The sequence below is a fragment of the Jatropha curcas genome, chromosome 5, assembly GCF_041381405.1.
Source record: "Jatropha curcas cultivar XTBG-Jc1 chromosome 5, XTBG_Jcur_1.0, whole genome shotgun sequence".
NCBI classification, from domain to species: domain Eukaryota; kingdom Viridiplantae; phylum Streptophyta; class Magnoliopsida; order Malpighiales; family Euphorbiaceae; genus Jatropha; species Jatropha curcas.
Window position 1 is genome coordinate 19984620 of NC_143155.1, and position 72089 is coordinate 20056708.

Below are 72089 nucleotides of genomic sequence, written 5' to 3' on the forward strand. Positions count from 1 at the left end.
TTAATCTCGACGCAATCAACCACATTTAGGCTAAACAAGACTGATGGTGTTTTTGACTGGATCAAAGTTTTCATTTTGATAAACTTTTAAACGTTGAGCATTAACTTTGAAACTCCTGTTACCATCCACTATTTCAATGGCCCCATGTGGAAAAATTTCTTTGATCGTGAATAGACCAGACCATCTAGAGCGCAAATTACCTGGAAAGAGACAGAGTCTGGAGTTATAGAGCAATACCTGTTGTCCTACCTTTAGATTCCTCAGAATAATGTGCTTATCATGCCATTGTTTGGTATGATCCTTATATATTTTGGCATTCTCATAAGCATGGAGGCGCATTTCATCCATCATATTTAATTAAAGCAACCGTTTTTGACCAACTTTCTTAGCATTAAAGTTAAGAAATTGGATTGCCCAATATGCCTTGTGCTCCAACTCAACAGGAAGGTGACAAGCCTTGCAGTAGACCATGCGATATGGAGACATACCAATTGGTGTTTTGAATGCGGTTCTATAAGCCCATAGAGCATCATCAAGTTTCTTGGACCAGTCCTTCCTAGATTGTCCAACAGTGGTCTCCAAAATCTTCTTGATTTCCCTATTGGTGACTTTCTCTTGTCCACTTGTTTGAGGATGATATGGAGTACCTACAGGATGAGTAACACCATATTTTGAAAGAAGGGAATCTAAGTACTTTGTTGCGAAAGTGCTTACCTCCGTCTGTGATTATTGCCTTAGGGGTGCTATGACGTGTGAGAATATATTTCTTGATAAAGTTCATTACACTTTCGGCATCATTATTTGGATGGGCAACAGCTTCCGCCCACTTTGAGACATAGTCCACTACTACTAAAATGTATTGGTTGGAGTAAGATGATGGAAAAGGTCCCATGAAATCTAAACCCCAAACATCGAAGATCTCTACTTCAAGGATGCTATTTAAGGGCATCTCATGTCGCTTCGAGATGTTACCTAACCTTTGACAATGATCACAAAGGCGAACAAAGTTAAAAGCATCTTTAAATAAGTTAGGCCAATACAAACTGCTTTCTAAGATAAGTGCTACCGTCTTGCTTGCTCCAAAGTGTCCCCCACATTCCATTGAATGACAGAATCGAAGGACACTTTTCACTTCCTCTTCCGGTATACATCATTGAAATAGCTAATCACTATAATATTTGAACAAGAAAGGCTCCTCCCAATAGTAATATTTGAGATCATGGAAAAACTTTTTCTTTTGTTGATAAGAAAGATTGGGAGGAGTGATTTTGCAAATAAGGTAGTTAACTATATCGGCATACCATGGAGTTTGTGCGTTTGCCAACATGAGAAGATGTTTATGGAGAAAGTCTTCATTGATTTGTAATTCTGTTTGCTCTTCTTCCCCCAACTCGAGCCTGGATAAGTGGTCGGCTATGAGATTCTCGGTTCCTTTCTTATCACGAATTTCTAGATCAAATTCCTGCAACAAAAGAACCCAACGGATTAATCTAGGCTTTGCATCTTTCTTTTCTAATAAATGCTTAATAGCAGAGTGATTAGTGTAGACTATTGTTTTATCTCCAATTAAATAAGCCCTAAATTTATCAAAAGTAAAAACAATAGCTAGAAGTTCTTTTTCAGTGGTGGCATAATTTAATTGTGCATCATTCAATGTGCGACTAGCATAATAAATGACGTGCAACTTCTTTTCCTTTCTTTGCCCAAGAACAGCTCCAACAGCATGATCATTAGCATCACACATAAGCTCAAAGGGAAAAGTCCAATCTGGTGTAGCAATGATAGGAGCTGAAATCAACTCTTTCTTCAACCTGTTAAAAGCATTCAAACACTCTTTGTCAAAATTAAAAGGGACGTCTTTAACTAATAAATTACAAAGAGGTTTTGTGATTTTGGAGAAGTCCTTGATAAATTCCTGTAAAATCCTGCATGGCCAAGAAAGCTCCTTATTCCTCTTACTAAATTTGGAGGAGGTAGCTTTTCAATTACCTCGATTTTGGCTTTGTCCACTTCAATTCCTTTTTGTGAGATTTTATGCCCTAAAACAATGCCTTCACTAACCATAAAATGACATTTTTCCCCATTCAAAACAAGATTAGTGTCCTCGGATCGTTGCATTACTAAAGATAGATTATAAAGACATGCATCAAAAGAGGAACCAAACACAAAAAAATCATCCATGAATATTTCAATAAATTTTTCAACCATGTCAGAAAATATGGACATCATGCATCTTTGAAAAGTTGTAGGAGCATTGCATAATCCAAAAGGCATCCTCCTATAGGCAAAAGTACCATAAGGGCAAGTGAAAGTGGTTTTCTCCTAATCTTCAGGAGCAATAGGTATTTGGAAGTATCCTGAATAACCATCCAAAAAACAATAATAGGGATAACCTGTTAGTCTTTTAAGCATTTGATCAATAAAGGGTAAAGGGAAGTGGTCTTTGCGTGTTGCTTTGTTCAACTTCCTATAATCAATACACACACGCCAACCTGTGACTGTTTGAGTAGGAATTAACTCATTGTTTTTGTTAGAGATAACTGTCATACCTCCCTTCTTTGGAACAATTTGAACAGGACTTACCCAACTACTATCGGAAATTGGATAGATAATGCCAGCATCCAAAAGTTTTATGATCTCAACTTTAACTACCTCTTTCATATTTGGGTTTAATCGTCTTTGATGCTCAATTGAGGGTTTATAGTCTTCCTCCATCAGGATCTTATGCATGCATACACTTGGACTTATTCCCTGTAAGTCTGCAATCGACCACCCTAGAGCTTTCTTTTATTTTCAAAGAACCTGCAACAACCTTTCCTCTTGATCAAGTGTTAAGTGAGAAGAAATAATAACAGGAAAAGAATGATTCTCACCTAAGAATGCATGTTTTAAATGAGATGGAAGTTGTTTCAGTTCTTGCTTTGGTGGTTCACTTTCTTTCACATCCATGATGCTTGAATTATTAATGTCATCTTTAATATGCAAAGTGTCTTCCACACATTCATCAACAACATCAATTCGAAAGTAGTCATTATGATCCATAGGATTTTACAAGATTTAATAACATAAAAAACAATCTCTTCTTGACCAACCCTTAAAGTTAATTTGCCCTCATATACATCAATCAACGCTCTTGTAGTTGCAAGAAAGGGTCTTCCAAGGATTAAGGATCCTTCTCTATCTTCATCAATATCAAGAATGACAAAATCAACAGGGAAGATAAGTGTACCTACCTTTACGAGCACATCTTCTACAATTCCTCTTGGATATTTGATCGATCGATCTGCCAATTGTAGAGACATCCTTGTTGGTTTTAGCTCTCCCATCCCTAGCATCTTAAAAACTTCATAAGACATAAGGTTAATGCTAGCACCTAAATATGCTAAAGCATTTTCAAAATCAAGATTACCAATATTACAAGGGATAGAAAAACTTCCTGGATCTTTTAACTTTGGAGGCAGTTTATTTTGAATGATTGCACTACATTCCTCAATTAACATTATCGTTCCTTGATCATCGATTTTCCGTTTCTTGCTTAGAATCTCTTTTAGAAATTTGGCATAACTGGGCATTTGAGCGAGAGCTTCAACAAAAGGGATGTTGATTTGAAGCTTTTTGAAGACATCAAGGAATTTGAGGAAGCTTTTGTCATCTTGTGCTTTCTTTAATCTTTGTGGGAAAGGGACAGGTGGAACATAGGGTTTTACTTCCTCTTGCTCTTCTAGGTCAATGATGGGAACTTTTTTCTGCTCTTCCTTTTTCTTATCTATCTTTGGTGGTTCTTCTAACTGTTTGCCACTTCTCAATGTGAAAGCCTGTACTTCCTCTTTAGGATTCTTTTCGGTATTACTAGGTAACGCACCTTGAGGTCGGGATGCCATCATGTTTGCAAACTGTCCGAATTGAATTTCCAAGTTCCTTATTGTAGCTTGTTGGATTTTGTGGTTTTCCCGAGTTTCATTCATGAAGTCCATGTGAGATTTGGAGAGAGCAGTGAGAAGATCATTATGAGTCTTTTGCTCTTGAGAGGCAAAACCTGGTTGTGTATTCAAGGCATTATTTGGATTCCCATAAGATAGATTAGGATGATTCCTTAACCTATTGTCATAATAATTAGAATACGGGTAATTCTTCCTTCCTTGATTCATCACATAGTTGATATGTTCCAAAGTTTGTGGATTTGAAATATCTAGCATGCATTCTCCAATTCCTTGTTGTCCATTACACCTGTCACAAACTTGCATGATAGAGTTAATAGGGTTTGTGGTCAATAAGTCCAACTTCCTTACCATGTTATCTACTTTGGCATTTAGTGCGGTGATGGCATCTATTTCATAGACTCCTGCAGTCCTCTTCCTTTCGGAGTTGCTTTGATAATGGCCATTGCTTGCCATCTCCTCTATCAAATCATACGCCTCATCAATCTCTTTTCGTTCAAAAGATCCACCTGCAGCTGCATCTAAAGTAATCTTAATGTTATGAGATAATGCATTATAAAAAGTTTGTACCAGTAACCATTTGGGCAAACTGTGATGTGGGCATTTTCTCAATAAATCTGTGAATCTTTTCCAAGTTTCGTATAAACTCTCTTGATCATGGTGAACAAAAGTCATTATCTCATTGCGCAGTTTTGTGGTTTTTGAAGATGGAAAGAATTTTGCTAAAAATTTTTGGGCTAATTCTTCCCACGTTGTAAAGCTTCCAGTAGGGCATGATTGTAGCCAAGATCGTGCTTTGTCCCTAAGAGTGAAAGGGAAGAGTCTTAGTTTTATAGCATCCTCAGAAACACCATTTTGTTTGAAGGTATCGCAAATTTTCAAGAAATTTGTGATATGTGCATTAGGATCTTCACTAGGTAAACCTCCATATTGAATTGAGGTGGACAGCATTTGGATAATTGCAGGTTTAATTTCAAAATTATTAGTTTTCACCCTAGGTCTAGTGATACTCGAGGTTGTTCCATTGAGAGAAGGTGTCGTATAATCCCGCAAGGTGCGGATAGGATGCTGAGGTAAAGGTCCGTCCTGAGGATTAACTTCATCACCCATGTTTGTTTGTTGTTCTCGTGCTCTTCTAGCAGCGTTGTTCCTACGACAAGTCTTTTCGATTTCTACATCAAATATTAAGGGCTCAGTTCGACCGGATCTTTTTTGCATATACACCTGAAATAATCTTCTAAAATAATTAACTAAAACAAAATAAGAATAAATGTCTAAATTAATAATAGGGTAATTATTATTGATATTGATAACGCCAATCCCCGGCAACGGCGCCAAAAACTTGACAATGATTTTTTGCAAGTATACAAAAATCGCAACAAGTAATATAGAATGAATAGAGTATCGTCTCCACAGTGATTATATACTAAGTACCAAAATTATGTTAACCTATTATTATTTAAACAGCAATAAGGGGAATTATTTTAAGAAATTAAATTAAACAAATAAAAGAGAACAAAAAGAAATCAAGCAACAATATTTGACGAAAAGAAATCAAGGATTTAAAGCAACTAGGGATTTTGAATTCACTTAATTCTATCCAATTTATTTTATTAATTCGTTAATCAATTTTAATTGTTCAAGTAAGGGAAACAACCCAAAAATCACAAACAAGCTCTCCCGATGTATTGTTAGCTATTTTAACCCGGTCTAATTACCTATCTTTCAATAGCGCAATCAAACATGAATTAAATCATTAAGTTTTATGGTTTGTTTTGTGAATTCATAACCTAAGGTCATTAACTTATGAAAACCCCTCATGAGTCAAATCATATAGCTTCCGCATCAAGTTATTATTCTCGTGTAATTTATTACATTTTTCATATCGAAAACCCTTCTCCCGATACTAATTAATGAAATAAATCAATCTAGGGGAGAGACTCTGCCTAGAAGCATTAAGTTCAATAATAAATTATACTTTGAACAGAGAAAAACAAATCTAATATTATAAATTGGAAAAGAATTTAAGCTACATCAAATCCCTAGTATGAGGATTTAGTTTGGCATATTAATTAAATAAAACTCAATAATACTTGAATAAAACTTCATAATCAATATGAATAATGAAAGGTAAAATAAGATTAAGAGTTTAGAAATAAAAACTAGACAACAGATACGTGGATGGCTTCCTTGAATCTTGGCATGAATCTTGAATGCTTGAAGTTTTTGAGAGAGAGAGAACTATGTAGAAAAATAATAGAACAAGAGATCCCTCTACACTGAATGACTCTTCTCTTTATATAGACTTCCTGGAAGAAAATCCAACTCCATTTAGGAAATAGAATCCTTATTAAGTACAAAATCTTTTTGGAGATCACAAACTGTTTAGGCTTGGATTTCTTCTCAATTAGGACCCTTTCATCTTCCTAAATAGGTTTAGATCTTGATTTGCACATCAGGAAAATATCTGAGGTGGGCCCATGTAAGTTAGAGAGACTGGCTGGCATTTTTAATTCAAGACAGCATTAAATTCGTAGCACGGGCGTGCTGTTCTGCACGGCTGGGGCGTGCCAGAGTCTGAGTTCTATGGATAATTCAGCACGGTCCGTGCTCTGCGACACATTTAGAGAAGTATTTGTGGCACGGGCATGCTCCATAGCACGGCCAGGGCGTGCTAGGCTCTGACTTTCCGGGATAAAATGCATCACGGGCGTGCTGAGGTCCTTTCAGGCACGGGCGTGCCAGATAGCACGGGCTGGCCGTGCTAGAGTCTGAGTCTCCACTTGTTTTTCCTTAAGTTTAGCACGGGTTGGGCGTGCTAGAGCCCGAGTGTTTTGCTTTATAATGCTCTTTTCTGTACCAAAACCCTGAAAATTTCTTTAAGATCAAGTGGATTATGATTCAAGGAAGTTTTGAACAAAAATATAAATAAAACGAAGCGAAAATTAGTTAAAGTGATTAAAATTGCTAAAATTTCAAATAAAAATTATATTAAAAACACTGTAAAAATAACAATTATCACAACCTATACAAATGGTAGCATTCCCCTTGATGGAGTAATATATTAGTAATTAATGTTTAATTATCCTATACAAATGTACATATCATATTATCTTTCAAAAATGAATACAATATATCAGTGTGCAATAATATTAAAGCCTGATTCTGATGGGACAACTTCCAAGTTTACGACTTTAATTCAATCTAGTTTCAATAGAACACGATTGGGCTTCCCCCCAAAGAAAATAAGTTCAGCTTGGGCATGGGAATTGGGAAGACAAGACAGAGTTTGAAAATTGAAAGACGGATATTTTCTTTCCTTTGACCAAGATATTTTGTAAAAATTGAAAGCAAGTCTTCTACGGGTCAGCGGAAGCTTTCTCTTTTTCTTTGATCAAAAGCAACACAAAAGATGAGGTGGGTTATTGCTAATGGCTAATGCATATCTCTTTCTTTTTATACATACTAGTGCTTGTACTACAAAACAATCCTAGTTACTTTCTGCTTTCACGAGTCTCCTTATTCCTTCCTTTGCGGCAAAGAAATTGCATTTTCTCATATGGGTTATAAATGATAAAACCAAGATACTCTATGGGTTCTTTGTTTGTATCTTTCCTCTATTGCTAAGAAATAAAATTTCTTATGTGGGTTTTAAGGAGACAATAGAGCAAGGAAAATAGTTCAAATAAAAATGATGGAAGTAGAGACTTCAAGCAAAAATGGAGGAATTCCTAATGACTGTGATTTCATTACTACCATGTTTTCCTGGTCTCTTGAGGACATTTACAATGACCAACTTTTCAAGGTTGGGTTTTTTCGCTCCTTTTGTTACAATCATGTGCAGCTTTTGGATTATTATTTTTTTTATTGTCTTGTTCAGTTTTATGACTGTTCTATTTGGTGATATGCTTGATGGGTTGGGCTTGGAGTGGCCCAATATTCAGTTTTTTGATTGCTTTTTCTTGCCTTCCCTCCCTTTCTCTGCATGTGAATGTGCTGCAAAAGTTTACTAGAACGATTAGAGCCATGTGGAAGGAGCTCTGACTCAATCTGAATAAATAACTTGGTATTTTTGGTAGAATGTGATGGGTCCCAATGATGCCATGAAATGGCAATGTAATCAATGAGAAGTAATAAGTTTTGTTCCTGTACATTCTGTTAGAGTATATCATTGTAGAACGAATTGATTTTCAATGTAATTAACTGAAAATTCAACAAACCATCAACGGAAATTCATTCATTCCATTAGATTTACATGCTTTATAGAGTGAAGTCTGGGATTGGGACGGTTTAGGATATCAAGGTGCTTGTTTCACAATGATGCTTATACTTGGATGGGGAAGTGCAACAGATCATATTATAATTGGTGTATCGCGAGATCTTCACTGTTTTATTATTCTTTTATCCATATGATTGATGATAAAACTCGGTATGTTGAGCATAATAAGTTGATGTGCATACTTGGCATCATTTGTTGTTTCACAGTATTGGTTGCTTCATGCCTCAGAAAGAAATTGATAGTTGAGCTAATCAATAATTTTCTTCTAACTATCACTTAAAATGTATTTTGTTCTCGTCTTCTTGAGAAATGATTGCTCATGCAAAATGCCAAGCATATTTGCTTATCTTCCAATAATAACGGTTAAAACAGGCATATCATTGAAGGGTTTTCATATGTTATTAATATATAACAAAGTAACAAACAAACTTGACAAAATTCTTTGTTGTTGAATAGAACAACTAATACTCTTGCAAAGTTATATTCTAGATTGATCCATGTTATCCGCTTGACGAGTTCATTTCATTTTTGAAGTCAATACTTGTCTTCCCTTCTTTTAAAACTCTCCAAAGGTGTAGGCGATGCTTTCATCTCCAGTTTCTTGGTCTGATAATCATATGCTGTTGGAGAGTAATCTCAATGCTGGCATTCAGACTACATATTTTCAGTCATCAATGCAGCAGTTGACTCTTGAGAATTTCATCTCTCGCTTTTAATAATACGGTGATATTTCAATTTTTTGTAGGTGGCAGCAATTCCAGATTTGTTTGAATCGGTTGAGCATTATTTTTCATCATATGTACTTCCCTTATTGGAGGAAACACGGGCGCAGCTGCATTCAAGTATGGAGATTATTTCCAGAGCACCAACATCTGAAGTTATTTCATTGTCTCGGAGCAGGCGTAATCAAACATTGTTTTATGATATTAAGATTGATTATTGGAGAAATAGATTCAGTGATCGCGGCAAGGAGTTTTACAAAACATTGCCTGGAGATGTTGTTCTTCTGGCAGACATTAAACCTGAAACCGTCTCTGATTTGCGAAGGGTGGGAAGGACATGGACTTTAGCTCTGGTCACCAATATACCAGAGGATGAGATTGAGGATGCTAGTACATCATCTACTCGTTTTAAAGTCAGGCCATCAAAGGACATTGAAGTTATCTATAAAATGCATAAATCGTTAGTTGTGATTTTCTTGACAAATATGACCACTAACAGAAGAATATGGAATAGATTGCACACATTTGGAAATTTGGATATCATTAAGGAAGTTCTGTGCCATAATTCAATGGTAAGGGGATTGAATATAATTGTTGTGAAAATGATTCTGAATGTTTAATTAAAACTTACAATAGATTTGTGCATAAATCATCTTACTGATGCTTTTCAGCACCCTTTTTATATCTTATGTATAGTGAGATTAAATATTTGTTTTTATTCAATTCAGTAATTACTTATTCATTTTCCAAACAAAATTGTTGAGTAGTTTCCTTGCATGTATTTGAAATGGCGCCTATATTAATGGGTTTAATTGGAGTTCCATGTAATGTAACAGGTTGAGGAAAATTGCAGCCTCTGTTCCATGCAGAACAATGGAACCTGGGATGAAAATATCGTTATGAATCTATCATCGACATTGAATGAATCTCAAACTGAGGCAAGTTTGGCTTGTCTTTGTAGAACGCAGTGCAATCACAGGTCTGCTGTGGAACTTATTTGGGGCCCTCCAGGGACAGGGAAAACTAAAACCATTAGTATGTTTCCCTTTACCCTCTTAAGGGTGAAATGTAGGGTCCTGATTTGTGCCCCAACCAATGTTGCTATAACAGAATTGGCTTCTAGGGTCCAAAAGTTGGTGACAGAATCTTCTGAAACAGACTCAGCAACTGATGCTTTGTTTTGTTCTTTAGGAAATATTCTTTTATTCGGGCATAAAGACAGGCTCAAAGTCAACTCAGATATTGAAGACATATATTTGGATTATCGTGTTAAGAGGCTTACAGAGTGCTTTGCACCTTCGACTGGTGGGCGGTACTGTTTCACTGCGACAAAAATTTTTTTTGAAGATTGTGTTTGTCAGTACTATATTTTCTTGGAAAATGAATTGATCAAAGAGCAGGATTATGATCAGGAAAATAAGAAAAAAGATGAAAGTTGCAGTAATGGGGCTGATGTTTGCAGTGGAAAGCATAAATCATTTCTTGAATTCATGAGAGAAAGATTCTGCTCTACTGTATCACAACTGAAAAGATGTGTCCTTACTTTATGCACTCATATACCTGAAAGCTACATTCTGAAACATAATATTCAAAGTGTAAAAACCCTTGTTATTTTACTGGGCTCTTTTGAAAATTTGCTCTTTCGTGATGATGTAAGTTCTGAAGAACTTGAGAAGCTTTTTGCACAGGAGGAGTTAGATGGGGATTCTTCTGAATTTTTTGCAGATATTTCGTTACAATTGTACTTGCATAGAACCAAATGCCTTTCCACTTTAGAAACTCTGTATAGTTCTTTCAGTGAACTTGAGCTTCCAGGTGGTGTGAGCAAGTATTCTATAGAGGAATTCTGCTTTCAAACAGCTTCCTTAATTTTCTGCACAGCATCTAGTTCATATAAACTCTATTCATTGGCAATGCAACCATTGAACTTATTGGTTATTGATGAAGCAGCCCAGTTGAAAGAATGTGAATCGATAATTCCCCTTCAGCTTCCCGGTATTAAACATGCCATTCTTATTGGTGATGAATGCCAGTTACCAGCTACTGTTCAGAGCAATGTGCGGATATAATTCCTAACTTTTTCTTCTTCTTTTTTTTTTTTTTTTTTTTTTTTTTTTTTTTTTTTTTTTTTTTTTTTTTTTTTTTGTAGTTCTTCTTTTTTAAAAACTCCTGTTTTGTTCTATTAATGTCATTTTTTTTTTCTATAGCTTGCTTATGAAGCTGGCTTTGGAAGAAGTTTATTTGAAAGGTTGAGCTTCTTAGGTCATCCGAAACACCTTTTAAAAATGCAGTACAGAATGCATCCATCAATTAGTAGCTTCCCAAATTCAAATTTCTACTCTAATAAGATCATCGATGCACCAAATGTTAAGATAAGAAGTTATGAGAAATGTTATCTTCCAGGGCCAATGTTTGGTCCCTATTCATTCATAAATGTAAATGGTGGACGAGAAGAGGTGGATGATGTTGGACGTAGCCAAAGAAATATGGCTGAGGCAGCTGTTGTGTTGAAATTAATTCATTGCCTGTACAAAGGTATGATTAGTGGGAGTCCGATATTTTATTTGTATCCTGATTTGGAAATTGTTATTTGTGATTTATAAAATTCATATTTTTCCTGCTTGGCTTATGCTTTTATTACATTTTTTAATACTGACATTTTAAGAAATAGTTTACACTGCATTGAAATGCTAACTTCGCTCTCCCTGTATGGCCTAATATTTCACAAACTTAATGACCATGTTATATGCAACAACTAGTTTGATTGCTTGTTGTAATTCTCTGTAAATTTATGAACTAACCTAGATCTTTTTTGAATCACTAGCAGCGAGCATTGTCCTGCTATTTGATTGATTTTAACAAATGGAAAAATTATCTACGAGTCACAAGTTTTGTATACTCTGCTATTCATTTTATCTACCAGCAGTTTTGAATGCCCTTTCGTTTTTGTTTTTCCTTTTTGTTCAGAAGTTGGTAATTCAAGTAAGGGTACTCATTGTAGGTGGCATTTAACATTCTCTTCTTGTTTCTGATATTTTGGATTCAATATTTTATGCAAAATATGCCGTCAGCCAATTTTTGCTGATTTCTTAAATAAATTCATACATGAGGTTATATGCCAAACCAGTTAATCCTTAACCAATTATTTCTTCTTGTATTTGGAACCTCAATGTTTGTTTTATCCAATAAAGGAGAAACATGCAGAGTAAAATAGTTGACAATAATGTAGAAATTCATCTTGTGTGAGAAGTCGAAGAGTGCAGCAAGGATATAATGCATATTTAAAAAAAAAAAAAAAAAAAAAGTAAATAATGCCGCGAAATTGATAATATTTATTTTGCTTCTCTGCAACTTTTTTGTGCTAATACTATATCTGATCTGTTGAAAAACATGCAGTGAGTCTTAGATTGATTCTCATTTGAAATCCTTGCCTGTTATTTATGTACAGCATGGAATGGCTTAAAACAGAATCTCAGCATCGGCGTTATATCTCCCTATGCTGCTCAGGTAGTTGCAATTCAAGACAAACTTAGTTCCAAGTATGAAAAAGTTGATGGCTTTTCAGTGAAAGTCCAGTCAATAGATGGATTCCAAGGTGGTGAGGAAGATATTGTAATAATATCAACAGTGAGATCAAATAGTAGTGGTGGTATTGGGTTTGTGTCTGACACTCGAAGAGTTAATGTTTCTCTTACAAGGGCTAGGTAGCACTTCAGATTAACTCTTTTTCTACTACATTTCTCTTTATTAGTTCTAATAATAACTGTCAATAAAAAGCATTTAACTGGTATTCATTTTCTCCCTGGGTAAGCTTCCCAAAATAGATATTTTGATCCTTATGGTTTGTTAACAATTCTGCACTTTAGTGCTTGATTGTAAAATTATAGATTTTATCTTTGCAATTTACACTCAAAACAATTTAAATTGAAATCCACTTAAGTCATTGAAATTTTAAAATTTAGTTGCACTTCAGTATTTTAATTGTTCTATTATGAAAAATATGCTCCCTCAAACTCTTAACTTGTTTCATTAATAATAGTTTTAGGACTAAAAATGCTAATTTGAAATGGTAGTGAGTGTAGTGTATGTTACTGAATATCTTAGCATTTTTTTCGTCCATTCAGGCATTGCCTTTGGATTTTAGGGGATGAAAGAACACTTGTTAGAAGTAGATCTATCTGGGAAATGCTAATTCGTGATGCAAAACATCGTCAATGTTTCTTTAATACTGATGAAAATAAAGAATTGGCTAAATCCATTCTAGAAGTCAAGAAAGAGTTTGATCAACTTGATGATTTGCTTAATGGAAATAGTGTGCTTTTCAAATGTGCCAGGTGGAAGGTACTTACCTGTAGTCAAACCTATTCTATTCCTCACATTTTTCCTATTGTGTAATCTCATCTCCAATATCCATGTGTTTTGCATTAATCAGAGCAAATTTTTTTCATGCCAATTCATTGCATCCCCAGGTTCTTTTCAGTGAATACTTTAGAAGATCATTTGGAAAGCTGAGAGCAAAATGGACAAGGACTTCTGTTTTGAACCTTCTGCTAAGGCTTTCTAGTGGATGGCGTCCTAAGAAAAGAAATGTGGATTTAACTTGTGAAAGCTCTTCTCAAATCTTGAAACAGTTCAAGGTTGAAGAACTGTATGTGATCTGTTCAGTTGATATAGTGAAGGAAGTAAAATACATTCAAGTTCTGAAGGTCTGGCATATATTACCTTTGGAAGATATTCCAAGTTTGGTTAAACGTCTCAGTGGGATCTTTGAAAGACACACAGATGATTTCATCAGTCGTTGCAATGCGAAATGTTTGGAAGGGTATGTTTTTGTTGACATTAAATTCAACCTGCAGTCATTTTCCTTGATCTATGTGAACTCCTTTCTGAACAAACCAAATAAGCATTATTTCCTTATATTGTGTTATTTTTATTTTGTTTTGTCTAGAGACTTGGAAGTTCCCAAAGTTTGGTCAACCTCATTTGATATTGTCCGTTATAAGAGTCCTATCAACAATGAAGCAGGGAATGATTCAAATTTTGGCGCTTCTGATTCTAGATGCTATGTGGAAAACTCCAAAGTGAGTGATAGTTTGTTGCTAATGAAATTCTACTCCTTGTCATCTGGAGTTGTGAAACACTTGCTTTCTGACCGTGACGGTAAAGAATTAGAACTCCCTTTTGAAGTGACAGATGAAGAGTTGGAAGTAATTGTGTTTGAAAGAACTACTTTTATTCTAGGACGGTCAGGGACTGGGAAAACAACTGTTTTAACAATGAAGTTGTTTCAGAAAGAGCAACAGTTCCATATGGCAACTGAAGGATTCGGTGAAGACATTGGCAATTTGTCAAAGGATGCCTGCTGGAGAAACAATGTTTCTGATGATGTAAAAAAGGTTGAGGACGGTGTTAGAGAAGATAATAAGAACGTCTTGCACCAGCTTTTTGTGACAGTCAGTTCTAAACTTTGTTATGCTGTAAAACATCATGTTTCACAGCTGAAAAGGTGCGTAAACATATTTAACTAGTAGAACAAATACTTTCAAAATACGAGTTTGCATTTCTTTATTTCGTGGATGTGCTTGATACTGTTTCTGTATAGAATCTCTTGTAAATATTAAATGAAATGTTAGACATTTCTATATTTGTTAGATGTGTCAATATCTTCTTATATATATCTTTCTTTTCTCTACCATGACTAATTGGCTGGCTAAGATTTCAGAATACAGAAATGTCTAAAATTTCATCTAATATTTACAAGAGATTCTATGCATTTCTGTATTCATTTTTTAAGACATCTAGATTGATGAAATTCTTACATAGGTTAGTTACCTGTGAATACATGAAGAAGTTTTTTACATGGAGATTTGTTTTATTACAAAAGCTTTATTGTATGCATACAGCTTTGCATCGGGGGGAAAATATATGGCTGAAAGTGTTGCGTCTCTATTGAGTTCCCGCAAGTATACGGATCGCAACGTAGTAATAAAAGATCGATCCCACGAGGAACGGGTTGAATACACTTTACTACTTTACTCTTAATAGTGTGTTTACAGAAATAAATACAAAAGTGATTGATATCTATTTATACTAAGACTATTATTTAATTAAATTAAAAGACAAGTGTATAGTAAAATATTTAGAATAATTAATTATAAAGACAAGTGTGTAGTAAAATACTTAGATTAATTGATCATACACAGGATTTTCCTTCTCTATGCAAAAGCTTGTAATATGCAATAAAGAATTCTTTAATTACACATGGTATGATATAATTCAACTTTTCAGTATAGAATTATACTATCTATTATAAGTACTTATACTTATAATAAAAACCTTACTTTGTTAAATATTAAACCTAATTCTTATTCTTTGATTATTTCAATAAGATAGATTTAATTCCAACAGAAATAAGTGAAACATGCATATGTAAATTCAACTCAATGAATTAAATCTCTTTGATCTTTACTAAATTATTTCCTTATGAGAATATAATCTAGTAACTTTGATTAAACAAAGACCAAAAGATAACTTAAAGAAATTTTATTGAATACTACCAATTAGATATTGTTGCTTTGCATAGAAGAGTTATGAAGAACAACATACAATAAGTCTGTAAAACAAGAGAAAGAATGAATCTAACTCAGGCCTCTTGGAGGGCGTCACACCTCGAGGGACTTTTTGGTGTTTCTTGGCACAATCAATAACAAGTGACTCTCGTCAATCTTGTTCTAAGTACTACTAACACACTCTCTTAATACAATCTAAGTATTTTGTGAATCTAATTCTGAATAATAATCAATTCTCGTATATCTGGTGTAGCTTCACTTTGATTGCTATTTATAGAAGAGAAGAGTGATGGTGGTGTTGATTGGCCAAGAGGTGCTTAAGGTGACTTCTCATGGGAAGAGTCCCGACCCCTGCATAAAAAGATATGATTTTCTGATGAAAAGGCAGCAAACACGTCTCCTGGAAATCTCGACTCGCGCTCGCGCTGTTGAAAGTCGCGCTCGCGACTTATGCTCTAGATGCTTCTGCCTCTCAAGAGTGAATTACGCGCGCGCGAAGATGAAAGTCGCGCTCGCGTCTTTTGCTGGAAAACCTTCTGACTCTCAAAGGTGCTTTCTCGCGCTCGCGTAGATGCATATCGCGCTCGCGTCTTTTGGTCCAATCGCTTCTGTTACTCAGATCTGCTTGTCGCGCCCGCGTAGATGCATATCGCGCTCGCGACTTCCTTTCCTGGGTGTTAGTTGCGCGCGCGACTTCTGGTAGCGCTCACGACTTGGGCGTGTTTTCTTTGTTGCGACCTGCTCCGCGACGTGAGGGCTGGATTTAAAGGTTTCTTCCATTCTTTCAACTTGTTTTGGTCTTCTTTTGTATAAAACAAAGCTTTGCTTCAACTTTGTACCTGGAAATTACTTTAAAGCAAAACAACACGAACAAACGTAAAATATAGAAAACAATCATGCATTCATGCAATTTATATTGAAATAACATAACAAGATTTGCCCGCTTTGCGAGGCTATCAATTCCCCCACACTTAGCTTTTGTTTGTCCCTAAGCAAAAATATTCATCTTTCTTTTTGAACTTCATGTTCATCTTGTTTGTTTTTATTCGTTGATTTAGACTTCTTAAGTAATCTACCAAAGATAAGAGATTATATATATTTTATGAACCAAGTAGTGTAATTGAATATGACATGTAAAATTTAAAAATAGCAAACAAAAATCTGAAGTATAATAAATCTAGCCATTTTTTAAGAAATGAGATAGACAATCCTCCATCCTTAGAATGCAAAGAATAGGAAGTATTTTAGATAGCATACATGTATCTTTTCTTATCTCAAGGCATTTTTAGGTAGTTTTTATTTCTATCTTACTCAAGTGGTTGCATTTTTTTTTTTTTTTTTTTTTGTGGTTGCATTTTATGCTCCATACCACAATTCTTTTCTTTTGCTATTTTTATTGAAGATATGTGGGAATGTAAATGATAAGTGGTTGCATTTTATGCTTCATACCACTTTTATTTTAAAACGGATTTTCCGTTATTCCCCTATCTTATATTTTTCTCTCTTGAACATACCTTCATCCTTTATTGACTTGAAACATACAAGTATTTAATTTTCATTTGCTTCCTATTCTTCATTCAAGGTAGGATTCAAGCTTCTCTAAAACAAAACATAATGTCTAGATAATTAACTAAAGATTAAAATGTGCTATTTGAAAAGTTTAAAATGTCATATGTAAAATATCAATACTTAAGTTCATATAAACATTCAATCTCTCTAACCATGGTATATTATTCAAGACTTCTATTTCAACAAGCAAAATACAAACAAATCAACATGCAGAGACTTAAAGCAAATGAACTAAGGCAAAGAAGTTGACTTTTTTAATTGTGCATTTTTTTTTTTTTTTTGAATCAGAGAAAATAAAAGAAAATGTAAGTCTCCCCCACACTTAAAAGACACAATGTCCTCATTGTGGGATGAGAAATGCAAGAAAAACAAATATCACATGCAATTCACACAATACTGAAAAAAAATATATATATAAAGAAAACTAAAGGGAAACAGAAAAACCTTAGGCCTCCGGAGAACCTGGAGGCGATGGAGTGAATTCGATGTTTTTATGGTGGAAATATTTCATCCACTTCCGTTCCATCCGCTCGTGGTTTTTCTGAATTGTAAGCAATTTGTGTCCCATGTCAAGAACAGTAGCTTGCAAGGTTTCCTGCGACTGCTGTAAAGCTTCAACTTTACCCAAGACTTGCCTCCATCCGGCAACGTCATCTTCTTCTTCTTCCGCATGAGAAGATGATGCGACTGGCGCTTTGCCTTTCCGCTGTCTTTGCGTTTGTGCATCCGAGGTTCCTTCATCGCGCTCGCTGTGCCCAACTCTTCTTTCCCATGGCTTCCAACGATAAAGAACTGTGCTGCCAGTTTTTACTTCCTCAACCAAACCTGTTTTTTTCAAGAATGCTCCATCCATATACCGAAAAGTATCTGTAGGTTGGGGCTGATAAGGTGGAATAGGTATTCGAGCAATATGTACCAAGATAGGCGCCAGACTACCTACTCCGAAAGTAACTTTGCCTTGATGACGAGAGGCGTTGTATAATGTATCAAGCATAATTCCTGCAACATCCACTTGTTTCCCCTGCAAAATACGATCTAAAATAAACAAGTCCCTTGTTTGGACTTTGGATGCTTCCACCCGTCCAAACAAGGCATAACACAAGTATTTGCACAGATATAAAATGCTCTCATCTTTTATCCATTTATTCCCAGAATTGCGTGGGGTAAAAGCTGATTGCCCTGTTAGTTTTTCCCAAACGGAAGAGGCACTCCAGTCTTTCGGTTTAGGAGGACTTAAACTTTTGGGAAATCCTAACCGTTCATGCAGTTGATCATATCCTACAGATAATTCTTCTCCATCCACTCTAAATTTTATGGCTATTTGATCTTCATCCACCCAATCAACGGTAGTGAGTAATTCTAAACTTAATTTAGCATTCTCAGGAATTTGCAATTGACTAAATTTTTCAAAATGTAAAATTTTCAGATATTCCTGTACTTTCTCTAGAATACCAGTATCTTGCAAAAAGGTTGGGGCAAGAAGATACATACCTGTGAAAGTGCATTTGGCTAGGCGTGTGTAGCGTTCGCCTTCTACTACAGTATATATGGGGAAAGGAGCCTTAAATCTGGTGGCCAAATCCTTTCGTGCAGGTGCAGAGGATGAAGATCCTTCCTTGGTCTTCCTGGCCTTTTGCTTGAATGGCATGGTGTGAGTGTGGATGGAGATATTTGTTGTTTAGGATATGCAACGGCGCCAAAAAACTTGTTACTGGGAATTGGGTTTGGAATGACAAAGTTTGGAGGTTTGTGAAGAAGGGATTGAGTTTCTTATATAGATGAATCGGGGGAAGGATAGGGTTAAGTAGTTAATGGGGAAGTTAAAAAGAAAGAGTTTTGATTGGATTTGAAAGGGTACTTACAGTTTTTTGCAGATTTGAATGCTTTGGGAAGGCAAAGAATTGAATGGAATATGAGAGGACAGTTGAGAATTTCTGACCGTTAGGAAGTTGCACCAAGAATTTGTAGAATCGCGCCAGGAATTTTGCTAGAGTCGCGATTGCGTTTGCAATTTCGCGCTCGCGAATGATTCGCCTCTGTCCTCTGTTTTGCCCTAATCGCGCTCGCGCTTGGTGTTATCGCGATCGCGAGAGTGAATCTCTTTGCTTCTGACTGAGTTTGCAGAGAACTCGCGTTCGCGCAAATAGATGTTGCGATCGCGATTGGGGATCTTGAAGCTTCTGACTTGTTTTGTGTAAAACTTGCGCTCGCGCAGATTAATGTTGCGATCGCGAGTTTTGTTTAAAAAGCTTCTGTCTCTTTTTTGCGATAGTCGCGCCCGCGCAGTTTGTATTCGCGGTCGCGAATTTTGTTACCTGCAAAATAATTTCCCTGCATACTTGACTTTTGATGAGTTTTTCCCCCCCTTTTTTTTTTTTTTTTAAACTTAAAATAAATAAACAAATAATACATTTGTAATAAACAAAGCATTTTAAGTAGTTATTGAAATTTATTCATACTTAATGAAATTGATTCAAAATGTTACCTGTGGTGGATCATCAATCCTATTACCTAAATAAAGCTTACATCGTTGTCCATTTACCATGAATGTAGAACCATTAGATAGATTCTTCAATTCTAATGCTCCATGTTCTGCAACTTTGATTACTTCAAATGGTCCACTCCATCTGGACTTCAATTTTCCAGGAAATAGGCGTAATCTTGAATTAAATAATAGCACTTGGTCTCCTTCTTTAAATGATTTGATTCGAATATGATTATCATGCCATTTCTTAGTTCTTTCCTTATATAACTTGGCATTTTCATATGCTAATAATCTTATCTCATCAAGTTCATTTAACTGAAGTTTTCTCTTGTAACCAGCCTTGCTTAAATCAAAATTCAAAGACTTTATTGCCCAATATGCTTTATATTCCAATTCTAGGGGTAGGTGACATGCCTTACCATAAAGCAAACGGTATGGAGACATCCCAATCGGTGTCTTAAATGCTGTTCTATATGCCCACAGTGCATCATCGAGTTTAAGTGACCAATCCTTCCGTGATGAATTGACTGTTTTTTCCAAAATCCACTTAAGCTCACGGTTGGAGATTTCCACTTGTCCGCTAGTTTGTGGATGATATGGAGTAGATACCTTGTGATGTACTCCATATTTTTTCAAAAGGCTTTCAAATGATCTATTTAAAAAGTGCGTACCTCCATCACTTATGACTGCTCTTGGAACCCCGAATCTTGTAAATAATGCTTTTAAGAATTTGACCACTGTGTTGGCGTTGTTTGTGACACATGCTTGTGCTTCCACCCACTTGGAAACATAATCGACAGCTACCAGGATATAACTTTTACCTTGTGAAATAGGGAATGGTCCCATGAAGTCGATTCCCCATACATCGAATATTTCTACCTCGAGTATGTTGGATAGAGGCATTTCATCTTTGCGACTTATGTTGCCAACCCTTTGACACCTGTCACAACGAGAGACAAAAGTACGAGCATCTTGGAATAGAGTAGGCCAATAAAATCCACTTTCCAAAACCTTCGAAGCCGTTCTATTTGCTCCATGATGCCCTCCATATGGACTGGAGTGACAATGCATGAGTATATCTTGTATTTCTGTTTCCCCTACGCACCTTCGAACCATACCGTCCATACATATTTTAAATAAGAATGGTTCATCCCATAAGAAATTTTTAGCATCTGCATAGAATTTCTTCTTTTGTGCATAAGTCATTTCTGGAGGTATGATGTTAGAGGCCAGAAAATTTGCAATGTCAGCATACCAAGGTGTGTGAACATGTTGTACTAACATTAAATTCTCATCTGGGAAATTTTCATTTATAATGGTAGTTTCTCCTATTGGTCCTTCTTCATTTCCCAAACGTGATAAATGATCAGCAACTAAATTTTCAGAACCTTTTTTGTCTCTTATTTCAATGTCAAATTCTTGCAATAATAATACCCATCGAATAAGACGTGGTTTTGCATCTTGTTTAGCAAACAGGTATTTCAATGCAGAATGATCAGTATAGATTATGACTTTGGCTCCTAGTAAATATGATCTGAATTTATCACATGCATATACCACAGCCAACATTTCCTTTTCAGTAGTTGTATAATTTATTTGAGTGCTTGTTAGAACATGGCTAGCATAGTATATTACATGCAACCTCTTCTCATGTCTTTGACCCAATACACAACCAACAGCAATATCACTAGCATCACACATTATTTCAAAGGGTAATCCCCAATTGGGTTTTGCTATAATAGGTGCACTTACTAATGCATTCTTTAAAGTATTAAAAGCTTCCAAACATTCTGGAGAAAAATCAAAAGATGCATCTTTAATAAGTAGGTTAGTTAGAGGTTTAGCAATGATAGAGAAATTTTTTATAAATCTCCTATAAAATCCTGCATGGCCTAGAAAAGATCTTATACCTTTAACCGTAGTAGGAGGAGGTAACTTTTCTATGGCTTCTATCTTTGCTCTATCTGTTTGGATTCCTTCCTTACTTATTTTGTGCCCTAAAACAATGCCTTCATCAACCATGAAGTGGCATTTCTCCCAATTCAAAACCAAGTTAGCACTTTCACATCTTGATAATACAAGATCTAAATTTTTCAAACAACATTCAAATGAATCACCATAAACAGAAAAATCATCCATGAAGACATCCATAATTTCCTCTATATAGTCATTAAAAATTGCGGTCATGCAACGTTGAAATGTTGCAGGTGCATTGCATAAACCAAAAGGCATGCGCCTATATGCAAATGTACCAAATGGACAAGTAAATGTGGTTTTCTCTTGATCATTTGGAAAGATATAAATCTGAAAATATCCCGAATATCCATCGAGAAAACAATAGAAAGCATGACCAGCAATTCTTTCTAACATTTGATCTATGAATGGTAATGGAAAATGATCTTTTCTTGTGACTGCATTGAGTTTTCTATAATCAATACATACCCTCCAACCTGTAGTGGTCCTAGTAGGGATTAGGTCACCATTATCATTTTTTACTACAGTCATTCCTCCCTTTTTAGGCACACATTGAATGGGACTAACCCATTGGCTATCCGAAATTGGGTATATTATTCCGGCATCTAGTAATTTGATAATTTCTTTCTTTACTACTTCTGTCATATTAGGATTAAGTCTTCTTTGTCTTTCTGCTTTAGGTATATGTCCATCCTCAAGATTGATGTAATGCATGACTCGATTTGGACTTATCCCTTTAAGGTCAGAAATTTGCCATCCTATACTCTTAATCCTATTTCTAACAATTTTTAATAAATCATTTTCTTGATCCTCAGTTAATTTGTTAGAAATAATAATAGGAAGTGTGTGATCTTTTCCTAAGAAAGCATATCGTAGATGACTCGGTAACTCTTTAAGGTCTACTATTGGTGGTTTTTCTATTGATGGTGGTAAAGGCTCATGTTCCCTAAGTAACATTTCAGGTCTTAAATGTGAAAACTCCTCTTTTTCCATTTTCATATTTTCATCCTCGAATTTTTCATTATCTCCCAAGGCAAATATTTCTTGTATGCATGCATCAACTATATCGATTCTCATACAATTTTCCTCATCCATAGGATATTTCATAGCTTTATCTATATGAAATTCAATGATATCATCACTTATCCTAAGGACTAACTTTCCTTCTGAAACATCAATTAATGCCCTTCCGGTGTTCATAAATGGTCTTCCTAAAATAAGAGGACAATTTTTATCATAAACATAGTCGAGTATGACGAAATCAGTTGGAAAGATAAACTTGTCAACCTTAACAAGTACATCTTCAATGATACCATATGGTTTTTTAATAGTTTGGTCAGCAAGTTGTAAAACCATATTAGTTCTCTTAATTTCATCTTCTAATCCTAATTTCTTAAAAAGAGATAATGGCATCAAATTAATACTTGCTCCTAAATCACAAAGACATCTAGGAAAATCTACTTCACCTAATTTGCATGGTATAGTGAAACTTCCTGGATCTTTGAGTTTAGTAGGTAACTTACTTGAGATTATGGAACTGCAATCCTCAGTTAGAGTGACTGTTGACACATCTTCCCAACTACGTTTCTTTGAAATTAATTCTTTAAGGAACTTACCGTAATTTGGAATTTGTGTGATAGCTTCCATAAGTGACATGTTGATATGCAAATTTTTCAGTTTATCAATAAAATTTAAGAACTGCTTATCTTGCTCCTGCTTCTTGAGCCTTTGCGGAAAAGGTGGCCTAGATTGATAAGCTTTAACATTGTCCTTCCCTTTATCCTTTCCTGTTTCTTATTCTTTGGATCCTGCATTATTTACTTCAATGCTCGGTTCACCAACCGGCTCCACAGTTGCATTATTCAAAACATTAGCTTCAATACCCGAAGGAACTATTTTATCTAATATTTTTCCACTTCGTAAGGCAATGGCGCTCACATTCTCCCTAGGATTCTTTTCTGTATTACTAGGAAGATTTCCTACTTCACGTGAGGAAATAGCATTGGCAAGCTGCCCTACTTGTACCTCCAAGTTATGTATAGATGATGAATGATTTTTGAATAACTTGTCAAATTTCGATTCTAACCATTTAAAGCTATCATCCTGACTATTCATCTTTTGGTTAAATCCCTCCAGAAATTTATCAATTTTATTGGTCAATTGTCCTAGTCTATCTTGATATTGACTGCCCTGATTTCCCCTCTCGTGATTATCATGATTTCTCCAAAAAGAATTATGATAATTACGATTTTCAGCATTATAAGTATTCGGATATGGGCCGCGAACTTGTCCTTGGACATAATTTACTTGTTCCTCCATAACCGGATGCTTATAATTGCATTCATTTGAGACATGCCCATTTTGACCGCAATTGTCACAAGTAAGGGATGTTGATTTACTTATGTTTAAGTTATCAATTTTGTAGGACAAAGCAGAAATTTGTGCTTGCATCATAGTTAAAGGATCTAATTCATGCATTTTCTTAACTGAATTCTTTGAAGAAGAAGAAGACTCATTGCTAACAGTAGAATGACTTACCTGAGTTCTTTCGGTTGGCCATATGCTATTGTTGTTGGCCATCTCTTCTAGTAACTCAATTGCATCATTAGTAGTCTTCTTCATTAATGATCCTCCTGCCATAGCATCTATAGTTCCCCTTGTAGAAGGTGTCACTCCATTATAGAAAGTTTGAATCAATATATTTTGGGGAAGGCCATGGTGTGGACAAACTCTTTGGAGCTCTTTATAGCGATCCCATGCCTCATATAGGGATTCATTTTCATGCTGAGCAAATGAGGTTATTTCTTTGATAAGCCTAGCGGTTTTTGCTAGTGGGAAATATTTGGACAAGAAGGCTTGGGCTAGTTCTTCCCAAGTAGTGATAGAGTTTGGTGGTAATGAATTCAACCAAGCTTTTGCCTTATCTTTCAATGTGAAAGGAAATAGGCGTATTTTGATAGCATCTGCTGGTACTGAATTCATCTTAAATGTATCACAGATTTCAAGAAAACTGGCTATATGCGAATTAGGATCCTCATTTGGTAATCCGTAAAACTGAACACTATTTTGGAGCATTTGTAATAAAGCAGGTTTAATCTCAAATTGGTTAGCATTTACCGGTGGACGTACTACTCCCGTTTGTGAACCATTTAAACTTGGAGTCACAAAGTCCATCAACCTCTGTGGCGGATTTCCATCACCCATGATTCTTGAATTTCTTCTTTTCTTCTTCTTTTTTCGTTGTGAAAGGAATTGTTCAATCTCAGGCTGATAATCCTCCAATTCACTGTTCGAAGATCTAGTACTTGGCATATGAGTATGTAAGCTTATGTGTTCCTGCAAAATTTTGAATCAAATATAAGTATGTAACTTTAATTAAAATAAGCTGCAAATCACATATAAGAATATTTCGTTAAATGACAAAACACCGTTCCCCGGCAACGGCGCCAAAAACTTGTTGCGTCTCTATTGAGTTCCCGCAAGTATACGGATCGCAACGTAGTAATAAAAGATCGATCCCACGAGGAACGGGTTGAATACACTTTACTACTTTACTCTTAATAGTGTGTTTACAGAAATAAATACAAAAGTGATTGATATCTATTTATACTAAGACTATTATTTAATTAAATTAAAAGACAAGTGTATAGTAAAATATTTAGAATAATTAATTATAAAGACAAGTGTGTAGTAAAATACTTAGATTAATTGATCATACACAGGATTTTCCTTCTCTATGCAAAAGCTTGTAATATGCAATAAAGAATTCTTTAATTACACATGGTATGATATAATTCAACTTTTCAGTATAGAATTATACTATCTATTATAAGTACTTATACTTATAATAAAAACCTTACTTTGTTAAATATTAAACCTAATTCTTATTCTTTGATTATTTCAATAAGATAGATTTAATTCCAACAGAAATAAGTGAAACATGCATATGTAAATTCAACTCAATGAATTAAATCTCTTTGATCTTTACTAAATTATTTCCTTATGAGAATATAATCTAGTAACTTTGATTAAACAAAGACCAAAAGATAACTTAAAGAAATTTTATTGAATACTACCAATTAGATATTGTTGCTTTGCATAGAAGAGTTATGAAGAACAACATACAATAAGTCTGTAAAACAAGAGAAAGAATGAACCTCACTCAGGCCTCTTGGAGGGCGTCACACCTCGAGGGACTTCTTGGTGTTTCTTGGCACAATCAATAACAAGTGACTCTCGTCAATCTTGTTCTAAGTACTACTAACACACTCTCTTAATACAATCTAAGTATTTTGTGAATCTAATTCTGAATAATAATCAATTCTCGTATATCTGGTGTAGCTTCACTTTGATTGCTATTTATAGAAGAGAAGAGTGATGGTGGTGTTGATTGGCCAAGAGGTGCTTAAGGTGACTTCTCATGGGAAGAGTCCCGACCCCTGCATAAAAAGATATGATTTTCTGATGAAAAGGCAGCAAACACGTCTCCTGGAAATCTCGACTCGCGCTCGCGCTGTTGAAAGTCGCGCTCGCGACTTATGCTCCAGATGCTTCTGCCTCTCAAGAGTGAATTACGCGCGCGCGAAGATGAAAGTCGCGTTCGCGTCTTTTGCTGGAAAACCTTCTGACTCTCAAAGGTGCTTTCTCGCGCTCGCGTAGATGCATATCGCGCTCGCGTCTTTTGGTCCAATCGCTTCTGTTACTCAGATCTGCTTGTCGCGCCCGCGTAGATGCATATCGCGCTCGCGACTTCCTTTCCTGGGTGTTAGTTGCGCGCGCGACTTCTGGTAGCGCTCACGACTTGGGCGTGTTTTCTTTGTTGCGACCTGCTCCGCGACGTGAGGGCTGGATTTAAAGGTTTCTTCCATTCTTTCAACTTGTTTTGGTCTTCTTTTGTATAAAACAAAGCTTTGCTTCAACTTTGTACCTGGAAATTACTTTAAAGCAAAACAACACGAACAAACGTAAAATATAGAAAACAATCATGCATTCATGCAATTTATATTGAAATAACATAACAAGATTTGCCCGCTTTGCGAGGCTATCAGAAAGCAATTCCGTTGATATGGAAGATATTGATGGTATAGCACAGTTCAAGGACATCCCAGATTCTTTTATTGATATTCCTTCCAACTTATATCCTCTTACTATAACTTTCCACAAATTTTTGATGATGCTTGATGGAACAATAGGCAATTCATATTTTGAAAGATTTCCTGATGTGAGGCAGTTTTTACATGGAAAAATGGGAAGTCTGGAATCCATTGCCTTACAAACTTTCATAACAACAAGGGAAGTTAACTATGATAAGTTCTGTTCAATTTATTGGCCTCGTTTCAATACACAGAGGACAAAGAAGCTGGACTCATCTAGAGTCTTTACTGAGATAATGTCTCACATAAAAGGAGGTTTGCAATCAGGTGAATCTTGTGACGGTAGACTTGCAAGAAAAGATTATGTTACTCGTTCTGAGGGTCGTCTGTCGACTTTAAGTAGGGAGAAGAGAGAAATGATATATGACATTTATGAAGATTATGAAAAGATGAAGATAGCAAATGGAGATTTTGATACAGCTGATTTTGTGATTGATCTTCATCTCAGGCTTAGCAATGGAAAATATGAGGGTAACATAATGGATTTTGTCTATATTGATGAAGTTCAAGATCTTACAATGAGACAGATTGCTCTTTTCAAGCACATTTGCAGAAACGTTACTGAGGGCTTCATTTTTTCTGGTGACACAGCACAAACCATTGCAAGGGGCATTGATTTTAGGTTTGAAGACATAAGATCTGTGTTCTACAATGAATTTGTTTTAGGATCAAAAAGTGAAGGATATGACAGAAGAAAGGAGAAAGGCCAAGTATCTAAAATTTTTCATTTGAGCCAGAACTTTCGTACCCATGCTGGTATTCTCAAGTTAGCTCAAAGTGTTATTGACCTACTTTATCGTTTTTTCCCTTCATTTGTTGATATTTTAAGCCATGAAACTAGTCTTATATTTGGTGAAGCCCCAATTTGGCTTGAAGCGACAAATGATGAAAATGCAATTGTGACTATATTTGGGGGCAGTGGGAACGAAGTGACCAATTTTGTTGGGTTTGGAGCAGAACAAGTCATATTAGTACGTGATGATTCGGCAAAGAAAGAAGTGCATGACTATGTTGGGAAACACGCCCTTGTCTTGACTATAATGGAGTGCAAGGGCCTAGAGTTTCAGGTCAGTATTAGTTTTTTTCCTTTTTTTTTTCCTATTTTACTTGTTAATGCTGTTAGAGGATTTGCTTATTCTGTTTACAGTCATTAGGCATTTTGAGTTCTCGTTTTGAATTATACTTTTTGCTTTTGTATGTCCTGAAATCATAATGTATTGTTTTGATAATTCAGTTATCGATCAACTATTGTAGGATTTTTCCAAGGTAATATTTCTTGGACCAGAATAAAATGTAACATAATGAAAAAGTGAATAGAATTCCTATGGTGCTCTTTATCTCATTACGGCTTATCAAACATAGAGCTAATGATTATTTGACCTTGTTCACTCTCATCTATTTTCGTCTTCTTTTGGAGGAGATCGGTTCATTGTTTACTATTTATTGTCAAAAATAAACAAAACCCTTTCGCTAATTGAAAGAGAGAAGTGGCTTTCTACTTGTCGTTGGTCATATTGATACAGACTAAACTGTGTTACACTCTGTTAAGGATTAGTTGTAAATAGAACTCTGTTAGGAGTTAGATTCCTAATAGATTTATAGTATCTTGTATGTGTGTATATATATGTGTGTCCCTATTGATGAAATATAATCAAGAAAATATTTTTCCGCAATAAACTCAAATGGTATCAGAGCCTTTGGCTCGTTAAACCTTTTTTTTCCGTTTGCGTTGAAATTCCAGCGGCTGTCAGTCTCGGTGACAGTTCTAGGGTCACCATTTTGTCTCACCGCCTATCTCAGAAGGTTCCCCAGCTGCCGATCGGCGTTCCGTCCAAATCCGGTCACCAGATTCCCTGCGCGTGGGCCCCATGCACCGCTTTTGTTTTCTACTATAGTACCACACGCCGGCGCGTGGCGGCGCGTCCGGCTATTTCCGGCGATGGGAAATAGTTCTTTGGCTTCGTTTCAACTTCAGCAAACTACTCAGGTGGTTGTTTTTCCAATCCGGCGAAGTTTTGTTTTGGTAGGGGCGTTCTCAGTTTTTATCAATTTGGCGTTTCAGGTTACTGTTTGCTCCTGTTTGCTTTTGAAAGGCTATTTTTTTTGGTATCTCTTTCTGCGTTGCTGGTTGGGTGTTCAGTTTTTATTAATAATGGATCTTGCATCTACAGATTCTAAAACTACTATTACTGAATTGATCCCAGCAATGAATAAAATCACAGAACATAAATTAAAAGGACCTAATTATTTAGGTTGGAGTAAGACAATTAGAATTTATTTGCGGAGTGTTGAAAAAGATGATCATCTAATTGATGATCCACCAACTGGTGACACCAGACAACGTTGGCTCAGGGAAGATGCTAAGTTATTTCTACTGATTCGCAATTCTGTTGACAGTGAAGTGGTTGGGTTAATCAATCATTGTGAGTTTGTTAAAGAATTAATGGAATATCTTGAATTCTTGTACTCGGGAAAAGGTAATCTGTCTCGTATGTATGAGGTCTGCAAAGGATTTTATCGAGCCGACCAGCAAGATAAGCCCCTTACAGCCTATTTCATGGAATTTAAGAAGATTTATGAGGAACTTAATGTTTTATTGCCTTTTAGTCCCGATGTTAAGGTTCAACAGACCCAGCGAGAACAAATTGCTGTGATGAGTTTTCTTGCAGGTCTTGCTCCGGTTTTTGAAATTGCCAAATCACAGGTTCTTTCAGGCAGTGATGTTACCTCTCTTCAGGAGACTTTTGCTAGATTTCTATGTACTGAGTAACAAGGCAAAAGAATTTGGAGAAAATTCTGTATCCCTTCATGCTTCTGTATCATATACATTTATACAAGAGATAGCCTACAATATTCCTAAATTTAAGCACATCACATCCCATATTTACATCCCCAATAAATCCCCAGATTATAGCTATTAAATACCAGAATTATAGCAAATTAGTAAAGATATATACAATAATTACAGCTGATATTGACTCACTATACAGCTGTTATTGACACCCCCCCTCAAATTGATGCTGGTGAATCAAGCAGCATCAATTTGTTTACGAAAAATTGATGTCAAGCAGCAGTGAGGGGCTTGGTCAGGATATCAGCGATCTGCTGTGTTGTAGAAATATATGGGAGGCTGATTACATTATTATCAAAACATTCTCGGATTGAATGACAGTCTATTTCAATGTGTTTGGTGCGCTCATGGTAGACTGGATTAGCGACAATCTGGATGGCACTAGTATTATCCGCATGAAGAGGAATTGACCCAGCTTGAGTATAACCCAATTCAGATAACAAACCACGCAACCATATTATTTCTGAGCATGTTGCAGACATTGCCCTATATTCCGCTTCAGTGGAAGACTTGGAGACTTTGTCTTGTTTCTTGCATTTCCAAGAAATTAGAGCTTCACCTAAATATACACACCACCCGGTTGTAGACCGACGAGTATCCGGGCAACCCGCCCAATCAGAGTCACTATAAGCAGCAAGAGTAAGGGAAGAGTTAGCTGGAAAAAATAGACCACGATGTGGAGTTCCATGCAAGTACCGAATTATGCATTTCACAGCAACCATATGTAAGTGGCGTGGAGATGCCATGAATTGACTCATCAAATTGACAGCAAAAGAGATATTCGGTCTTGTTATTGTCAAGTAGATAAGACTTCCAACAAGGCACCGATATAATGTAGGATCCTGTAGAAGTTCACCCTCCTCTTTACGAAATTTGACATTAACTTCCATAGGAGTATCCACTGGTTTTGTGTTTGTTAACCCAGCCAAGTGAATTAGTTCTTGAATGTACTTGTGTTGATTTACAAAGATTCCCTTGGTGCTTCTGTGAACTTCTAATCCCAGGAAATAAGTAAGAGACCCTAGATCTTTCATGTGAAATGAAGCAGTTAAAGATGATTTCAATTGTTGAATGCAAACAGTATCACTACCAGTGATTAAAACATCATCCATATGTACAAGTAACATAACTATGCCTTGAGTTGTCTTTTGAAAAAATAAAGAAGGATCATATTGACTCTGTTGGAAGGAGAGATCAAGCAAAGTTTGACGAAATTTTGCAAACCAGGCACGAGGGGCTTGTTTCAACCCATACAGAGAACGTTGCAGATGACATACCTCATTTGGACCAGTTTGCAATCCCTGTGGCGGACGCATAAAAACATTTTATTTAAGATCCCCGTGAAGAAAGGCATTCTTAACATCCATTTGATGTATAAGCCAGTCTTGAGAAGCTGCAATAGCCAAAATTGTACGAACTGTAGTCATTTTCGCGACCGGAGCAAATGTTTCGTCATAGTCAATCCCATATTCCTGGCGATTTCCTAGCGCTACCAGACAAACTTTACAACGTTCAAAAGAACCATCTGCTTTCAATTTGACAGTAAAAACCCATTTGGAACCAATGGGAGTGATTTCTGGTGGACACGGTTTAAGTTGCCAAGTCTGATTCTCTGCCAGAGCATCCAGTTCATCTTGAATAGCTTTCTTCCAACAATCAGATTTAATTGCTTCTGAATATGACTTTGGTATGGCAATAGAAGACAAAGTAGCAACCATTGATGTATGAGATTCATTTTTTCTTTCTGGAGAGAAATCGTACCTGTCTGGGGCTCTGATGGTTCGAGCAGATCTTCTAAGTGGTGGAGGTGCAATGTCGGGCTCAGGTGGCAGAGGGGACCCAGGCGAAGCTTCAAGTGCCATTACTGTTGATGGAGTATCAGATTGTTGTTGAATTTGTCTATGAACAAGTCTTCTAGTATACACAATCCCAGGATGAAATCGGGTTATTGGAAGAGAAGAGTTGGAAGGTGAGTCATTGAAGTTGTCTTCAAAAGATGGAAGCAGTGTATAAGAAGAGGTATTGGATGAGCCTTCAAAGGAAGAGTAAAATTTTTTGGTATCGAAAAAAATGACATTACGAGAAATACGAATCCGTTGGGTGGTTGGATCAAAACACTAAAAACCCTTTTGATTTGGTGCGTAGCCAAGAAAGACACATTTTATTGATTGTGGGGAAAGCTTGGTTCGTTCGTGAGGTGGTAGAAGGACAAAACATACACATCCAAAAGGATGTAAATGTTTATAATTTGGTATGGTTTTATGAAGCAAAAAATATGGTGTTTGATTATTGAGAGTCTATGAGGGAAGTCGATTTATGTGATGTACGGCAGTGGATAAGGCTTCAACCCAAAATTTTGGTGGAACAAATGATTCAATGAGCAAAGTTCGAACCACATCAAGTAAATGGCGATTTTTTCGCTCAGCCACACCATTTTGCTGAGGGGTATATGGACAACTTCGTTGAGATAGAATCCCTTTTGATTGAAGAAAAACTTGGAATTTTTGTGACATGTATTCCCCACCCGAATCAGAACGCAAGATTTTGATAGTCTTAGAATACTGATTTTCGATTAAGGCTAAAAATTTTTGGAAAACATCAAAGACCTCTGATTTTTGTCGTAAAAAATAGATCCAAGTGAAGCGACTGTAATCATCAATGAACGTTACAAAATATTTGTAATGATTATGAGAAATAACAGGTGAAATTCCCCAAACATCACTATGGATTAAATCAAAAGATTCATTTTTATGAGTAGCATGAGATGGAAAAGGTAAGGTTTCGCTTTTACCCATTTTGCAACTAGAAAAATTAAAATCAATATTTTTAGACAAGGTTTTAGTTCCCAACACACCAGAATTAAACAAAAGAGAAATAGTCTTATCATTAGGATGACCCAACTTCGTATGCCATAATTGATATTCATCTTGAACTGAAGTAGTTAGAAAAGAAGACACACTTTGAAGCTTGGTCGGTTCAGGGATATTAAGAGGAAACAATCTGCCCCATTTAGGTCCCTTTGCCACCGTTTTCCCCGTCATTACCTCTTGCACAACACAACCAGAGGGAGAAAAAATGACTTCACAATTATTCTCCACTATTTGTCCAACAGATAATAAATTTGTAGTGATTTTAGGAGCAATAAAAACATTCTTCAGAAAAGGAGAGGAAGAAATATCACCAGTAGCCATAATGGGAACATGATTCCCACTAGCAGTCTCGATTTTCAAGTGCCCATCATATTTTTTAATGTTACACAAATTGTCAAGTGATGGAGTCATGTGATTTGATGCAGCTGAATCACAAAGCCAGATTTTAGAGAGGGATTTGTTTTTACCCGTAATTCAAAGTGCAGAAAGAGCTGAAATGACTATTTGTTGAACTGCCTCTTGAGTAAGTACAGGAACAGCTTGTTGAGAAGCATTATTCGATGTTGATGCCGTCAAATGATTGGTTGTTGAAGCATGCAAAGCCTGAGATGTACGATTCTGGGGACGCTTTCTACACTCTGAAATAATATGTCCCTTAGTTTTGCAATAGTTGCAAAATTTTTGGGAACATTGACTTGCAATATGACCAAATCCTTTGCAGCTGTAACATTGGACTCCAGCCAGGTTCCGAGTTTTGGTTTGTGCTGCATACGCAACATTGAGAACATTGGATGAGCTGCCTTGCTGTTCTAAGGCATGCTGCGTCTTTTGACGTTGTTCCTCCCTAAGCAATTCACTCAAACAATCATCCAAAGATGGAATGTTAGTCCTAGCCAACAAATTGGATCTGACAATCTCAAATTCAGATCTGAGATTCATCAAAAAACGATCTCTTTGACTAGTTTGATGAAGGTTTATGACTGTCTCCAAAGATGCTTCAAGAATAGAAGCATATAAAATCTCAGTATATTCAGACCACAAAGCAACAAAACCCGAATAATATTCCTGGATTGACAAATTTCCCTGCGTGTAAGTGGACACATCTTGCTCCAGTTGAAAACGCCTAGCTGAATTATCTTGAGCATACAATTTTTTTAGATACTCCCACATCGCTTTCACTGTTTTGAATGGTCTGAGGTTGGCAGCAATGGAAGGATCCATTGTTTGCAACAACCAGCTTTTCACACGAGCATCTTTTGTTTCCCATTCAGCTATTTTAGTTGAATCCGTCGGCTTACTAGTCGAACCATCAACAAGTCCCCATAAGTCTTTTCCCTGAACATAAATCTTGAATTGAAATTCCCAAGCAAAGTAATTCTTGCCTGTGAATTTGATGCAAGCAACAACGTCAGATTTTTCCATGATTAGAAAACCAAGATGATATGAAAAAGGGGAAAAAAACAACACAAGATGAGAACTATCTCAGACAAGAAAACACAAGAGAGGTATCTCGTAATGCTCTGATACCATAACAAGACAAAAGAATTTGGAGAAAATTCTGTATCCCTTCATGCTTCTGTATCATATACATTTATACAAGAGATAGCCTACAATATTCCTAAATTTAAGCACATCACATCCCATATTTACATCCCCAATAAATCCCCAGATTACAGCTATTAAATACCAGAATTATAGCAAATTAGTAAAGATATATACAATAATTACAGATGATATTGACTCACTATACAGCTGTTATTGACACTGAGGGCTCTCATACCCCTTCCCCTTCTGATAATAGTGCCCTTGTGAGTCGTAATCAGGTATCTCGGCAGCCAGGAAACAGAGAACGAGGAGGAAATAATCGTAGTAATGGACCAATTACTCAAGAGGCAAGTATTCTTATCTGCCATTATTGCCATGAACCCGGTCACACTAAACGGTATTGCAAGAAACTGATTAATAAGCCACCAAGGGTAAATATGGCCACTCAAGATTCTGCAGTTACTTCTTCTGATAACACTGTAACAATTTCTGCTACGGAGTATGCTGAGCTCTCTAGATACCGTTCTTCTAAGACTGCTGATTCCTCGATTGCTGCTGCTGCCAATTCAGGTACTCCTTCATGTCTTATGTCTACCTCATCAGAGTGGGTCATTGATTCTGGTTGCACAGATCACATGACAGGTAACCCTAGTCTCTTATCCTCATTAAAAGAACCAAAACAATTTAATCGTCATGTTACTCTAGCTGATGGGTCCACATCTTCTGTCACGTGTATTGGCACTGCCAATCCCATTCCATCTCTTCCATTGTCTTTTGTTTTTTGCTTGCCTCGTTTTTCATTTAATCTACTGTTGGTTAGCAAAATTACTCGTATACTAAATTGTTGTGTTAAATTTTATCCTACATATTGTGTGTTTCAGGATCTTTTGACGAAGCGGATTATTGGTAGAGGACGTGAGTCTGGTGGCCTTTATCTTCTGGATGAACAAGTTTCGTTATCTCTGGCTTGTGCTGGTGGTCTATCTTCTCTTGAGGTTCATTGCCGTTTGGGTCATCCTTCATTGTCTACTTTAAAGAAGTTGTGTCCACAGTTCCAGTCTTTGTCAATTTTAGAATGTGAATCTTGTCAATTTGCCAAACATCATCGTTTACCTTTAGTTCCTCGAGTAAATAAACGGGTTTCATCCCCTTTTGAGTTAGTTCATTCTGATGTTTGGGGTCCATGTCCTGTTATTTCTAAAACTGGCTTTCGGTATTTTGTGACTTTTTTGGATGATTATTCTCGTGTTACTTGGTTATTTTTAATGAAAACTCGTTCTGAGATATTCTCTATTTTTTGTTCCTTTTGTGTTGAAATTAAAACTCAATTTAATACTTCTGTTCACATATTGCACAGTGATAATGCTAAAGAATATCTATCTAGTTCTTTCCAATCTTATATGTCACAAAATGGTATTCTCCATCAAACATCTTGTGTTGATACTCCTTCTCAAAATGGGGTTGCAGAACGAAAAAATCGACATCTTCTTGAGGTTGCTAGGGCACTTCTATTCCAAATGAAGGTCCCTAAACATTTTTGTGCTGATGCTGTCTCTACTGCATGTTTTTTGATTAATCTCATGCCTTCTTCTGTTCTTAATGGTGAAATTCCCTATAATGTCTTGTTTCCTTCGAAGCTTCCGTTTCCCATTGAACCTCGTATTTTTGGTTGTACTTGTTTTGTTCGTGATGTTCGTCCACAGGTTTCCAAATTAGATCCAAAGTCCCTTCGTTGTGTTTTCCTTGGGTATTCTCGGCGTCAAAAAGGTTATCGTTGTTTCTCTCCCGATCTTGATCGTTATATTATTTCTGTAGATGTCACATTTTTTGAGAATACTCCATTTTTTCCTTCTTCTTTAGATAAGAGTGAGGGGGAGGATGATGAGTTTTAGTTTATGCTATCCAGCAATTTCATAACTCTCATGCTCCTGCTCCTATTCCCGAACTTGTACCAGCTCCTGCACCAGCATTTGCTCGCCCTCGTTTTGAACATGTTTATTCCAGGAGACGAGAAACTCTTGACTCACTTCCTGCACCTGCCGCTTCAACAGAAGATCCGGTTCACTCCACTCAACCTGAGCCTGTGCCATCCACTCCCCAGTCAGACCTTGACCTTCCCATTGCTCTTCGAAAAGGTAAACGCAAGTGTACCTATCCTATTTCCTCTTTTGTCAATTATGATCATCTTTCTTCTTCATCTCGTTGTTTTGTAAGTAACCTAGACTCTGTCTCTATACCTAAAACCGTTGTCCAAGCTTTGTCCCATCCTGGTTGGTGTGCAGCAATGAAAGAGGAGATGGTTGCCTTAGATACTAATGGTACTTGGGATCTTGTGATTCTTCCGGCAGGTAAGAAAGCTATTGGTTGTAAGTGGGTTTTCTCCGTTAAAGTGAATCTGATGGGTCTGTTGCTCGTCTCAAGGCTCGATTAGTTGCAAAGGGCTATTCTCAGATTTATGGCCTTGATTATTCTGATACTTTTTCTCCCATCGCCAAATTGTCTTCTGTTCGTTTATTTATTTCTTTAGCAGCTACTTTTGACTGGCCTTTACATCAACTAGACATTAAGAATGCCTTTCTTCATGGGGAGCTTCAGGAGGAAGTTTACATGGAGCAACCACCAGGCTTTGTTGCTCAGGGGGAGTCGGGTAAAGTGTGTAAACTTCGAAAATCTCTTTATGGCCTAAAACAGAGTCCTCGAGCTTGGTTTGTATTGACGCGTGTTTTTTATGCCCCGCCTGATCCAATGATGATACGAGATTAGTTCAATATCATCTAGAAGTCTTTTAATCCAAGGATTTAAACAAAAAAGATAATAATAATAAATAAATAAATAAATAAAAATAAAAAATAAAAATAAAAAAAGTTGCATCATGGCTACATCATGGCTGCATCACACAGCTACTGTGCAGCTGTGTGATGCAGCTGTGCAGCATAAAAAATATATATATATAAAAAAAAAAAGAAAAGAAAAGGGCAAAACGCGTAGCTACAGTAGCTGTGCTACTGTAGCACGCGTTCCCTAATCAAATGCACTAACTAAAAAAAAAAAAAAAAAAAAAAAAGGAAAAACGCGTAGCTACAGTAGCTGTGCTACTGTAGCACGCGTTCCCTAAACTCTATATATTGTGTGGTCAAATTTCTCTTCAAAAATTCACAAAGAAAATGCACTTAAATCCTTGGAAACAAAGCTTCTGGGAGATCTGTTTGATCCATTCACAATCTTCAATCTGAGGATCAGGTAATTTCCTTAACATTTTTGTATCTTTTACATACTTTTATTTTATTTACATATTTTTGTGTTGTTTATATATTTTTATGGTTTTAGTAATTTAAGTTTCTTTAAATTATAGTATATTTATATTTGGCCATTTTATATACCCTTAAATCATAAAAATCACTTAAAAATAATTCTATAAAAATAATAATAATAAAAATAATAATAATAAATATGCAGATGTTCATCGGTGAACAGTAATTGTTCATCGATAATTTTTCCGGAAATACACTGTTCACACACTGTTCACGCACTATTTAGGCACTATTCACACACTGTTCACGTACTATTTAAGCACTGTTCATCCAAAAAAAAATCACACATATAAATAAAATTTGATTTTTTTAATAAATCTGAAAATGGCCAATTATGAATAGATTATAGTTTAATTAAGCTTAAAATATTAAAATGTGATTATATATATTTATTTGTATGAATTTTATTATTTTTGGTTGAATGCAAAAATGAAATTAAACTAAAAAATAAAAAAAATTAAAATGTGATTTAGATATTAAATAACAATTATGTATGGTTTTATTTTTATTAGTTTATGGATTTAATTTTTGATTCGACTTATATATATATATTTTTGGATCCGGTTTGTTACCCGTCTTGAACCATAAGGAAAGAGCGGGTCTTTTATTATTTGATTTATTATTTTTGATTCGATTTGTCACCCGCCTTGAACCATAAGGCAAGAGCGGGTCTTTTATTTATTTGTTTTAATTGCTTTGGTTATTGTTTTATTTTGAATAATTGCTATGTGATAATTAGATTTGTTTGGGACGATTAAACAATTTTCCAAATAGGAACTCGGTCCGATTTATTTGGGTTGGGTTTAATTAAATAAATAATTTGGCTTTTCTACCTAAATTAAATTAGAAATCATAGGTTAATAATAGAGGCTGGTTTTTCCGGGCGTCGGCTTCCAACAGGCCGGCGTACCCAATTCCCTTACCCAGAATCACATTGTTGCGCCTGACCAGTCTTTTAAAATAATTTGGCCTTAAAACAAAATTGGGTTTAAAAAGAAGTCATTTTTATAAAAATGGTCCCATTGCCTAAACAATGGGTGGCGACTCAAAATTGTTTATAAGACCGATTTATCGGCATCGCATCCAAATAAAAATATTTCATCAAAAATCACAAAAAAGATGTTTTCGGGTCCTTCGGGGGGATTTTCGGCGAAAACAGATTGGCGACTTCACTGGGGATACAACCACTAGTCCCCGATTATTTTTTAATTAGATGGTTGTGATTAGGAATTAACTCTAAAAACCTATGTTTTCTAAAAAATAATAATAATAAAATTGGTTAGAAAGCCGTTGGAAAATTATTTAATCGTCCGAATATGTTTAATTGCTTTCCTTTTCTTTCTAGGATTTTTGCATTCATTCGCATTTCTCTCTTCTCACGTCATTCTACCCATGCTACCCTTCGGTACTGGTGTTAAGTTTGACGGTGAATCTAGCCTAAACCATGCGATTTAGGTGCATCCATCCGAGAATTAACATTACTACCAACCGCAAGCCTAGTACCTTAAAGGTGCGTCAAAAGGAGTAGGACCAACAAAGCCCGAATCCTGTTTGCGGAACCCAGACTTTGTTAAGCCCAATAAGACTAAAGCCAATGCATATAGTTGAAAAAACCTTAGTTACTTCCCCTAAAGTGTAGCCGATTCTATTTGCTGTTGTTATGCCACATTCATTTCCGAGAGTTTATATCGTCAATCTCAAAACCCCCTGTTGGTTGTCGAGATTAGACCAATTCCTAGGAAACAGATGTCGGAATTTATACCAACAGAATTCGTGTGTGGGAGAAATAAGGTTGGAAGGCATGCATTTCCCAACTCCCGTTCCCCTGTATGATATAAACTGTACATATGTTGTGTCATTCATGCGTCATTTAATATTTTTTGTTTCAGCCATACATTAATAAGAGCCAATTTTTGGTACGGACGTTTGATCTTGATTTTGAGACGGGACCTCAAATTCGTTTTGAATAACATAATGCAATCGTTTATAGTGAATTGATACCCAAAAAAAAAAGAGAGCTATAAGGAGGGTTGAGATTCCTTTGAATTTTCACATATCCCGCATTATTTGAAAATAAGCGTGAGATTGCAAAAAAAATTGTAATTAATCAAAATAAGATCCTGCTTGGGACCATTTGTTCCAAGGCAAAAAGTAAGGACACAAAAAAAAAAATTTTTCCGCTTGGAAATTCTTTCATTCCAAGGCAAAAATTAGGGACTTGAGAGAAAATAGCCGACTGTAAAATCCAAAAGGAATGGTCGACGACAGATAATGCCAGAAATGTTTTAGTGCAAAGTAAATAATTGCTATGTTATTCATGCTGAATTTTAGGTCCAATCATAATAAAACAAGATCTTATTTCCATACTGATCATTAGCACATTAGATTTGCATTTCTCATCCATGTGCCTATATTCTTCATGCATATAAGTGCAAAGACAGAAAAAAGGCAAAGCACCATTCACATCGTCTTCTCAAACAAGAGAAGTAGATGCCTTACAGCAAACACAGGAGAATTTGCATATCACAGTTTTTGACATGGGACAACAACTGCACACGATCCAGGCAAACCAAGCATGCATGGAATGGAAGTGGATGAGATATTTCCAAAAAAATAAAAAAATAAATAATAAATAAATAAATAAATAAATAAAAATCTTTTTTACTCTGTCACCTTCATGTTCGGGAGGCCTAGGGATTTTCTGTCCTTTGTTTTTCATTTCTTTTTAATTTCTTGTGTGTTTTATGCATGTGCATTTTGTATTTTATGCGTGTATTCTCCCACGATGAAGACATTGTGCCTTTCAAGTGTGGAAGAGAACTATATTTTCATTTCATTTCACTTATAAAAAAAATCGATTGACAAAAAATAATAAAAAAAAAAAAAAACTTTGACGAAAAAAAAGGGTCAACTTCTTTGCCTTAGTTCAATGTTTTAGTCTCTACATGTTGATTGGTTCGTATTTTGCTTGTTGAGATAGAAGTCTTGAATAATATACCATGATTAAGAGATTTAAATGCTTTTATGAACTTAGTTATTAAGATATGACATATAAAATATTTCTTTGCAAATATTAATCTTTAATTTATCTTTGACTTTAGAGAAGCATGAATCCTAACTTAAATGAAGAATAGGAAGGAAAGGGAAACTAAAGCCATAATACTTGTATGTTTCGAGTCAATAAAGGATGAGGGTATTTTAAGAGAAAAACAAAAAAAAAAACGATAGAGGGAATAATGGAAATCGGTTCTAAAACAAAGTGGTACGGAGCATAAAATGCGACCACTTATTATTTACATTCCCACATCTCTCTAAAAAAAAAAAAAAAAAAAAAAAAAAAAAAAAAAAAGGGAAAATGTGGTATAGAGCATAAAATGCAACCACTTTGTGAAAAAAAAATAGGTTATCTAAAAATACCTTGAGATAAGAAACAATACATCTGTGCTAGAATTGTCCTAAGTACTTCCTATTTTGCATTTTAAGGTAGGAGGATTGCTTATCTCACATTTTGAATGACTAGATTTTGTATAGCCATATTGACAATTTTGAATGTCATATTCATTTATACTACTTGGTTCATAAACACTTCAATCTCTTATCTTTGGTCTATTACTTAAGAAGTCTAAATCAACGAGCAAAAATAAACATGATCAACATGAGTTCAAAAAAGATTAATGTTTTGCTTAGAGACAAGCACAGAACTAAGTGCGGAGGAATTGATAGCCTCACAAAGCGGGCAAATTTTGTTATGGTATTTTCATCTGATTTGCATGATTGCATGTTGTTTTTATACATTTTATGCTCGTGGTTATTTTAAAGTGATTATAGGAATACAATTCGAAAAAAAAACAAAACAAAAAAAATGTTTTTATACATGAGGGAGTTGCACATTTTATCCAATCACCCTCTCTTTCCAAAAAAAAATGTAAATTTTTGTCCTCAGCTAAATAATCCGCTTTAATGTGCTTTAAATAAATAAATAATTAATTAATTAAATAAATAATAATTTGGCTTTTCTAACTAAAATAAATTAGAAATCATAGGTTAATAATAGAGGCCGGTTTTTCCGGGCGTCGGCTTCCAACGGGCCGGCGTACCCAATTCCCTTACCCAGAATCACATTGTTGCGCCTGACCAGTCTTTTAAAATAATTTGGCCTTAAAATAAAATTGGGTTTAAAAAGAAGTCATTTTTATAAAAATGGTCCCATTGCCTAAACAATGGGTGGCGACTCAAAATTGTTTATAAGACCGATTTATCGGCATCGCATCCAAATAAAAATATTTCATCAAAAATCACAAAAAAGATGTTTTCAGGTCCTTCGGGGGGATTTTCGGCGAAAACAGTTTGGTAGATTTTGCAATGCGGTACATCAATTTGGCATGCAGAAGAGTACTTCTGATCATTCTGTATTTTTTAGAAGTACTAAGACTGGTTTGATTCTACTTGTGGTTTATGTTGATGATATTGTTATTACAGGGAGTGATTCAGCTGGCATCACATCACTCAAGTCATTTCTCCAAACTCAGTTCCAGACAAAAGACTTAGGATTGCTGAAGTATTTTTTGGGTATTGAAGTGTCTAGGTGTAAGAGAGGCATCTTTTTATCTCAAAGGAAGTATGTCCTTGATTTACTAAAGGAAACTGGAAAGTTGGGTGCTAAGCCTTGCAGTGCTCCAATGACTCCTAATTTGCAACTTTCAATTGATGGTGAACTATTTGATGATCCTGAGATGTATAGAAGGTTAGTGGGCAAATTGAATTGTCTTACAGTAACACATCCAGATATTGCTTACTCTGTGAGCGTCTTAAGCCAGTTTATGTCTTCTCCTACTGTTATCCATTGGGAAGCTTTAGGACAGATTTTGTGCTACTTGAAAGGTAATCCAGGTCGTGGCCTGCTTTACAGTAATCATGGGCATTTGGACATTGAGTGTTTTTTAGATGCGGATTGGGCAGGTTCGAAGGTTGATAGGAGATCAACTTCAGGATATTGTGTCTTTGTAGGTGGAAACTTGATATCGTGGAGGAGCAAGAAACAAAATGTAGTCTCATGATCGAGTGCTGAATCAGAATATCGAGCTATGGCACAATCTTCTTGTGAATTAATTTGGATTCGTCAGTTGTTAGAGGAAATTGGCTTCAAGTCATCCTTGCCTGCAAAGTTATGGTGTGATAATCAAGCTGCTCTTCATATTGCATCAAATCCAGTATTCCATGAACGAACAAAACATATCGAGATTGATTGTCATTTCATTCGTGAAAAGATACAACAGGGTGTTATCTCTACAGCACATGTTAAAACAAGTGAACAGTTAGGAGATATCTTTACCAAAGCTCTAAATGGACCTCGGGTGGACTATCTTTGTAACAAGTTGGGCATGATTAACATCTATGCTCCAGCTTGAGGGGGAGTGTTAAGGATTAGTTGTAAATAGAACTCTGTTAGGAGTTAGATTCCTAATAGATTTATAGTATCTTGTATGTGTGTATATATATGTGTGTCCCTATTGATGAAATATAATCAAGAAAATATTTTTCCACAATAAACTCACACGCTCAGTGCTGAATAATCATTTTCTTGTGAAATATTCAAAATTCCTTAACTTATGTCCTACTTGTTATCTACTTTATAATTTGTAATGTTATCTTTTGTAGGATGTACTGTTGTACAACTTTTTCGGCTCATCACCTCCAAGAAATAATTGGAGAGTTGTCTTTGAGTACATGAAGGAGCAAAATTTACTTGATGAGTCCTCTCCTGTTTTCAATATGGCAAAACACAATGTCTTATGCTCTGAATTGAAGCAGTTATATGTTGCAATCACTCGTACAAGACAAAGACTATGGATTTGTGAGAATTTAGAAGAGTTTTCGAAACCAATGTTTGATTACTGGAAGATGAAAGCCCTTATCCAAGTCAGGACATTGGATGACTTAATTGCACAAGGCATGCAAGTTAGCAGCAGTCCAGAAGAGTGGAAGTCCAGGGGTTACAAGGTAGCTGCATCTTGTTTCTGTGATTTTTATCTGAATCACTTATAACTAGCGTAGTTGTTGTTGTCATTAATGTTCTTACTACTAGATAATTCATTTTATGCGAAATCTGTTGCTTGATAATGTGGTCATAATGATGGGATATTTTTCAGATTGATGTAAATGAACTTGTCTACTAAATTTATGCAAATTTGAGAGCCTGTACTTGTAGGTGTTGAGTACAATGTTTTCCCCTTTATCTAACTATAATATTAGTTGCCATTAGGTTTTTCTTTTATGGATAAGGACACTATGTCTTTCTGATCTATCTGAGTAGGTGTAACTTTTATCTATCTTTTCATCCTGGCACACAGCTTTTACGTGAGGGTAACTATGAGATGGCAAGAATGTGTTTTGAAAGAGCAGGAGATACATATGGTGAAAAAGTAGCCAAGGCTGCTGGGCTTAAAGCAACTGCAGACAGAATGCATGCTTCAAACCCTGAAGAGGCTTCTGTAGCCCGTGGGCAGGCTGCTGAAATTTTTGAATCCATTGGCAAGGTGGAGCTTGCTGCAGAATGTTTTTTTATTTTAAAGCAGTATAAGCGGGCAGGTAAAATTAACAAATAATCATGTTCTTGTCCTGAAACTGCAGTTTATCACTAAGATCTTGACAAATAATCATTATGTTCAATTCATAGGCACTCTACTTATTAACTTATTTCCATTGTAGGTCAAATTTATTTGCAATGTGGGGAATCTGCTATTGAAAGAGCTGGAGAATGTTTCAGTCTTGCTGGATGTTATAAGCTTGCAGCAGAAGTATATGCTACAGGTAACCATTTCTCAGAGTGCTTGTCTGCATGTTTGAAAGGAGAACTCTTTGACATGGGCTTGCAATATATTCAATGCTGGAAACAAGTGACTGCGGATCAATATATGGTTAAAAGAAGCAAAGAAATGGCCAAAATTGAACAAGAGTTTCTGGAGAAATGTGCTCTCCATTATCATAAGCTGAATGATAATAGAGCCATGATGAGATATGTTAGAACCTTTGATTCTATGGACTCAATTCGAACTTTCTTGAATGCTTTAGAGTGCCTTGATGAGCTTCTGTCACTGGAAGAAGAATCAGGCAACTTTATGGAGGCAGCAAAGATTGCAAAGTTGAAAGGTGAACTTCTACTTGAGGCTGATCTACTTGGAAGGGCTGGAGATCTTAAGCGTGCAGCTATGCTTATTATATGTTACGTGTTTGCGAATTCTCTGTGGTCATCTGGGAGCAAAGGCTGGCCTTTAAAGCGTTTTCCACAAAAGGAAGAGCTCTTGGCAAAGGCAAAGTCATTTGCAGAGACCGAGTCAAGCCAATTTTATGAGCTTGTATGTCTGGAATCTGAAATTTTGTTGCATGATCTAGGTAACTTGTCCATGATGAAACAACATCTGAATGCTTCTCAGAGAATTAAGAGTATCAGAGGTGAAATGTTATCAGCTCGAAAGATTCTTGATGCCCATTTTCAAGTAAATAGCTCAAAGTATGTGTGGGAAAATGAATTGGTTCTTGATCTAGAAAACTTGTTGGAAGAGAGACTATCAGAAGATGAGGTTTCCATTGAAACTCTGATGTACTCCTGGATATTTTGGAAGGCTAAGCTTGTTCATGTATTTGAGTATCTCGAATGCCTTGAAACTCACGATCTGAGTGCATATGCAAGTTATGGAGAATTCTGCTTGAATTATTTGGGTGTGCAAAGACATTTAAATAATCTAAATGCCATATATGTCCTTATAAACTCTGATGCAGAATGGTTGAGAGAAATAGACAGCAGATATATAAAAAGGATTGGAAAGCTCAGCTATGTAGATATTCGCCAATTTATCTCTGCTTCTCGTAGTTATTGGTCTTCTGAATTAATATCTGTTGGCATGGAGGTTTTGACTAATCTTGAATCCCTATATAAATTCTCAGTTGAGAATTCATTTTCTCTCTTCTGCCAAACCAGGTCTCTTTCTCATATATATGAGGTCTCAAAATTTCTTTTGAATTCCAAGTTTCTCGACAGACATTATCGTGAAAACAATAAGCTGCAGAAATTAATTAGCATGTCAGTTGAACAATCCTTTGCCTGCATTTATCCTCTAGACTGTAGAGAATCATTGAAACAGAATATGATTTCTTTCAGAAGAACTGAGACTTTCAGAAATCTCTTCAAAGAAATGATTTTTGAAAATGTTAGCTTGAAGAGTAATCTGTCTTATGGGCAACTTGGAAAGATAGTATTAGTGATTCTTGGTTCTGGTAAGCTATGTAATGAATTATATGAGAAAATCATGGGTGGATTAGAATGGAATGATTCTTGGAACAATTTGATTAAGGATCTCTGCAGGAATGTCGCAAGCAATAACATTAAAGTACCTGGAGAGCTGTCTCTCAAGTGGTTTCTGCAGGAAGCTCTGGTGGATGCTTACAGTGCCAACTGGTATAAAGAAAATGACTACATCTCACCAGGTTGTTTCTTATACCTTGTTGACCGCCAACTGATTTTGTTATCTTGCTTCCGTGGATACTTCTTCACTACAAAATCTTCTTTTGTTGAATGGCTTATCTATGAGGAAGGCAATGGCAACCAAACTTCTAGATTAGTGGAACAAGCACCACAATCTATAGAAGGTATGCTAAAACGTATAGTTGACATCATCCATCAGTTTCTTTATAATAAGAAAGATACAATGGAGTGGATCAGAAAATGTCACAGTGATATGAAGGATGGCTATGCAATTGTCATGTTGAGATTGATTGTGATAATATGTTTGCTTTTTTTGAATTTCGGTTGCTGCGAAAACATGCTTCATGACTTGCTGGGAAGGAACGACATAACAGAACAATTACCTCGGGAATTTGGTAATGTTCTTAAGAAAAGAAGGAAGCGTAATTCTCTTGCTCTGGATGTAAATGTGTTAGCTGAAGCATTTAAGAAGATTGACAATAATCTGGTAATTGTCAGTTTGGGTAAAAGTCATCCAAGAAATTTTGGCTCGGATGCTATTTTTGTGTACATGAAGGCCAATCAGAGCATTGAGGATATATTTAGAGACTTATTTCCAAAGAGAAATGAAAATTCTGTAGATAACAGAGGATCAGTTGATGTGGGCACTACCAGTTCATCTTCTGTTATCAATTTTGCTGCAGACAGGAATTCAAACATTAAAGCAAAATCCAATGTTACCCATCCTTTGACCCTTGGCCATAGTTGGGAACTATTTGAAAGTTTAAAATCAGAAAAACATTTAATAAATGATCCAAAAGTGAAGGTAATGTCAAATTCTATTCTCTCTGCTTACATTTTATTATATTCAGGCTTATCTTCTTGTGATTTAATCTTTCAGGAAGACATAGAGAAAACTATTCAACTTTTAAGTGATCATGGGATATTGAGTAACCCTGATGGTGAAAATGAAAGTCTGATTAGAGAAGCTGTAAACATGCTTGATGAATTGAAACAATTAAATGCTGCATTAGATGTGAGGTAAATCTAAACTCTTGTACATTCTCCAATTCCTAACTGTCAATAGTATTATTTTTCCTTCCTCTTCGATTCACCATAGGCAAATCTTGAAGTGGCCTAGAAATGTACTGCTCAATTTAATACAAGCAGTCCTTTTGGCTCTAAATAGTTGAATGTTACTTCATTGCTGCTGGGTAAAATAAGGCTAGATGGTAATATCCAGAGCAGTGCCAGGTATGTACACCATCTGTGGCTATACTGCCATAGATGGTGCCACATGACTTGCTTGTGACTTTTTGTTTTTTATGTTGTGTTTTTCTGTTTAAACTGTATTTTTGAATTCATTTTTGGATTATTATGTATTTTTGCTAGTGCATATATTTGCATATTCTATATAAAGGATTCAAGTAGAATGTAAAGTGTATTCAAACGCGACAATATGGTATTTGACTATATTTTTCAAGTTTTCACTTCCCTGCCTAAAATACTTTTCACTTTCCAATACCCTTGCCTATTTTTTCACTTTTAATATGAAAGCTATAATTTTGCATGCATCAGACTATAATTATCTCTTTCTGTTCAGTGAGGTGAAACTTCGGAATGACAACTCAGCAATTGGAGAACTTCTCAACAAGTTGCAGTCAAGAAGGCCAAGCATGGAACCTTTCCTGATTCAAATGTTCTCAAAGAAAGATGAGAAATTAAAAGGAGAGGCTTCAAAGATCAGAATTGCATTGGATGGTGAAGGTGATGGGTGAGAGCAAAATTGAGGCTTTGCAGGCTGATTTTGATTCTCAAATTCAATGCAGCAACCATAATGTAGATCAAAAGAGGAAGGGAAATAGCAAATCCAAGAAAAACAGAAGGGGGGAGAGAGGTAGAAAGAAGTGCAAGAAAACTTAAACAGCTCCGAGTATATTCAGGGCAATATATACAAAATCCATTAACTTTTTTTTTTTTTTTTTTGCATTTTCATATCTTTTTTTATTATTATTAATGTAGGTAATTTGGAAAAACATTTTAGCTGGACTTGGACCCACTAAACTCTATATTTTCATAATGTTAAAAAGTTTACCTTTGTTCTTGCAAATCTTTATTTTTTTGTTTTTATCTTATATGTGATTAAAGTTCTCTTGTTCTTTTTCTTTAATGAAAAGAGTTCTCCTATATGAGTTGCTATTTCTATACAGATCAAAAGAAAAAAAAAAATTCAAGTGGTGTTATATTTGTTGTGATGATTATTTACTTTTTTTAATGCAATAAAAATAATTGTACTCTCATTCTATTAAATGTATCGTAATTTTAAATTGCACAAACATGGGAAGTGTCCTGATAATTATACTCCCATTATATAAAAAATTAAGTTTGTGATAGGCAACAATGAAGGAAAGAGGCTTACAGTAATGTTCTGACATGGGAAGTGCTTGTGAAGAAAATCTTATGTAAATAAATACGAGAAGGGAGGCGACGAAGGAGCTTTGAGTATACAGTCGTTTTGAGTAAAGTCATGGCGACATTGGGCTAAAACATTGGAATCGTAGAGCTAAAGCAGTGGGTGACAAAATGTGTATTGTTTATCGATTGTGAATGAGTTTCCAGCTCTTTAATAAAAGCTACAACAAAACTAGAAGGTATTTTTATGGTTCGTAAAAAAAGGCCAGATTGGGTTATTCAATGATCAGAAGAGAGAGATGAAGAAGGAGAAGATGATACAAGAGAAGAGACATGTTTGACATGGGTAGTCTTTTGAAAGTGAAGAGTGCATTGAGAGGAGGAGGAGATTTGATGTTCTTGGACCGTCTTTCCTTACTTTATGCTTTTATTAATCAAAATAAGGTTAATAATTATTTTAGTTTAATTTGACCGCGTGAAGCACACGGAGGCTGGAGAAAGAAGAAAATGGACAATTTTTACTTTTAAGCCCAAGTGGTGCGAATTTTGTCAAAAAAAAGGTAAAAAAATGGACAATTTGTAGTAGGGTTATGCAAAACCCGAACAACCCAACCTGATCCGACCAAATCGAAAATATAAGGTTATAATGATTTTCGGATCAAATCGGATTAGATAATTTGAAGGATGTATATCCCTTATTCGGGTCAGGTGGATCGATTAAATACCTTATTTAACTCGATCCCACCCGAAACAATGACAATATTAATTTTTTAAAAAAATTTTTTCACATGACTCATTCTCCTCGCTTTCTTCTTTTGCTTATAAAATTAAAAATCTCGAATTAAAATTATTTTTTTTCTTGAAGATGACATGTATTTTTTCTTGAGCAACTAAAATATAATATTTAAGTTTTCATGTTTTTTATTTCTATTATGTATGTTAAGTACATAATTAGGACTTTTTAATTTGCTATGGTTTGGTTATGATTTAAAGATGGAAAATTATAGTATATGATTGTGATTATTGTGGTTTGATTGTATTATATTTTTTTTTCATTACAAATGTTTGATGTTGATTATGGTTTGATTTATTTTATGATTTCTTTATTATGGTTGTTTGAGCAACAATTATTTTTCTAGACAACTTTTTTAATTGTGTAGGATCCAAATAAAAATTTTGATTGTGCAAAAGCCATATTAAAAAAAGTATTCAACCCATAGAAAAATATTTAATTAAAAATCAAGTTAAACAGGCCTCGAATAATCCGATTCGATTTTTAAAGAATTTGAGTCAATGAAACCATTCTCTTTTATTTAATCTGAGGTGGTCGTTACTCACCCCTAAGTTTTATAGTGGTCTTAATTTTAAGGGGCCTTTTGAATTTTCTTCCTTCTTTAAATAAGTGATGTTGACTTAAACGTATAAGGATAAAGTTTGAAAAAATAATTAATGATTCTTTAATTTCCTAAAATAAAAAATGAAGTGAGAAAAATTAAAATTTTGATAGTTTTAGTGGAATGGATGTAGCGATAAAGTAAGTAGCAAAAAATCAATTACACGTTAGTCAATAACTATTTTGTTATTACACCATAATCAATAAAAAAAAAGAAAGACTCTTGTTAAAGTGCACATTCCCACTTCCCATTTTCCAATTCCCACCCACATGATCTTGTTTCTACTAACTAGTTTCTTTGGTTTAGGAATTGGAATTTATTTTTAATATTTTTATTTATTAACAATTAAATATTTATAATTGATTTTTTTTATTGGTTAAATACTTAAAATTAAAAACACACAATACGCACACACGAGTTAAAGATAAGACATATTCCTTTATAAAACTATGATAATTTTACAAGTGAAATTTTTTTTTAATATAACTTATTAATAACAATATCAGATATTATAAGTGCTCAATTAAATTTGACATAAAATTTACTCTCATAAGAATTTTTTTAATAAATCAAAAAAATTATTTATATTTTTTAAATAAGAAAATTAAAATTAAAAGAGATAATATTAGTGGATTTTGATTATTGGCTTAATAAGATAAATAGTTTCAATTCAACTGAAGACAAAAGAGTTGAAATAACAAGTTAATGGGGTCAAAAAATAGGAGTGACTGATAAGCAATGTATATAAATAGGGATGCAATGGAAGTGTAGCGTGTATTCATTTATTTTAAATTATTTATAATTAAATTCTTTGAAAAGTTTAACATTTATATACCAGTTTCAAATCTTTCAAAAAAAAATATTTATATTTAAATTTGCTTTAGATAGATCGAGACCTATAGAATTAATTAGATTATTAATAAGTTAGATTTATTCAAGTATTTGATTTTTTCGATCATAATCGGACACCTTCAGATAATTGTTGAAAGCTCTGACTAAGCAATTTTTTATAAGTAGAATTGACATTGTGGAATGAATTAAAAACCGGGTTACGGTGCCCCGCTGCGTGCTAATCTAGAATTCGGAAAGGAGATATCTGTTGAGAGCTTCAAGTGAACCATTTTAGGTAAACACATCTGACGGTGCAGAATGAACCAAAAATTGGACTACGGTGCCAACTGCATGCTAATCCAAAATTCATAAAAAGTGTTGGTTAATTAAGACGGCATGATGAAGTCGAAATATGCTAAGATGTGTATAACAATTCACATGCAAAATCAACTATCCGGAAATGGACAGCGCTCAAGCGCATCACCTATATCTGATAAATAAATTGTAGCCATATAAATAAAATCTTAAATAGATACAAACCAAATTTAAAAAATAGGTTCGATTCAAATAATGCATTTTAAATAGATAACGCATTACGAACCCAAGATCGAAAAAAGATGAAAGTGGAGTGCATGCACGAATTTAAGTAGTGGTCTCTAGAAAAGAATATCTCTCCACTCCACCATGACCTTGTGATGGATACTGCTAACCCAAAAGCCATCATCTTTTGTTGTTTAGTGCCTTTTGACCACATCAAATTCGTACCTACCTTCATTTACCAGTACGTTTTTTTCTTTCACATACTATAACGGCTATATTTCATGGCTTTCTCTCTCTCTCTCTCTCTCTCTCTCTCTCTCTCTGTTTGCCAGCCATTATATGATCATATGCGAGTAAATATGGCCCCTTCCCTTCCCCTTGCTTCCAATTCCAAGTACCAAATCAAAGAGAAACAAATCAAACAAACAAAGAAAGAAACTTGAATAAATGCCTGAATTGAATTACCAAATAAAACTGTCATGTGGGATTTTTTTTTTTTATTTCTTTTTTTAACTCTAACTCTCCAAAAGGGTCCTACTGTCTTTATACAACTTTCTTGTCCCACCCACATCAAAATTTTATTATAAATTTCTCATTTTTTAGCTCATAAAATAACAAGAAAATTTCATAAACAAGAAAAAAAAAACATGGGTAGGAACAAATATCACTCATCACCAGTAGATTATTTTTGTCTACATCTGCATTAAAGTGTCATCACAAACATTGTATATGTTCTTTTTCTTTATTAATTAGCATTATGATTTAAGAGTGAGCAGCAATAGAGTTGAGAGTTAAAATGTATCTTGAAAGTCAATGTGAAATACCCATTATAGTTTATTATTGGATGGACCTATATAAAAGGAGAAAAGAAAAGGAAAATATATGTAGAAATTAATAAATTAATTAAGTTATGTATAGCAGAAATTAGTAGTGCATGGTTCGTGTGTGTTAAAAACAAACACAGCTAGATAGCATTTTTTGTGTCTTGGGCAAGGCATGTGGCTAGTTGTAGTCATCTCATCACATCAAACAACCATGCATGCATCTATTATCAATTTGCTGAATCATGAAAATGACCTCCAAGAATATTTTCTCATTTCTATCCATAAACAATGACATGATATCAGAGTAATATATATATATATATATATATATATATATATATATATATATATATATATATATATATATATATATATATATATATATACACCATTTTTTAACTTTGGTTCTTCAGTTTATAACCATGTCATAAAAAAAATTAACTTCATTAAATTTTTGAGAAATGTACTAATTATACAGAATATACATTTACAATGTATTAACGTCAACAACATATTCACATAATTATTTTTGAAAAATCAACCATTATAAGTTTTTCAATCCATGAATTAACATGTTCATAATAGATTGTAAAACAACATGGAGGTCAAAGCCAGTCAATATACAAGTAGTCTTGTGCTTCTAACAGCATGCATAGCATGGTATTATATGGGAAAATGCAACTGAGAGGAAGTAAAATGAGGGAAACTATACATTAAAAAAAATGCTGAGAATTTCTTTGTAGGAAAGGGGAAAAATGGCATAACAGAGAAAAACAAGGGTGAGAATTTCTTTATAGGAACAATTGACTTGTGTCTTTAAGCCAAGGTTCCTTGTTAACTATTATTTAAACGATTGCTTATACATTATCTAAGTCTTTAAGAAACTTTGAGATTGCCTAAGCAGAATCTAAAAAACTGCTTAAAATCTGACTCAACATTCAGTACATTAGAAATGAATACAAACTTTTTTTTTCTGAGTTCCCAAATGCTAAGCTTATGCAGGCTGTCTTTGTTCATACTGCCATTATTTCTGCTATAGTCATTTTTGAACCCCCAAAAGTTTCCAACAACTGGTCGATGAAAGAAGCCCAAGTTCAGTCCAAGTTTGATTGGTAAGCAACCTAGTAAAGCACAATCTTGTAGAAACCGCCATGCAAGCTGTAAGTACTTTAACTATGAAAAACCTGGAGAATAATGCAGTGCTGCTGATCTTAAATGACCAGGTGAGGACGATGCAGCTGTAAAAGGACTCCGCTGCAGCACACCAGAACCTTCCGCAGTACAACCCCACCTAACGGGACATGTGTTGCCTAGCTTAGCTGGGACTGCATGAAAGCTAGCATTGCGGACTACAGGTGATTCTCCAAGAAGAGGATGATCTTGTGGCTGATAACAGGGAAAAGGATGGACATAACTCGGAGCTGTTGGAATCGAGATACCAGAAGAAACTGCTTGGCTTTCCCTCACACCTTCCATGTACTTTGCAACATCACTACTCACAGCATTTTCACTTTCTGGAATGTCATCAATGATGATGATTTCTTTTGCTAGATTTGTGGAAGAATCTGCATGCTGATAATGGCAATCAGGAGTTGCTGCAACTTTGTCCACATTATCTGAGGGTGATACATTTAGTTTGTTCTTTAGCCTATTATGCCGGCTTGGAATGTTGTAATCGCCTTTATATTCGTGACAATCCATGGATGTTGCAAAACCACAATCTGCACGCTGATCTTGAAACATGCCTGCTGGTAGTCGCGCATGTACAGGTAATCTTGAATCAGATTGGCTTCTAAAACTGTTTGATAAACCACCATCAATGCATGGACCTACTGACTTATGGGAGTTACCAAAGAAGGCAGAAGCTTGGGACCCCATATGATGTAAGGGATGGCAGTCCTGATTCTGAATATTGCTAGGAAAGACTCTGGAAAATGCCAGAAACTGAGAGGCTTGATGGTTATTCTGAACATGAGGTTGAAACCCAGGAAGTGGCACTGGCATATCATCGTCTTTGTTGACCACCATTAAGTCCTTACCCATCAGCCTAAGTACAGGATTGGAAGTGGATGGACTAGCAGAATCAGAATCATTACGAGCTAAAAATTTTGCACTGGCATTGGGAGAATCCTTGAAAGGAATGGAACCTGCAGCAGGCTTAATGACTGGGGGAACCAACTTCTCAGGTACTGAACTTGCACAACTGTTCGGAGTAGCTAATTCAGGCCTTGCATCCAAATCAACTGGCTTCATGTTGGAGTTGAAATCCATATGCTTTCCACTGGCAGAAACGGTTACTGAAGCCATTTTTCGTCGTCTTAAAAGTTGTGAATCTTGATAATTCAAAGCAACACCCTGAGAAAATCTCTCCTTCCTTTGGCAACAGCATGGCTGATCATTCTTGAAACTAAGAGATCCCTTCTCAATATAGATCCTATCAAGTTTCAAATATTCTCCATCAAAAGCAGTTCTTTCCACTTCTGCACCTGTTGGCTGTGGAACAATGCCAACACTTTGCAGTGAAGGCTCAGAACTAGCACTTGTTGACCTAATCTTGTCTTGAACAGTGTAAGGTCCTAGAGCTGATGATGGTTCTGAATAATTGAAATCAGATCTACCAGCAGTGGAGTTAGAGATGGTGGATGCTGCAGACATAGGTGAATCTGATGAATCTCCATCGACCACATCATGCTGATCTGGAGAAGAATGAACCCGGCTTGTAGTCAAGGATGAATTCCCTTGAAAATCTTCTGAGCCCATATCTCTAGGACTTGGCAAAAATGAGCCCGGGGGTCCCGGAATAGGTATTGGATCAACCTCAGGAAAAGAGTTTCCTTGCCCAGCTTCAGAATCCAACTCCAATCTCATATCAGCATTTTGCTGATTCATACCATTTCCAACTTCGTCAGCAGAAAACATCTCTTGGTCATTAACAAAATCAGGCTCCGGTGGACCTGTTGGGGCTCCAGTATCGCATAAAAGCCCCCTGTAATCTTCAATGGACTGAAGAAAGTTAGAATGGATCTTCGAGGAATTAGTCAGCTTGAACACTTCTGAATCTACTGACTTAATCAAACCAGCTGTAGTTCTCCCATCAGAAGTCCTAGAAGATGGTTCAACAACAATGTCCTCCACATAGACACGAACATGCTTTCGAGCAGAGTCTAAGCAATCAATTTTTGATTGAAAACCATCACCGACTCTAACGGAAGAATCAGCATTTACTCGGACATCATTATCGTAACATTGAGGTGCAGATTTTGAGCTCCTCAAATCCAATGCTCCATCCCCTTGAGAAGTAGAAAACAATCCTCTTGCTTCCCTTGTTTCCATGGCAGTGCTTTCCTCCAGATATTCATCATCATTTATTTCTGCTCTTTCAACCTCATTATCTGCTTCACCACTCATCAAATCACACCCTTTATCTGCTTCAGAATGCCAAGTCACTACCTCTTCATCTCTTTTTTTCATGAAGCGCACTTGAGACTTCTTAAGAGCTGACCACTTCTTAATCCTACTATACATAGGTTCAGTCACAGAAGATCGGCCATTTACAGACATGTTTTTCCTAAAAGAGGAGAATCTCATTGCTTTAGTTACAATTGCATGAGCATTCCGAGGAGATTTTGTGCTAGCAATGCAAGAAATATCAGAATTATTGAAGGAATCTTTGCGAGTATCAACTGTTTTCTTGCTAAGCAAAGATGCATGATTCCTTGTAGAGTTTAAAGGTCTCAGCATACAACTATCATGCATTGAAGTTACATAATTCCCCAAGGGATTGGAATTTTGTTTCAGAGGTGGCAAAGAGCCCTCCGCATCATTACTGGTCCTGCCTTCCCCCAATCTTTTTCTCCCAGGAGACTGCTCCCTCTTGTTGCTAACTTGAACTTTATGAAATGACTTTTCCAGCCTCTCATTGTTTCCAGAAGAAGATATGGGATTATCAGACAGACTGGCAAATTTCTGGACATGATTCCTGTCTGCAATAGAATCACCTAAAAATGATTGACCATTCTCAACCAGTAAATCCCGAGGCAAATGCCAATTACATCTCACAGATTGATGGCCCTCTTCACTTGCAATCTTCTTCCCAAAACCTCTTCTTTTGGAGCAAACCCATGGTCTTAAAGTCCCAGAATCACAAGGTGGACTTTGTTTTGACATTGCATGTTCTTTCTCAGAAGTTTTTGCCTCTCCTTTATACCCTTCTTGACCTTCAGAAATCTGTTTACAGCAATTTTGACAACCATGTACAGCTCAATATTCATTCTACCAAATTGTCATAAAAAGTTCATTAAAGGCTAGTAATTCAAATGGGTTTGAGGTGGAAAAGAAGTGAGTATGATATTGTTCAAGAACCATTGTGCATATTCAGGAATTAGTAATAAAACCAATTCCATATGATAAGAGCTAAGGTTCAAGAAGAGGAGGCAATTCAACACTACTGGAAGCATCAAACACATATTTTACCTCAAAATAAAACATAAAAGGTTAAATTAGCTGTTCTAATAAATGCTCAAATTCTTTGGTCATAGAAATGATTTAGAAGTAGTCAATTAGAATATGCATAAATCTTTTTAATGAGAAAGGAAAAAAGAGTGGAAGTCGAAAGCAAAAAGACTGTACCTGGGAGCCATAAGCCTCATGGGAGAAAACTTTCTTTCTTTGAGGAACATGTTTCAGATACTTCTGATGTTTTTGTGCAAGGCGTTTTTTCTTCTTCTTTGAAATGTATTTACTTCCTTTGACTCCTTTCAAATGTTTCCTTGGTCCAATATCCTCCCCCACTTTTGACATTGATTGTTGTTCATTAAACTTCGATAAAATTCTAAGCTTAGTGCCATTTGCATCAATATAAACTGGACCCACATCTCCAGCATCCTCAGGATGAGCTGGTGATACCCTTTGCTTCTTCCCTTCATTAGAACTCTCAATCTTCTCAGTCTCCTGAGTAGGCATACTTGAAACTGTGGCCCAGTTTGTCCCATTTCTTCGGTCAAGGTCTTCTAATGTGCATGGTAATGCAGTAGAATAAACATCTACCATCAACCTTGTCTTCTTCGGCTTTATCCTATGTCTTGTTAACTTAGAATCAGCTGTCCATTTGGGTGTTGACTCCACAGAAAGGCACTGATCAATATGAGCATTCAAGGTAGTGTTTGATGTGGATGAGAAAGTTTTGCAAACAGGGCAAACTTTAGAAGCCATTGTTTCTGATACAGTAGTACAATTAGAGGCGATATCTTCAGTAGAGCTACGATCAGAAGTTCCACCAAATTTTACTATCAGCCTACACTTCTTGCCCAGTGGCCGTGAAGTGCTCTCAGTCTTGTTATTCCCAGGACCAACAGTCTCAACTGCAACTGAACTTCTCCGTGAATTCTCAGTTACCAATGGTGACCTAGATTGCCTATTATCAATAAGGGACTCTATCTCAGATTGAGACACACTCGTGGTGGTGGATGGGAAATCATTTTCTTCTCCAGATTTACATGAACTAATATCAATGCAAGATTCAAACAGCTTGTTATTCAACTGGGTACCGTTATTGTCTGGACTAGAAGGCTTTTTGTCAAACTTGCTTGTGTTTTGCTTCTCAAGTGAACTACTTTCAACCGTACATCTCTTAAGTGACTGATTCCTTACTGAATCAAGAGGCTGAAATGGTGGCAAGACATCTTTCACGCCATGTTTCAAACAAAGCTGCAAATTTTTCAGAGAAAAAGGCCAATTCTTCTTGACATCTTTACTCCGGGCTGTAAATACATAATCTCTGCACCAAAATCAGTACTTGCTGTTATCTACTGATAGCTATATTATAATAAAAATGATGATGATAATAATAATAATAATAAGTCACCAGTGAAAAGCTAACAGTTCAGAATCTACAGGAGTTGAAACCATCACAACCATAAGACCCTTATATCATATGATTCATAGAACGCCAAGAGAACCATATGAACAGTAACTAAGTAGATAAAGATTAAAGAGCCAAGAAATACCCATGACAACCAGATTTGAAAAATCTGGCGACGTGAGAAAGAAGTCTGCTGCCCCATTTAGAAATAGTACAGATTGAGAGAGGGATGTTTGTACAAAGTGACATGAAATCACAAGCATCAAGAAAGAAAGGGCAGGTGAAATTTGACTAAAATCGTTTAAAATCATAAACATAAACCAAGAAGCATATGCCTAGCTAGCAAAAGCTTTCATTAGCCAAAGCAAACAAGCAAAGACCAAAATAAAGACAATATGGATTTTGAAGAATTAGGCCCCATCGCCGAGCAATAAAGAACATGCAAAAAAAGAAAAACTCTGGATCTGACCCAAGAAAAGATCTTTAAAGATTAGATGGATGTTTCTGAGATCACCATGAGAAAGAGAAGGTAACAATTTAGTAGCTCGAAAAGAACTTTCAAAAAAAAAAAAAAAAAAGAAAAAAAGAAAGGAATAGAAGAAAAATTAAAAAAAAAAATTACTATTCATCCTCAGAAGAGAGAAAGCATAGAAATTTTTACCTTATAGAGAAATTAGCAAGTGGGGTATGATGATCAAGAGGTGGGTTTGGTAGATCTACCTCTGGTAAGGGAAGAAGCTGCTTATGAGAAGCTCTCTCATCACTACTAGTACTATTCAGTTGGGGAAATTGGCAAGAACATGGGGGATCTGGTGGAGGGCTTTCAATGGATAACATCTGATGCTAAGCTTCTCTCTTCTTGTGCTGTTTTTGCAACAGTCACAAGCTTCTCCACAACTAATACTAGTACTACTACTCTTAAAATTATCTCTTCCACTTCCACTGGGCCTTATCTTTAACCTCTTAGCGTTCAGCATATATAACAACACTTACTATTACAGACTTCTCTCTCTCTTTATTTATCTTTCTCTTTCTAATACAAACCCCACCACCACCACCACCAAGCACAGCCTCCAGCAGCAACAGCAAAGGAGCTAGCCAAACCTAGCTATTTTATTATCTTTATTATTTTGCAACTTCCTTTTTTACAAGATCAAGCAAGCCCACTTGAATCTTCTTCATCCATCCAGCCTGCAGAGAAATTAACACAAAATCAAGAACTTTTAAGGAAGAAAGTGGAGTAGCAAGATTCTAGAACTGTTATTTTATGTGAAGAGAATGAGTGAAATAGAAGCATCTATTGTATGTGTGTTTTGATTGATCAAGCAAAGCACAAAATTAAGCAAAAGAACCAAACCCACAAGCAAAGATGATGTTGAAACTCCTAAAAGTATACTAGTTAACCGTTATTTTATGTGGGTGAACCCAGAGAGGAAAAAAAGTGCTAAAAAAATTTAGACTTTGAGGAAAAACCGTAATCCCATCTCCATAAGCCCAATAATCAAATCTAAATAAAGCAAAACATATGATAATAGAGATTATAGACTCAAAAAGTTTTATTTAGATAAACAAGAAATGGAGGAGAAGATAGCCAACCATTCAGGTAGTGAAAATCAGTGACGAGTGATTTAAGAAAGACAAAAATAGAAACACAAACTCATAAATCGAAGCACCAAAATGAAAGATTTAATTTAGATATAACTAAAACAAACCAATTAGAAAGCCCCAAAAGTTTTCCATTCACATGTTGTAAGCATACGAACTGTTCAAACTATGACTAGAGAGATTTCTCCTCATTTGAAAATCAAAGAATAAGACTTTCAACATATTGAAGCTTACCCACAAACTAAAACATAAAGAGATCATAAAATCACACCAAACTGTTTCCATTTAGCCCAAAAATAACTCATCTTATAGAGAAAAACCAGCAACAAGAGACAAAAGAAGAAGAAAGGAAAGCAACCCATAATCAAAGAAATTGAAAAGCAGCTTCTGGCAAAACAAACCTTAAGCTTTCTTTGAAGCTTTTGTATTTTGAGATGGTTTTGGGCAGAAAACGGGAGGAAATGAGGAATTAAGGCAAGGGGAAAAAAACAAAGGGGAAAGAAAGAAAGAGAGCTATAGAGAGAGAAAGAGAGAGGGGGAGAAAAAAAGAGCACCACCCACTCACACATCAAAAGGGCATCAGGTTCCTGTTTCTCTCTCTTCTCCTGTCTCTAGCAAAAAGCATTTTTGTACCATTTTTAACACTACGATTCACCCCTCATCTGTGAATATGCGTTTTAAGAAGAAAAAGAAAAGAAAATAGGAAGGGAGAGGTTTTTTTTTTTTTTTTAAGTTCTTGCAAATGCAAACGCAAATGCAAGAAATACAAATACAAAGCTGTCCTATCCTATACCTACCCTACACAAACACAACTCCTTCAATTTCTCTCATTTCTTTATTCTTGATTTTTCTGAATGCTTGTGGGGTCCATTCATTTAATTTCTCCTTTTTATCCTTCCTTTTCTCCCCTATTTTCAAACCCATGTTCGCTTGTTGCCTTGCTACACGACAAAACTTAATAGCTATGGTCAATTATCGCCTCCTTATTTATTTATTTATTTTTTTAATTTTTGTTAATAGCCGCTAATGCCACGGTCAATTCACTAAATAAGCAGTTTCCGTCCAGTGAAGCAGTAATTTTCTTTTTGGGTCCACAACATTCCAACAATATATATATATATATATATATATATATATATATATATATATATATAATCATGAAGTAAAAAATAACTGTAAAAGACAGAGTATACATTTCCTTCTTCCAGCTTTACTATTTTTTTTATAAATTTTCTGATTTATTAATCACTTTTTACAATTTTTTTTATTTATTAATCACTTTTAAATTTATATTTTCCTTTTTTTCTTCATTAACTTTTCTCGGCTAAATATGAAAACGCAATTTATAAACCACAACCTAGAAATATAAAAACGCAACTTATAAACCACAATTTAGAAAAACTCTGCTATCTTCGATGAGTCTAGCGTATTGGGTCCATTTCAAAAAACAGATGAACCTTGATTTATCTTTTCCTTTTTATCGCTGATCTTCCTCTCATTGGCACTAGGTGTTTTTTTATATTAATTGTATGTGATTATCAGGCGTGGATAATTGGAGAAATAATCGGTTCAACTTTGCTATCTTCAACGAGTCTAGCGCATTAAATCCATTTCAAAAAGTAGATAGAATCTTGATTTATCTTTTCCTTTTTATTGCCAATCCTCCTCTCACTGACACTAGATTTTTATTATTAATTGTATGTGATTATCGGGCGTGGATAATTTGAGAAAATAATAAAATGAGGTTTGATCTGCAAATTAGTATTTCTAGCATAATAAGCCCATCAAATCACATTGATGACGATCTTCATAGACATCAGCTTGTTGTTTAGGAGCACGAGATCATGCGACGGCTGTTTGCCTGTGACACACTTTGTATCTAGGATGCAAGGCCTTGGTGCCGAGCTTGGTATATAGTACGTTACAAATTAATTCACTTTCATTTTGGTTTTGGTTTTATTTGCTTTATTTTGGGATACTGGATGCTACTTTATGTTGGTTTTGTAAATATAAATTGAAAGTTTTTTGATAGACTTTTGCCATCTTAAATCACATGGAACATATTTGGTTCTAGTTCTAAATGACCTATGGGATGATAGGTGCATAATAAGTATGGATGGATATTTAATAGTCCAACATTAATTTTAATTTTCGGTAGTTGGATTTTCTATTCCTTGCAGCACAGAACCTGATTCTTGCAGGGGTGAGTCACTGACCTTGCACTATGAGGGAGTTGTTGAATTATGGGGCTTTTCCAATAATTTGTTTTTCATTGACGATTTGAAGAAGAATAGAGCCTTATTTCTGTCCAAAAATTACAAGAGTTAAACAACTCTGTTGTGATTTCTACTCAAACAACTGAATTGACCAATAAATGATTATATACTTTTTAGGTGATATTTCTTTTATTTTTGGATAGTAAATCATTTTCTATTTTATTTATATTTGATTTTTTATTTTAAAATATCTTTAATCTTCTATAAACGAGTACTTAGAATTACTTTACTATCCATAACATATATTGGTTTATATTTGTTAATTGAAAATTCTTCATTTTTCTCTAGCTCAGGTATTACCATGATTGGATAATAAAGACCCCGTCTATAAAGGTAATCCTTTTCAATTAGATTCTTTTGGCCATTAAAATCTGTTTATTTTTTTTTCTTTTGTGTTTGTTTCATTGATGTCCTCCGCTTATTTTGTACTTTGAGATGAAAACTCATAAATTATAGAATCTGAAATTACTGCATTTTAAATATTCCTATTATAGATTCTCACCGAATAGAAATGTTTACATGAGAAAGTTTGTTGTATGATAGTTCGTTACATAACAATGGAAGTAATGAGATATACTAAAAGAAATCAATTGTTTCTCTTATATATAGCTTTGTGTTTCTTGTTGCAATCACTTTTCCCACTTCTTCTTCTACTTTATTATTACAAGTTTTTTCTATTTGCATAGCTTTTGGATTTGATCTAGAATCTATGGTTAGCTATGGTAGAGGAGTAGTTTGATTTTTGTGGAGTTACTATGGTTTTTGAACTCATCATAAGGTGCGCAACTTCTACAGTTTATATTATCTTAATTTGACAATTTGATCTTTTTTAAGAAACTGAATTTATAAAGCAATAATTTCAATTACTCAATTCTAGAACAAATTAATCACAAAAGAAACTAGAAGAATTTAGAATAAACAAGTGGAAGAATTACTATTAATATAAAGTTGTTCAAAGCTCATTGTTATAATAACAAGTTAAAAGGAGATATTTCCGATGAATTTAGTTCTTAATTAACGAAACCTTTAAGTTCTTTACATACATATATAAAAACAATCCATCAAGAACTATCAATAATACACTTGAAATATTTTCACAGCTTATGAGATATACAGAAATATTTTCTAGAAATAAAAAATGGTATAAATTGAATATTCGCTTCCGAAGTTAAGAGAGCTAATAGCCACACTCAAGACATCCATTGGCTGTTATAATTAAGAATTCCAAGTGTTTACAATTTGTCAAATTTAATAGTTCGATTGCTTGGAAAGATTTGGAATAAGATACTTTAGAGCTAGATCTTTATCAAATTTCTTGTATTCAAGAACAATTATATCCGTAACTTGAAAAGAATTATATAAAATTTATTAGAATTGCAACTCACCTCTGTATCTCTCTAATACTCGAGAAAGGAAGGTCATTAATTCTAAGAGAGAATAAAACACAATGGTCAATAGGGTAAAAAAGAAGAAGAGTATATGTCGTTATGTTTTTCTTATCTATGTCTTATACAAACTTTACAAACCAAAGTGGAAAAATTAGCCACTATTTTAATGAAGAAAATTGATTTGTTGGCTTCATTTTACTTTGTAGGAGTTGACAAATATTATCGTTGACCATAGCTTACTATTGGCAGCTTTATACTCTATGGAGTTTTATCTTCAATTCAGAAATGGATGCAATTTTTTAGTGATAATAATTTATTTTTTTATTCTGTTTGTGCTTGTATTGTTTAAATCTAATTAGAGATATATCATATATATTGACTGAGAAGCTTATTCCTGAGTGCCTTCTTCCTTAAACATTCAATAAAAATATTGCAGCAGAACAAGATTTTGAAGGTTATCTGCAAGAACTTAGTGAAGAGTGTGCATTGAGCTTCTTTGAGATTGTTGAGAATAAGGAAGATTATAACAAATTCTATGAAGCATTTTCTAATAATCTCCGGCTGGATATATATGAGAACTCTACAAATAAGACAAAACTTATTGAACTGCTTCGATCCCACTACACCAAAAGTGGTGATAGTTAACGAGATTTAAGGACTATGTCACTTGAATGAAGGCAGGCCAGAGTGATATCTATTACATTACTTGTAATAGCAAGGTTGTTGAGAACTGCTCATTCCTACATGATAGGAATGATTACAATTTTTGAATATAATTATATTTATTTATATCTACATGTTAAGGTATTTCTGAAAAAATTTTATAAATAATTTTTAATAATAATTATTATAATACTTGAAATTTAATCATTAATTTTGAAATTTTGATATGTAAGTGTATCCTGAAAAATGACGAGTTTAATTCATACATGAAACATAATGTAATTTTTTTTATTATTATCGTTATTCCAATGAACTCCCATATTGGAGTTCTTATGAATCCTAATATATTTGACTGGAGTAAATGTATTTGAAATGATATTACATTCAAGTTATGGATTTGATGAAAATATCATACTATTGCTGATTAATTTGCAGCACAAACTTTCTAACTTTCAAAGAGATATATGAGATGTATAGTATGATATGATGTCTTTTAATTTCTAAGTTGATAAAAAAATGCAAGGTAGGTGCATTTATAAATTTAAAGACTTGAAAATTTGAATAGGCTTAGGTCAAAGTTCATTTTAATTAAAAAACATCATGCTTAACTTAAGTTCATTCTATCTAAAAAACTTCTAATTATTTTTATTATTTATTTAGTAGAAAGTTACAAATCAAAAATTTTTCAAAATAAAGTGGAATGTATATCAGACAAAGCAATTTGTGCAATACGCGGACTTCCACCTAGTTTTAATTAAATTCCAACATTTCACTTTTGATTTGGAGACTAAATAGTAATTCACTCTTTTAGATATTTTTACATTCCATGTAATATAATGAGTATTTTATTGGGGATAATTATCACATTTCACTATCAATTAACAAAAATAAATAAATAGAAGAATGGAGTATAGCAGAAAAAAATTATTAAATTTAAAAATAGAACTAAATAATAATTAATTATTTACCCAGTGAACTAAATAACAATTCACCCATCGTCTTAAATACAATATAAATTAATAATAAAGTTATTTTTATCTCATATTTTTTAATTATAATTAATTATTTAAAAACAATCAATAATGTTTGGACATTAGGAATTAAAGTATAAATTGATCGATTATTTTATTATTATTTTTATTATTTGAAAAGGGATTTAATGAAGAAATAAAAATTTTATTAAATAATTATTTTTTTAATTATTTAATAGCAATTTACATTTAGAGCTTAACACTTAAAATTATACTGGACCCAACTCAAAGTTGGCCTTAATCCAATCCAATAAGTCCATTCCCACCCCAACCATTTCTTAATCCTTTTTTTTTTGTTGTTTTTTTTTTTTTTTCTTTCGAATAGATCTCTCTCAATTTTGATATTACTTCCTTGCACAATTTATTCTTTTTATATTTAGTGCATTGGATGTTCCTATGAAAAATTACTTTTCTAAAAAAATATATATTTTTTGGTAATATCTAATTTTAGAAAATTTCAGTTATCATAAATTTTCCATGAAAATGAAATAACCGTAGTTAGTTTTCTTTTTCTCAAAAAATAATTGTATTTAGTTAAATTATGGAAAATAAAAAAAATATATATGATAGATTATATCAACACCTTACTGTAAATATTTTTCGTTTACCTGACATACCAACAACTTAAAATGTATATATATATATATATATATATATATATATATATATATATATATATATAACACTGAATTAAATATTTTCTACATGAATTTTCTTTTAATTTTATAATTATTTTTACTTTATCTTTGGGGGGGGAAAATGCAAGTTAGAATTTTTAATGTGAAAATCAGACCATTTCGGTGCAGAAGCTGCGCTATTTGTGCATGAAAGTTCTTAATTAATCCAAATTAGTAAGTTGATTTTTTTTTTTTTACCAAATAAATTAATAAGTTGATGATGAACAAGATTAGTAGCTTTTTACCGACAATGTCATGTGAAAAGGTGAAACTGTTGTTGTAATATCGTGAGCTTTTTAGTTTTCTTTTTTTTTTTAAATATATATTAGTACGTTTTTTTATAAATATAATTCATTAATAATAATAATAATAATTACAAATACTCAAATAAATTAGACATAGAACTCTATTATTAGTAGCTAATAGAGTTCGTTGATCTTTTGGCGAAACAAAAACATTCATATTCTTTCAAAGAATGATTAAAATTAAAAAATATATATATAATATTAGATCTTTCCCCTTGAACTTGATCTTAACAAAAGATATAAATCATTATAGCAACAACTAGTTTGTTAATTAATTTGGACGACAAAGCAATAATTTTTTAAATTTTCTACAATTGGATTGTTTTTCTAAGAATTTGCGACATATGACGAACACAGATGAGTTTACGCCCCTATGCGTCAATAGCATCAATAGAGAAACATGTCGTATTATCAGACTCTATTGATCTAAAATCCATACTTGAAAATCCAAGATCTAAAGTCTCCAACTAAATAAAGTCAAATATCATATTTTTTTTTTTTTTTAGTAATAAACCTCACAATGAAGGGACAAAAAATTCCAAATATAAAGACAGAATAACCATAAAAAAACCAAAAAAATATCAGATCTGTTGTAGGAAAAACATATATAAATTTATTAAAGCGAATAAAAGATTAAAAGCAGAAGAAACTGAAGCGAAAAAAAAGAGTAGAATGTAGGAAACCACCGCTAACAAACAACGACAGCCCCATAGCAAAAATAGGTTTAGAAGGCTAAAGAGAGAAAGGAGTGGGACCAGGATATATTAGTAAGTTAATCCTTCATTAGATTTGGTTCAAATTTTTTGTGTTCTATGTATAATTAAGCTATATACAGAAGATTCAAAGAATTTATCTAGCTAACCACTTTAAAAATTTATTAATTTTTTTTCAAGTTCACTTTTTAATTTTTCATTAGACCACCAAATTTTATTGTGATATTTCATTATAAAAGTTTTGTTTTATATCTAGTTTTCAAAAAAAAAAAAAAAAAGAGTATCTCCTCCATTTATCATTTATATTAATTTAAAGATATTAATGAAATCTTAATATATTATATTAAAAAGAAAAGAACATAAAGTTTGATCTCGAACAGAATCCGAAAAGCACTAATATTTGTTGCCTTTATAAACCATTTTAAACATTTCAAATTGAACCAAAATCGATTTAAATTAAATCAAAACCATAATTTTCAATAATTTATTATTTAATTTGGTTTGAAATTTTAAAAACCGATAATATTGTTTGAGGATTAAAGTTGTAAAATGGAACCAAACCAAACCGGTAATACATTAGTGAATAAGTAAATGATGGTTCCTTTCAGAAAAAAAAAAAAAAGTAAATGATGTTCTCAATATTCTTTTCCTTGTTATATTAGATATATGTTGTGGTAATTAATTATTTTAATTTAATCTTAAACTTTTAAACCATAATTTATTTACATTTATTGTATAAAAACTTGGTTGAGCACTAGTTCTACAATCCCATTGCAAGAAATTTGGGTTATGTTGCAAAATTTTTGAAAAAAATCAACAAGATAATTAAATATAATTAATTTTAAATTTGATGTAAAAATTAATTGACAATTTAATTTCTTTTTTTGCTGTTTGTTTGTATCAATACAAATTGGAAGGTCAAGTCAAGAACCGAAGAGGATCCAAAAAATAACAATTAAAACTTAGAGATTTTTCTTCTTCTTCTTCATCATCATCATCATCATCATCATCATCATCATCATCATCATCATCATCATCATCATCATCATCATCATCATTATTATTATTATTATTATTATTATTATTATTATTATTATTATTATTATTATTATTATTATTATTATTATTCGCCATTCAAACTACAGCCAAATCATCAAACCAAACCAAATTAAATTAAAATATATTCATAAATTTAGTTCAGTTGAATACCTTTAATAATTTGGTTTAATTTGGATTAATCGGTGGTGCTGGATATCAAATGGTTTACTAAAAAAAATAATTTGGTTTAATTTGAATATGTAATTACAAATTTAATTCGGGTATAACCTTCAAATTGAATCCAACCAAGCCTTTAACACCATTTGCTGCATGACCATCAAAAAATAGGCATGTAAATAATACCCTAGCCATCTCTCTCTCTCTCTCTCTCTCTCTCTAAGTGTTCTTTTAGTTTTTATTTCAAGCCATCTCTGATCATCTTTTTTTGTCAACTGCTCATTTTCGTTCCTTTTCATCTTTAGTTTCTTTTCAATAATTTCCAGTCTTGTGATGGATGAAATAAATATTGGAATTTTATCTCTCATATCTATTATAGATCTTGATTGTTTTTTGTTATCTTCTTACTGAGGTTGTGTGCTTTTGTTTTAATGTGTTTTCTCTCCTTTCATAGAGTGGTTCTTCGTTGTTGATGAGGTTTTATGTGCTTTTGTGATTTTTTTTTATTGGCAGTTCGAAATACAAGATGAATTGTTGCTCGCTTGTGATTGGAGATTTTAGATCTTTAAGTTCATGTAAATTTCTTTAATCAATGGAGCTTAATAGTAAAAGGCATGTTCATCCATTAAAGTTTATTTTAAACTATTCGACAAATGGCAGATGTAACAAGTTTTCGAAAGTATAAAGTTCGGGACAATATTGAAGAAAATTTTTTTTGTCGTCCTATTTTAAAAAGAATTAGTCTTTACCCGGAAGATTAATCTCTATTGCCAATATCATTTATAAATAGAAGATTTCAATTTTCTATATTTGTATTTCTCCTTTCTGTTAAAATGTCATGATGCACTCAAGTTATTTTTTACTAATGAATTGGGTAGGTTAAAAAAAATAAAAAAAGGTAGTTGGCATTGAAAAGTGAGGGAAGTGTTTGTGTACTCACGTTATATGTACTTTCATACGTTAGACCAATGTATCAACGAAAAGGAAATTTTACTTCAAAAATTATTTTCACTTATTCGCCATTTCAAAATCCAAACAAGTTATACATGCATAACTCATTTTCTAAAATTTTATAAATCGAATTAAAGTACTATGTTTGAATTCATTTGAATTGGTGTTGGCAGTTTGGACGATTTTTAACATATTACTTCGTAAACGGATGTGGAAGTGAAATTTAAGAACATAAGTGTCACTGTCTCATTAGACTAAGTTGAATCCTGCTCGTGTCCGGTCAAGTTTTTAAAGCACTCACAAAATTTCTCCATCTATACGTATCGAATACTTGACTTCTTTCATAAGGGACCTAAGTTATTTCCACTCAAACAAACCCCATTAGTAACAAATTAAATTTTGACTTACTCCTTTTTCTTCAAATTTTAAGGGATAAATTTAATTTTATGAGTGAAATGGTACCTCTCAAAAATTTTAAGTAGTCTATTTAAAAATAATTATAAAGCAGATAAGTTATTGAAAGTTAAACTAGTGTTAGAACCCGTGCGATGCACGAAACAATATTAAACGATGAAATGATCTTTTATAGTATTATTCAAAAATAATAAAATTGTATAATAAAATGATCGTGAAATGAATTAGAAAATTTTATCTCATTGAGATATGCTAACAAAGGTTGTAATGCTAATATGTGTCTTCTTGAGCATCCTGCAAGGCTTTTCACCAAGGTATATAATAGTAAATATCATGTATGGTATGACCTAGAAGTATCAAAATGGGTTGGCATGTCAGGTTCGACACAGATTTGTCTAACGTGCGACACGATTAAGGTCAACACTAACACGACCATTTAATAATTATGTTACATTTATCGACACGAATATAATACGAAAATTAAACAAGTGACATGAACACTACACATTTAACCCGTCTAATATCATAAACAGGTTAAATGGGTCGTGTTGACCCATACACAGCCTGTGCAACCCGGTTAATATCATAAATAGGTTAAATGGGTCGTGTTGATCTGTATACGACCCACTTAACCTGCTTCTAATATTTTTAAATTTTAATCTATTTAACTCCGATCATATTTAAAAATAAATTTTAATACACAAAATGCATAAATTCTTTAAGATTCATAACTAAAATAAAAAAGTAATACAATAATAAAATTTAAATAGGTTTTAATTGGAGTATTTATATCTAACACTAAAATTACCTCTTTAATCTTAAATAAATGAATCACTCGCCTCACTCATGTGTCAACCCATAATACGACGTGTTTATATTCGTGTCATAAATAGGTGACTCTTTTATGACACGAACCCGTTTAACCCCAACCCTAAATTCATTTATTTAGCGTGTTAGGCAAATCGTAATAACCCTAAATCCAATAAAAAATAAGCACACTATTAATGTATTTTTCAACAGTGATAATAATTTTGAGAATTTAACTAATTATATTGAAATAAGAGATTAAGTTTTTTTTATGTTATGTTTATGATTTATTATAAATGATTATTTATTTACTTGAAATATTAATGCATTATACTTATTTAGTGTAGTGTGTCCTAAACATGTATATGTCTTATATTTTAAAAAGTTGTCATATTGCGTACGTTTCCCTACTTTGTGTCTCTTGTTTGTGCAACCTAGTTCATGGTATATGAGACTACTCCATATACTAAGCTAATCAACTAAGTTTTTTTTTTTTATTATCAAGAAAAAATTAATTGTTTTTTTAAGTTGTTTTGTGTTTTTTTTTATTAATGAATTATCAGAAAAAATAAAAAAGGATCTAAATTTTTTTTCGAAAAAAATTTATGTTACTTATTCTTCCAATGACAAATAAAAAATTTCGTCAAAGCTTAACTCTAAACGGGTTGGAGAATTTATTGAATTAAAAAACTCATGAATAGGGAACAAAAAAAAATTAGGCTAGTCAATTTATTGAATATTGATATTTTTCAGAAATAAATTTAAGAAAAAAACATATTTTACTTTTTTTTGATATAAAAGAAAAATAAATTTAATTTTTCTCTATAAATTTATTATTATAGTTTTTTATTTTTCTTCTAATTTGAGGAGATAATTATTGGAATTCTTATTCCTTATATTCTTTTTTTATTTTCAAATAACATAATTTTTGCTTACTAATATTCGTTTGGTTCTTGTTTTCTTGTTTCCTCCTATATTACATTGTTTGAAAATATAAAATAATTTATCTTCTTACAATTGCTGTCATTACAACTTATCTCCTTATAATTATACTAAACACTTAACAATTTGAGAGACTTACATTTGGCTGATTTATGATAGACTTCTCTGCTTTTTTTTAATTATATAAATTAAATATTTAATTTTTTAGCTACTAATATAAATAATACCTCATACTTGAAAAAACAAAGTTGGGTATATTTACTTCATGTAAAGTTTTTTGTAAAACAAAAAGTAGATAGAAATATAGAATTGCTATTGAATTTCATTGTAGAAAAATAGAGATAAATAATTAAATAAATAAGAGAAAGAGGCGTTTGTGGGAGCATTGATCCACATCCTATCACTAAAAGTTAGGCATTAGCTAGCAAATACCAAACAATGGTTGTCATCTGGATGTCTCCAATATGTCTGCCTCCATAATTTATTCGATAAGTAAGATACCTTAGCTTATTACTCTATGCCCAAGTATGTGTTTTTTTTTTTTTTTTCCCTTTCTAGAATATATCTAAATATATAAATTTTATTATTATATTTCATTTTCATACGATAAAAAAGAAATAAATGAATTTTATAATTTTCACAGCACATAATACTAGCTATTTGATAATTATGTATATACCAAATTTTAATTGTTTCAATAGTTTAATATTTATTATTTTATCGTTCAAATCAATTAAAAGATTAGTTGTTACTATGAAGATTTATATCTTTTGTCAAGATCATTTTCAAGCGGAAGGATCAAACATTATATATACAATTCTTTTGATTTGTTAAAAAATCAACGAATTTATTAGATTCTGATAGTAAAACTTCATGTTTAATCTATATGAGTATTTGTAATGTTTGATATCACAATTAATGAATTATATTTTTCAAAAAAAAGTTTAGGGGTTGATTGGATGGAAATGTATTGACATTACTGGAACTAATCTATTTTAATGGGATTAGGTGTTCAAATTTTGAAATTACCATTTTTAAGTGAGGTGTTATTTGAATAACATCTTTATTCCGAGAGTTGATTGCTGATAAGAGTTAGCTGATAAATGATGGTGTTTGATAACATTTTCAAAGCATTTGCTATTAAAACATTAAATGATCATTAAGAACATAATTATTTTTATGTATTATGATGTATAATATATATATTTTTAATCTTTAAAATGAATATAATATTATTTATTTTGATATATTATATAAATAAAAAATTTTAATGTAATAAAAATTATTATGTTTAAATAATTAAAAATAAAATGATAAAAATATAAATTTTGAAAAAATAACATTTATGAGGTTAACAAAGTCCATATATAATATAAATATAAATCAGTTACCAACTATTATGAAAAAGTTTCAAAACACAGACGATAGAATCAACATGAGACTTTTATCAACTATCCGCTATTGATTAAAAAGTTTATCAAACACCGTCAGCTGCATAATCAGCTAATCAATCG

General features: G+C 34.0%; 3 protein-coding genes, 2 non-coding genes and 1 pseudogene across 7 annotated transcripts; 5 read left to right on the top strand and 1 right to left on the bottom strand.

Moving 5' to 3' along the window:
• Positions 1-4524: 4524 nt before the first annotated feature.
• Positions 4525-4631, top strand: LOC149496352 (small nucleolar RNA R71). Its single transcript, XR_016321060.1, has one exon. It is a non-coding gene; the product is annotated as a small nucleolar RNA R71 (small nucleolar RNA).
• A 2844-nt stretch (positions 4632-7475) lies between these two features.
• On the top strand, positions 7476-15137 carry LOC105639168 (helicase sen1-like). Its single transcript, XM_089722021.1, has 9 exons — positions 7476-7743; positions 8963-9511; positions 9776-10996; positions 11147-11474; positions 12388-12643; positions 13064-13280; positions 13409-13761; positions 13888-14445; positions 14843-15137. The coding sequence occupies exons 1-9, from the start codon at positions 7630-7632 to the stop codon at positions 14979-14981; spliced, it is 3735 nt and encodes a 1244-aa protein (XP_089578147.1). The 5' UTR covers positions 7476-7629; the 3' UTR covers positions 14982-15137.
• A 9109-nt stretch (positions 15138-24246) lies between these two features.
• Positions 24247-24353, top strand: LOC149496353 (small nucleolar RNA R71). The gene has a single exon (XR_016321081.1). It is a non-coding gene; the product is annotated as a small nucleolar RNA R71 (small nucleolar RNA).
• A 2330-nt stretch (positions 24354-26683) lies between these two features.
• Positions 26684-44112, top strand: LOC149496354 (uncharacterized; annotated as a pseudogene). The gene is made up of 4 exons (XR_016320873.1): positions 26684-27756; positions 42925-43266; positions 43617-43821; positions 43975-44112. The product of XR_016320873.1 is annotated as an uncharacterized LOC149496354 (transcript).
• On the top strand, positions 43919-47778 carry LOC119370309 (uncharacterized). The gene is made up of 3 exons (XM_089722022.1): positions 43919-46553; positions 46629-46768; positions 47331-47778. Exons 1-3 carry the CDS (start codon positions 44130-44132, stop codon positions 47503-47505), a joined length of 2739 nt encoding a protein of 912 aa, XP_089578148.1. The 5' UTR covers positions 43919-44129; the 3' UTR covers positions 47506-47778.
• A 4730-nt stretch (positions 47779-52508) lies between these two features.
• LOC105641844 (uncharacterized) lies at positions 52509-59912 on the bottom strand. 2 transcript variants are annotated; one of them, XM_037638096.2, is made up of 4 exons: positions 59595-59912; positions 58250-58779; positions 56358-57504; positions 52509-55955 (listed from the first exon to the last, which is right to left on the bottom strand). In XM_037638096.2, exons 2-4 carry the CDS (start codon positions 58423-58425, stop codon positions 52902-52904), a joined length of 4377 nt encoding a protein of 1458 aa, XP_037494024.1. In that variant the 5' UTR covers positions 58426-58779; positions 59595-59912; the 3' UTR covers positions 52509-52901. The 2 variants fall into 2 exon arrangements, with proteins under 2 accessions (XP_037494024.1, XP_037494025.1); XM_037638097.2 differs by lacking the exon at positions 59595-59912 and adding an exon at positions 59428-59576.
• Between the last annotated feature and the right edge of the window lie 12177 nt (positions 59913-72089).

Excerpts from the sequence above, each read along its gene's own strand:
- LOC105641844 (XM_037638096.2), bottom strand. The coding sequence starts at position 58,425 with ATGTTATCCATTGAAAGCCCTCCACCAGATCCCCCATGTTCTTGCCAA. Across the intron at positions 57,505-58,249 it reads CTTGCTAATTTCTCTATAAG|AGATTATGTATTTACAGCCC; the intron begins GTAAAAATTTCT and ends ATTTTGGTGCAG. Across the intron at positions 55,956-56,357 it reads ATGAGGCTTATGGCTCCCAG|ATTTCTGAAGGTCAAGAAGG; the intron begins GTACAGTCTTTT and ends TGCTGTAAACAG.
- LOC105639168 (XM_089722021.1), top strand. The coding sequence starts at position 7,630 with ATGATGGAAGTAGAGACTTCAAGCAAAAATGGAGGAATTCCTAATGAC. Across the intron at positions 7,744-8,962 it reads ACAATGACCAACTTTTCAAG|GTGGCAGCAATTCCAGATTT; the intron begins GTTGGGTTTTTT and ends AATTTTTTGTAG. Across the intron at positions 10,997-11,146 it reads CAGCTACTGTTCAGAGCAAT|CTTGCTTATGAAGCTGGCTT; the intron begins GTGCGGATATAA and ends TTTTTTCTATAG.
- LOC119370309 (XM_089722022.1), top strand. The coding sequence starts at position 44,130 with ATGGGCTTGCAATATATTCAATGCTGGAAACAAGTGACTGCGGATCAA. Across the intron at positions 46,554-46,628 it reads TAAATGATCCAAAAGTGAAG|GAAGACATAGAGAAAACTAT; the intron begins GTAATGTCAAAT and ends TTAATCTTTCAG. Across the intron at positions 46,769-47,330 it reads AATGCTGCATTAGATGTGAG|TGAGGTGAAACTTCGGAATG; the intron begins GTAAATCTAAAC and ends CTTTCTGTTCAG.